General features: G+C 42.9%; 3 protein-coding genes across 4 annotated transcripts in view; 2 read left to right on the top strand and 1 right to left on the bottom strand.

Moving 5' to 3' along the window:
• The first annotated feature begins 19,359 nt into the window (after positions 1 to 19,359).
• LOC110513772 (myosin heavy chain, fast skeletal muscle) lies at positions 19,360 to 42,364 on the top strand. The gene is made up of 41 exons (XM_090195012.1): positions 19,360 to 19,436; positions 20,731 to 20,776; positions 20,908 to 21,135; positions 21,439 to 21,585; positions 21,988 to 22,144; positions 23,128 to 23,155; positions 23,420 to 23,528; positions 23,697 to 23,789; positions 23,964 to 24,024; positions 24,161 to 24,259; positions 24,544 to 24,647; positions 25,050 to 25,188; positions 26,679 to 26,797; positions 26,965 to 27,114; positions 27,209 to 27,379; positions 29,353 to 29,656; positions 29,951 to 30,015; positions 30,111 to 30,198; positions 30,315 to 30,432; positions 30,551 to 30,674; positions 33,641 to 33,777; positions 34,052 to 34,307; positions 34,544 to 34,786; positions 35,119 to 35,295; positions 35,391 to 35,536; positions 35,716 to 35,806; positions 36,108 to 36,497; positions 36,619 to 36,745; positions 36,934 to 37,052; positions 37,371 to 37,567; positions 37,703 to 37,886; positions 37,997 to 38,162; positions 38,484 to 38,608; positions 38,770 to 39,078; positions 39,300 to 39,503; positions 39,654 to 39,779; positions 39,908 to 40,078; positions 40,987 to 41,091; positions 41,188 to 41,283; positions 41,651 to 41,782; positions 42,232 to 42,364. Exons 3-41 carry the CDS (start codon positions 20,920 to 20,922, stop codon positions 42,250 to 42,252), a joined length of 5,814 nt encoding a protein of 1,937 aa, XP_090051138.1. The 5' UTR covers positions 19,360 to 19,436; positions 20,731 to 20,776; positions 20,908 to 20,919; the 3' UTR covers positions 42,253 to 42,364.
• A 13,163-nt stretch (positions 42,365 to 55,527) lies between these two features.
• On the bottom strand, positions 55,528 to 59,258 carry LOC110485379 (uncharacterized). The gene is made up of 2 exons (XM_036973014.2): positions 59,032 to 59,258; positions 55,528 to 58,584 (listed from the first exon to the last, which is right to left on the bottom strand). Exon 2 carries the CDS (start codon positions 58,471 to 58,473, stop codon positions 56,632 to 56,634), a length of 1,842 nt encoding a protein of 613 aa, XP_036828909.2. The 5' UTR covers positions 58,474 to 58,584; positions 59,032 to 59,258; the 3' UTR covers positions 55,528 to 56,631.
• The window catches only part of LOC110485387 (uncharacterized), a 14,753-nt gene continuing 1,797 nt past the window's right edge, over positions 59,134 to 72,089 (top strand). Inside the window, exons 1-4 of one of the 2 annotated variants that reach the window (XM_036948836.2) lie at positions 59,134 to 59,246; positions 60,638 to 60,824; positions 61,683 to 61,799; positions 71,287 to 72,089. The exon at positions 71,287 to 72,089 is cut by the window's right edge and continues 1,797 nt beyond it. In XM_036948836.2, the coding sequence (XP_036804731.2) occupies positions 60,692 to 60,824; positions 61,683 to 61,799; positions 71,287 to 72,089 (1,053 nt within the window). In that variant the 5' untranslated portion in view covers positions 59,134 to 59,246; positions 60,638 to 60,691. Of the gene's footprint in view, positions 59,247 to 59,448; positions 59,582 to 60,637; positions 60,825 to 61,682; positions 61,800 to 71,286 lie in introns of those variants that run through there. The other variant, XM_036948837.2, reaches the window with a different exon arrangement.

Genomic DNA, 72,089 nt, shown 5'->3' on the forward strand with positions numbered 1-72,089 from the left:
CCCAACATAGTACTACGCTTCTTGATTGCACCTCCTCCTCTATCCATTGCAATTCAACATTTATAGCAATAACTTCTGTTGATTAAACAGAAATCCGATGTTGGCCTGCTGCATAGGGATAAATACACCAGCGCCTGTCTTCCCGTTTATGGGATCCTTTAAACCATCTGTATACACTGCAAGACAAGAATTAAACGGATTACTAATATATTGATCCACTTGTAATATGCGCCAGGAGTCAGGAAGCAAGTAAAGGGAGTGCATTTAATAATACATTAAACAGAACGAAACACGTAGTGTACCGACATAAAACACAGAAACAGAATCAATAACACCTGTGAAAAGAACCAAAGGGAGTGATAGATATAGGGGAGGTAATCAGGAAGGTGATGGAGTCCAGGTGTCTCTCATGAGGCGCAGGTGCGCGTAACGATGGTGACAGATGTGCGTAAAAATGAGTAAACTGGCGACAACGAGCGCCAGAGAGACGTGACACCACTATTGTTCCTGCAATATCTTCTTCACGCCACTGTTTTCTTTTTGTGCGATCAGGCTAAGAGGAACATGTGGTCTGGTATAAAATACAGGGAGCAAGGAGACACTGCCTGGGATCTGTCTGTTGATGAGTTAGAAGCGTTCATTTAAATTGCCTATGAATTCTCAGAAGGCAGCCCAAGCTACGCCCCCTTCTTTCTCTGTCTTTTCTTCATGCAAATGATAGGGATTTGGGCCTGTTGTCGAGAAAGCAATATATCCTTCGCGTCCATCCCTCGCAACCATCCCTTCCGGCGCCATTAGGTAGTTAATCCGTTCACCTTCTCTGTGTCTCACACGTTTTGACTAATCAGCCCCCAGCACCAGGCTGTCTCTCCGTCTCCTCCCTACAGGTGCTCCCGCCTGTCAGGAGCTGCCAGAGCCGCCGGTCAGTCAGGAGCTGCCAGAGCCGGCGGTCAGTCAGGAGCTGCCAGAGCCGTCAGTTACTCCGGTGCTGCCGGAATCGCCCTTCACTCCGGAGCTGCCGGGAATCGCCCTTCACTCCGGAGCTGCCGGAGTCTCCCGTCCATTCGGGACCAGTTGCTAGGGTCCCCAGTCCGAGGTCGGCGACGAGGGTTGCCGCTCGAAAGGCGCCACGGAGACGGGTTAAGAGGTGGAGAAAGACAATGGTGGAGTGGGGTCCACGTCACGCGCCAGAGCCAGAGCCGCAGACAGACACCCACCCAGACCCTCCCCTATAGGTTCAGGTTTTGCGGCCGGAGTCCGCACTTTTTTTTGGGGGGGGGGGTACTGTCACATTCTGACCTTAGTTCTTTTGTTTTGTCTTTTATTTTGGTTGGTCAGGGCGTGAGTTGGGGTGGGTTGTCTATGTTAGTTTTTCTATGATTTGGTATTTCTGTGTTTGGCCTGGTATGGTTCTCAATCAGAGGCAGCTGTCAATCGTTGTCCCTGATTGAGAACCATACTTAGGCAGCCTGTTTTCACCCTTGAGTTGTGGGTGATTATTTTCTGTTTCGTATCTGTTCCAGACAGAACTGTTTCGGTTTCATTTCGTTCTCTTGTTGGTTTTGTATTTGAGTGTTCTGAGTTCTATTAAAGAATATGAACACTTCCCACGCTGCGCATTGGTCCTCACCTTCTTCCACCACAGACAGCCGTGACACATTGTTAGGACAGAGAAGCTACTCCTGGTAAGACGAGGGGCTGGGGGGGTGTTTCTATTTGTCAATGACAGCTGATGCGCGATGTCTAATATTAAAGAATTCTTGAGGTATTGCTTGCCTGAGCTAGAGTACCTCATGAAAGTACAGTAGTCCAGGCCCGTCTGAAGTTTGTTAGAGAGCATTTGGATGATCCAGAAGAAGATTTGGAGAATGTCATATGGTCAGATGAAACCAAAACTTTTTGGTAAAAACTCAACTCGTCGTGTTTGGAGGACAAAGAATGCTGAGTTGCATCCAAAGAACACCATACCTACTGTGAAGCATGGGGGTGGAAACATCATGCTTTGGGGCTGTTTTTCTGCAAAGGGACCAGGACGACTGATCCGTGTAAAGGAAAGAATGAATGGGGCCATGTATTGTGAGATTTTGAGTGAAAACCTCCTTCCATCAGCAAGGGCATTGAAGATGAAACGTGGCTGGGTCTTTCAGCATGACAATGATCCCAAACACACCGCCCGGGCAACGAAGGAGTGGCTTCGTAAGAAGCATTTCAAGGTCCTGGAGTGGCCTAGCCAGTCTCCAGATCTCAACCCCATAGAAAATCTTTGGAGGGAGTTGAAAGTCTGTGTTGCCCAGCAACAGCCCCAAAACATCACTGCTCTAGAGGAGATTTGCATGGAGGAATGGGCCAAAATACCAGCAACAGTGTGTGAAAACCTTGTGAAGACTTACAGAAAACGTTTGACCTCTGTCATTGCCAACAAAGGGTATATAACAAAGTATTGAGAGAAACTTTTCTTATTGACCAAATACTTATTTTCCACCATAATTTGCAAATCAATTCATTAAAAATCCTACAATGTTATTTTCTGGGGAAAAAAAATCTCATTTTGTCTGTCATAGTTGAAGTGTACCTATGATGAATGTTACAGACCTCATCTTTTTAAGTGGGAGAACTTGCACAATTGGTGGCTGACTCAATACTTTTTTGCCCCACTGTATAAATCTGTTTCGTATATGGTCGAATCCTCTGGTGCACAGCTCAAATGGCATCGGATCTGCTGATAAATCAATGACAAATTACTTTAGATAAATTGCTGTGGAAGCTGGATGTATTTCTGACACACCCTTTTCTGAACATGACCATATTGGGTTTGTAAGTTACAGTTGAAGTTGGAAGTTTACATACACCTTAGCTAAATACATTTAAACTCAGTTTTTCACAATTCCTGACATTTAATCCCAGTAAAGATTCCCTGTCTTAGGTCAGATAGAATCACAACTTTATTTTAAGAATGTGAAATGTCAGAATAATAGTAGAGAGAATGATTTATTTCAGCTTTTATTACTTTCATCACATTCCCAGTGGGTCAGAAGTTTACATACACTCAATTAGTATTTGGTAGCATTGCCTTTACATTGTTTAACTTAGGTCAATAGTTTTGGGTAGCCTTCCACAAGCTTCCCACAGTAAGTTGGGTGAATTATGGCCCATTCCTGCTCACAGAGCTGGTGTAACTGAATCAGGTTTGTAGGCCTCCTCGCTCGCACACGCTTTATCAAAACTGCACAGATATGCCTAATTTGTTTATTAATACCTTTATATGTTAAAAATTGTGAAGGAAATAATTGGCTTGTTTTTAGCTCTGACATGCATTGTCAACTGTGGGACCTCATATAGACGGGTGTGTGCCTTTCCAAATCCTGTACAATCAATTAAATTTACCACAGGTGGACTCCAGTCAATTTGTAGAAACATCTCAAGGATGATAAATGGAAACAGGATGCATCTGAGCTCAATTTAGGGTCTAATAGCAAAGGGTCTGAATACTTATGTAAATAAGGTATTTTTTTCGCTATGTCATTATGGGAAATTCTGTGAAGATTGATGAGGAATTTACTTGATTTTAATACATTTTAGAATAAGACAGTAACGTAACAAAATGTGGGAAAAGGGAAGGGGTCTGAATACTTTCCGAAGGCGCTGTATTGCTGTGGAAGCTGGATGTATTTCTGACTCGCCTGTTTCTGAACATGGACATATTGGGCTTGTAAATGATCTGTTGATTTAGTTTGCTTCCTGTAACACTGCCATCGACTGTATGGGATCAACTTGGAGATTCATGAACAGCTCAGCAGGTTTGATACCATCTCTACGAGGCAGGGTCATAAAGCAATCCTAAACTACTTCAGGCTGCATGTATTTCTGACACCCAGTTTTGGAACATGGTCATGTTTGGAGGTCACTAGGCAGGGGGTAATAACCGTGGACTTGTTAGTCCAAAGATCTGTAAAGCTTGCTGAAAAACACAACAGCTCCCCATTTGATCCAAGTGTTTATCCTTGTAAATGTATTAGATTAATATTCCATTGACTTCACACTGCATGCTGAAAGGGGGAGCACAGAGAGATCCGATACAGGCCAGCACATTATTTTGACCTTATTAGTCGACCATGAGGTCCTCACATTGCTGACACCGTCATAGATTTACAGCAAGATATGTGACCTGGAAAATAAGATCTGAATTAACCGAGCCAAGATTGGATGTTTTGTAGGTCCATGCCACAGCATGTGACATTTCAAATCCAGATATAGACTTTAGTGGCTTTGACATTTTAATGGATTGAATCATATTAAAAAAACTGCTGACGTGATCCAAGACTCTGGGGCGTCTCAGGCCAACTACTTTGCAGGTCGTTTTACAGAACAAAATATATTGGATCAACTGTTACTATCCAATCCTCCCAAAGCCCTGCTAAAATACAAATGTACAATCACAGTTTTATAATGACAGTTTACGTTGCTTAATAACATTTGACAGTTTATAATAGTATATCAGGGGCCTGCGACTGCTGTTCTAGACAGCCCATCCACATGGAGTGCAGGCTTTTATTCCATCCCAGCACTAACACAGTGGTTTCAGCTAAATCAAATGATCATAATGTCATGTACTGTCATGTTGTGTCTTGTCTCTGTCCTTTCCCTTCACCCTGTCTCCCTCTGCTGGTCGTTGTTAGGTTACATTTTCTCCCCCTCTTTCCCCCAGCTGTGCCTTGTCTCCTCCTAACCACCTCGTCACCCCGTTTCCCACCTGTTCCCTTTTTCCCTCTGATTAGGTCCCTATATCTCTCTCTGTTTTTGTTCCTGTCCTTGTCGGATTCTTGTTCGTTGTGTTTCATGCCTGAACCAGACTGTCGTCATGTTTGCTGTAACCTTGTCTTGTCCTGTCGGAATCTGCCGGTCCGTCTGAGCCTACCTATGTTTGGTAATTAAAGAAGCTCTGTTTAAGTTAATTCGCTTTTGGGTCCTCATTCACGCACCGTAACAGAAGAATCCGACCAAGAATGGACCCAGCGACTTCGGATCCTCTCCACTCAGCCGTCGGGATCCAGGGAGCGATGCTAGGCAGACACGAGCAGGAAGTGTCTGCTGCTCGACATGCCGTTGAGACCCTGGCCACCCAAGTCTCCAACCTCACAGAACAGGTTCACCATCTCCGCCTCGATCCACCGGCCACTTCCAGGGCTTTCGAATCTCCGGAGCCCAGAATCAATAACCCGCCGTGTTACTCTGGGGAGCCCACTGAATGCCGCTCGTTCCTCACCCAGTGTGATATTGTGTTTTCTCTCCAGCCCAACACTTACTCCAGGAGCACTGCTCGTGTCGCCTACGTCATATCTCTCCTTATTGGACGGGCTCGTGAGTGGGGCACGGCAATCTGGGAGGCAAGGGCTGAGTGTACTAACCAGTATCAGGACTTTAAGGAGGAGATGATACAGGTTTTTGATCGATCTGTTTTTGGGGAGGAGGCTTCCAGGGCCCTGTCTTCCCTATGTCAAGGCAATCGATCCATAACAGACTACTCTATTGAGTTTCGCACTCTTGCTGTCTCCAGTGGCTGGAACGAGCCGGCCTTGCTCGCTCGTCTTCTGGAGGGTCTCCGCGCAGAGGTAAAGGATGAGATTCTCTCCCGGGAGGTTCCTTCCAGCGTGGATTCCTTGATTGAACTCGCTATTCGCATTGAGCGACGGGTTGATCTTCGTCACCGAGCTCGTGGAAAGGAGCTCGCGCTCTCCGTCGCCCCCCTCTCCGCATCACTACCATCTTCCTCTGCCGGCTCGGGTGCTGAGCCCATGCAGCTGGGAGGTATCCGCATCTCGACTAAGGAGAGGGAACGGAGAATCACCAACCGCCTCTGTCTCTATTGCGGTTCCGCTGGTCATTTTGTCACTTCATGTCCAGTAAAAGGCCAGAGCTCGTCAGTAAGCGGAGGGCTACTGGTGAGCGCTACTACTCCTGTCTCTCCTTCAAGATCCTGCACTACCTTGTCGGTCCATCTACGCTGGACCGGTTCGTCAGCTTCCTGCAGTGCCTTAATAGACTCTGGGGCGGAGGGCTGTTTTATGGACGAGACCTGGGCTCGGGAACATGACATTCCTCTCAGACAGTTAAAGGAGCCCACGGCCTTGTTCGCCCTGGATGGTAGTCCTCTCCCCAGGATTCAGCGTGAGACGCTACCTTTAACCCTCACTGTTTCTGGTAATCATAGTGAAACCATTTCTTTTTTAATTTTTCGTTCACCTTTTACACCTGTTGTTTTGGGCCATCCCTGGCTAGTTTGTCATAATCCTTCCATTAATTGGTCTAGTAATTCTATCCTCTCCTGGAACGTCTCTTGTCATGTGAAATGTTTAATGTCTGCTATCCCTCCTGTTTCCTCTGTCTCTTCTTCACAGGAGGAGCCTGGTGATTTGACAGGGGTGCCGGAGGAATATCACGATCTGCGCACGGTGTTCAGTCGGTCCAGGGCCACCTCTCTTCCTCCACACCGGTCGTATGATTGTAGTATTGATCTCCTTCCGGGAACCACCCCCCCCCGGGGTAGACTATACTCTCTGTCGGCTCCCGAACGTAAGGCTCTCGAAGATTATTTGTCTGTAGCTCTTGACGCCGGTACCATAGTCCCCTCCTCCTCTCCCGCCGGAGCAGGGTTTTTTTTTGTCAAGAAGAAGGACGGGTCTCTGCGTCCCTGCATAGATTATCGAGGGCTGAATGACATAACAGTGAAGAATCGTTATCCGCTTCCTCTTATGTCTTCAGCCTTCGAGATCCTGCAGGGAGCCAGGTTTTTCACTAAGTTGGACCTTCGTAACGCTTACCATCTCGTGCGCATCAGGGAGGGGGACGAGTGGAAGACGGCGTTTAACACTCCGTTAGGGCACTTTGAATACCGGGTTCTTCCTTTCGGCCTCGCTAACGCTCCAGCTGTCTTTCAGGCATTAGTCAATGATGTCCTGAGAGACATGCTGAACATCTTTGTTTTCGTTTACCTTGACGATATCCTGATTTTTTCACCGTCACTCCAGATTCATGTTCAGCACGTTCGACGTGTCCTCCAGCGCCTTTTAGAGAATTGTCTTTTTGTGAAGGCTGAGAAGTGCACTTTTCATGCCTCCTCCGTCACATTTCTCGGTTCTGTTATTTCCGCTGAAGGCATTAAGATGGATCCCGCTAAAGTCCAAGCTGTCATTGATTGGCCCGTCCCTAAGTCACGCGTCGAGCTGCAGCGCTTTCTCGGCTTCGCGAACTTCTATCGTCGTTTCATCCGTAATTTCGGTCAGGTGGCAGCTCCTCTCACAGCCCTTACTTCTGTCAAGACGTGCTTTGAGTGGTCCGTTTCCGCCCAGGGAGCTTTTGATCTCCTCAAGAATCGTTTTACATCCGCTCCTATCCTTGTTACACCTGACGTCTCTAGACAGTTCGTTGTCGAGGTTGACGCGTCAGAGGTGGGCGTGGGAGCCATTCTTTCTCAGCGCTCCCTCTCTGACGACAAGGTCCACCCATGCGCGTATTTTTCTCATCGCCTGTCGCCGTCGGAACGTAACTATGATGTGGGTAACCGCGAACTGCTCGCCATCCGGTTAGCCCTAGGCGAATGGCGACAGTGGTTGGAGGGGGCGACCGTTCCTTTTGTCGTTTGGACTGACCATAGGAACCTTGAGTACATCCGTTCTGCCAAACGACTTAATGCGCGTCAGGCGCGTTGGGCGCTGTTTTTCGCTCGTTTCGAGTTCGTGATTTCTTATCGTCCGGGCTCTAAGAACACCAAGCCTGATGCTTTGTCTCGTCTCTTCAGTTCTTCAGTAGCCTCCACTGACCCCGAGGGGATTCTCCCTGAGGGGCGTGTTGTCGGGTTGACTGTCTGGGGAATTGAGAGGCAGGTAAAACAAGCGCTCACTCACACTCCGTCGCCGCGCGCTTGTCCTAGGAACCTTCTTTTCGTTCCCGTTCCTACTCGTCTGGCCGTTCTTCAGTGGGCTCAGTCTGCCAAGTTAGCCGGCCACCCTGGCGTTCGGGGTACGCTTGCTTCCATTCGCCAGCGTTTTTGGTGGCCCACCCGGGAGCATGACACGCGTCGTTTCGTGGCTGCTTGTTCGGTCTGCGCGCAGACTAAGTCCGGTAACTCTCCTCCTGCCGGCCGTCTCAGGCCGCTTCCTATTCCCTCTCGACCGTGGTCTCACATCGCCTTAGATTTTGTCACCGGACTGCCTTCGTCAGCGGGGAAGACTGTTATTCTTACGGTTGTCGATAGGTTCTCTAAGGCGGCTCATTTCATTCCCCTTGCTAAGCTTCCTTCTGCTAAAGAGACGGCACAAATCATCATCGAGAATGTTTTCAGAATTCATGGCCTTCCGTCAGACGTCGTTTCGGACAGAGGTCCGCAATTCACGTCTCAATTTTGGAGGGAGTTTTGCCGTTTGATTGGGGCTTCCGTCAGTCTCTCTTCCGGCTTTCACCCCCAGTCTAACGGTCAAGCAGAACGGGCCAATCAGACTATTGGTCGCATCTTACGCAGTCTTTCTTTTCGCAACCCTGCGTCTTGGTCAGAACAGCTCCCCTGGGCAGAATACGCCCACAACTCGCTTCCTTCGTCTGCGACCGGGCTATCTCCTTTTCAGAGTAGCCTCGGGTACCAGCCTCCGCTGTTCTCATCTCAGTTCGCCGAGTCCAGCGTCCCCTCCGCTCAGGCTTTTGTCCAACGTTGCGAGCGCACCTGGAAGAGGGTCAGGTCTGCACTTTGCCGTTATAGGACGCAGACTGTGAGGGCTGCTAATAAGCGTAGAACTAAGAGTCCTAGATATTGTCGCGGTCAGAGAGTTTGGCTCTCCACTCAGAACCTTCCCCTTAAGACGGCTTCTCGCAAGTTGACCCCGCGGTTCATTGGTCCGTTCCGTATTTCTCGGGTCATTAATCCTGTCGCAGTTCGACTTCTTCTTCCGCGATACCTTCGTCGCGTCCACCCGGTCTTCCATGTCTCCTGCATCAAGCCCGTCCTTCGCGCCCCCGCTCGTCTTCCCCCCCCCCCCCCATCCTTGTCGAGGGCGCACCCATCTACAGGGTCCGTAGAATTTTGGACATGCGTCCTCGGGGCCGTGGTCACCAGTACCTCGTAGATTGGGAGGGGTACGGTCCTGAGGAGAGGAGTTGGGTTCCCTCTCGGGACGTGCTGGACCGTGCGCTGATCGAGGATTTCCTCCGTTGCCGCCAGGTTTCCTCCTCGAGTGCGCCAGGAGGCGCTCGGTGAGTGGGGGGGTACTGTCATGTACTGTCATGTTGTGTCTTGTCTCTGTCCTTTCCCTTCACCCTGTCTCCCTCTGCTGGTCGTTGTTAGGTTACATTTTCTCCCCCTCTTTCCCCCAGCTGTGCCTTGTCTCCTCCTAACCACCTCGTCACCCCGTTTCCCACCTGTTCCCTTTTTCCCTCTGATTAGGTCCCTATATCTCTCTCTGTTTTTGTTCCTGTCCTTGTCGGATTCTTGTTCGTTGTGTTTCATGCCTGAACCAGACTGTCGTCATGTTTGCTGTAACCTTGTCTTGTCCTGTCGGAATCTGCCGGTCCGTCTGAGCCTACCTATGTTTGGTAATTAAAGAAGCTCTGTTTAAGTTAATTCGCTTTTGGGTCCTCATTCACGCACCGTAACACATAACCTTCAATTTAGCCCTGAATTACATGAAATCAGGTTGGGATTCCTATGAGTTGGGAGCCATCAGCCAATGAAGAAGAATAGAATTGACTACGCTAACATGGAGATAGCCTCAATGGCACTGCCCATGCGGTCACAGACACTTTAATGGCAAAGATACAAATATGAGTCTTCTATCTATCTGTTGTTACCACGCATATCTGCCCTTTCATTGGATAAAATGGTCACACCTAATCTCGCCTCCTCCCACCTGCCTTCCATCTTTGAAGACATTTATTTCCATTGTTAGAGTGGTCACTCAAATTTCTTGACAATGTAAACATTCTTTGGCAAAATCAACTGTTTGGAAGGGTCTTGCCACTCCTACAGGACTCCCAATTGCTCCTAATGATGCCCCTATCCTCCAAAACCTGTTACCACTCCCCTATCCTCCAAACCTGTTACCTCTCCCCTATCCTCCAAACCTGTTACCACTCCCCTATCCTCCAAACCTGTTACCACTCCCCTATCCTCCAAACCTGTTACCACTCCCCTATTTCCAAACCTGTTACCACTCCCCTATCATCCAAACCTGTTACCACTCCCCTATTTCCAAACCTGTTACCACTCCCCTATCCTCCAAACCTGTTACCACTCCCCTATCCTCCAAACTTGTTACCACTCCCCTATCCTCCAAACCTGTTACCACTCCCCTATCCTCCAAACCTGTTACCACTCCCCTATTTCCAAACCTGTTACCACTCCCCTATCCTCCAAACCTGTTACCACTCCCCTATCCTCCAAACCTGTTACCACTCCCCTATCCTCCAAACCTGTTACCACTCCCCTATCCTCCAAACCTGTTACCACTCCCCTATCATCCAAACCTGTTACCACTCCCCTATTTCCAAACCTGTTACCACTCCCCTATCCTCCAAACCTGTTACCACTCCCCTATCCTCCAAACCTGTTACCACTCCCCTATCCTCCAAACCTGTTACCACTCCCCTATCCTCCAAACCTGTTACCACTCCCCTATTTCCAAACCTGTTACCACTCCCCTATCCTCCAAACCTGTTACCACTCCCCTATTTCCAAACCTGTTACCACTACCCTATTTCCAAACCTGTTACCACTCCCCTATCCTCCAAACCTGTTACCACTCCCCTATCCTCCAAACCTGTTACCACTCCCCTATCCTCCAAACCTGTTACCACTCCCCTATCCTCCAAACCTGTTACCACTCCCCTATCCTCCAAACCTGTTACCACTCCCCTATCCTCCATACCTGTTACCACTCCCCTATCCTCCAAACCTGTTACCACTCCCCAATCACCTCTCCTCTGCCTTTTCACACCCCTTTCATTTCCATATAGAAGTGGTTCACTGCACTCAGTTAGGATAAATGTCACACTAAATTTCACTGCACATCTAATAAAGTCCCAACATCATTTGTACACATGGTACATTTCCTTGTGAAGTCACACTGCAAAAGGGGAAACTATCGGCCTAACCCACTAAATGACAAGCTAATGTCTCATAAGAAGTTGTTTGTCTAACGTTTTAAACTACAATTTTATGTTTCTACATTTCCGCAACCTAACCTTCCTATCGGCCTTAACAAGCCCCAACTCCAAATCCTAAACCTTAATCAGCCTCAATCAAACCCTCCCCTCATGTGCTCTGTGTTCCTGTTCCACTGTGTAATAAATACGGAACCTGGATTCTTAATCTCAATCTCCTCATTGCATTCTGACCAATCAAAACATCTTATTTGGGGGGTATTTGCCTGTATTGTATTGTTAGGTATTACTGCACTGATAGGAACATAAGCGTTTCGCTCCACCTGTGATAACATATGTAAAATATGTGCTGCGTGACCAATAACATTTGATTTACAACTAATCATGATCTCAATTTAGCCCTCAATTACTTGAAATCAGGTCCAGTATGTTAGTGCTGGAGTGGAAGAAATAGAATTCAGTTCAATCAGGAAGTAAACCAATTTCAAATATTTCACAAGGCTTTCAAAGAGACATTTCAGTTCACCTCCTGAATTGACTTGAAACTGATCTGCATAGTGAGAAGGCCCATGGTTGTGAAGTCAGTTGAGGTCTTTGTGGCCTAATGCACAGTTGTCTAGTTGGGTATGACAGCTGTACATATTCCTCTGACACTGATCTGAGGCCAGTATTATCCGGGAGGGTAACTTCTGCCCAGAGCAAGTTTGGAGTTAAACATGTCCCTCAAATACAAAAACGCAGGTCATAGATCATGCAAGATCTTTGCACATTAAAATCAATATCACAAATGTTTCGTCTGCATGGTGCTAATGTTCTCTCCACCCACAAACATGGCAAGTAAATATCTTGTCTAATAACTGTGTCATCGGTGCCAGAATTAGGCTGCGTTGACAGATATACCAAACAATAAACCCTGGCTGCAGTTAAGACGAGAGCACAGTCCAAGAAATGACAAGTCCTTGATGGGATCCTTCCAGATGGTCACCCTGCTCAACTAGTGTATCCAGCAGATATGGGGCTTCTTGTACTGATGTGCTGGGTGGACACTGGGCATAAATAATAAATGAATATTAATATATACCAGCAGATGAGGTAATCCAAGTAATAACAATAACCCTAGAGAGGGAACAAATGAATGAAACGGATGGCGTTTAAACCCATTCTGACACAAAGAGAAGAGTCAGGTGTGAGAGACAGAGACCTACACAATCTATACATACATCCACTTTGCTGTATGTTCCCAGCCCATGTCCCCAGTTACTGCCAATTGAGGAGCAAACTTGTGGACACCTAAAAAATAACATACTTCTCTGTTATGGACATGTTCATTTTATTACCTTTTAGAACCCCACCTTCCTGCTGAATAGTTCAGAACAGGACACACACACGTCTGATACACCTTGGAATACGAGGCATAACCAATATCTTTCAGTGTTTTCGTTTTCCCAATGACTCCCCCAAGGGGTCTTGCAAATCACCCCTAACAACCCAAAAGTACCAGGACCAACCTAATTAGAAATAAAAATAAAACGACCTTACTTACATAAATATTTAGACCCTTTGCTATGAGACTTGAAATTGAGCTCAGGTGCATCCTGTTTGCATTGATTTTTCATTGGAGTCCATCTGTGGTCATTTCAATTGGTTGAACATGATTTGGAAAGGCCTGTCTATATAAAGTCCCACAGTTGACAGTGCGTGTCAGAACTAAAATGAAGCCATAAGGTTGAAGGAATTGTCTGTAGAGCTCAGACAGGATCATGACGAAGCACAGATCTGGGGAAGGTTACCAAAAAATGTCTGCAGCATTGAAGGTCCCCAAGATCACAGTGGCCTCCATCATTCTTAAACGGAAGAAGTTTGGAACCAGCAAGACTCTTCCTAGAGCTGGGCTCCTGCCCAAACTGAGCAATCAGGGGAGAAGGGCCTTGGTCAGGGAGTTGACCAAGAACCCAATGGTCACTCTGACAGAGCTCTAGAGTTCCTCTGTGGAGATGGGAGAACCTTCCAGAAGGACAACCATCTCTACAGCACTCCACTAACCAGGCCTTTATGGTAGAGTGGCTAGACGGAAGCCACTCCTAAGTAAAAGGCACATGACAGCCCGCTTGGAGTTTGCCAAAAGGCACCTAAAAACTCTCAGACCATGAGAAACAAGATTCTCTTGTCTGATGAAACCAAGGTTAAACTATTTTGCCTGAATGCAAAGCATCACGTCTGGAGGTAACCTGGCACCATCCCTACGGTGAAGCATTATGTTAGGGACTGGGAGACCAGTCAGGATCAAGGCAAAGATGAACGGAGCAAAGTACATAGAGATCCTTGATGAAAACCTGCTCCAGAGCACTCAGGACCTCAGACTGGGGTGAAGGTTCACCTTCCAACAGGACAACGACCCTAAGCACAAATCCAAGACAACGCAGGAGTGGCTTCGGGACAAGGATCTGAATGTCCTTGAGTGGCCCAACCAGAGCCAGGACTTGAACCCGAACGAACATTCCTGGCGAGACATGAAAAATAGCTGTGTAAAATGTTCCACGATGATAGTTCAGCAAAGCTAAAAGCACTCCTACCAAACTCTGTTCTTTTGTTGGGAACATTGTATAAAATTACTTCCTACCAAACTCTGTTCTTTTGTTGGGAACATTGTATAAAATGACTTCCTACCAAACTCTGTTCTTTTGTTGGGAACATTGTATACAATGACTTCCTACCAAACTCTGTTCTTGTGTTGGGAACATTGAATAAAATGCTAGATATAAGAGGGCTCTGACATTGTTTTTTTTTAAGTTTAGTTTTCAGGGAACATGTGGCTTTATAAAATTCTTCCTCAAAATGTGCCACATTTTCAGTACTTGAGAACAAATGAGCAAACCCCTTCTACCATTCATTAAGTGCCTGTGTGTTATCAGAGTTTAACCCCCCCCCCCCCCTCTCTCTCTCTTCTCGGAATTCCAATGGAACCTTTTTGTTGTTGTTTTGTTGTTCCTAACTTATTAGGTTCCAGAACTGTAGAGTATTTCATATCTGTATCTACTCAAGGTGTAATAACTTCCCTCTCTGATATCTGTGTTGGAATAGGCAGTATTTTATAAAACACATACTTTCTAAGATGGCCTCTTGTTGTCATGGATTTACACTGTGTAAATATGGGCTCCTCACATTACAGACAGTCCCTTAACTTATCATATTTTACCATTTCATTTAAGTCATTTAGCAGATGCTCTTATCCCGGAGGGATTTACAGTAGTGAGTGCGTACATTTTCATATTGGTTTGTACTGGTCCCCCTAGAGGAATTGAACCCACAGCCCTGGCATTGTAAGTCCCATGCTCTACCAACTGAGTCACACTGGACAAAACTATAACACCAAATGTTTCATACCACACGTCTAAAGTTTCGATGAGTTCTAACAGTGTTCTTGGTGCCATTTCAGACCAGAGGAAATCATTTTCCATGTTCATTTTCTTACTTTTATCCCTTTGCAGGGGATGTGTATGTTGCCCCGAGTGATGCTCTGTGGTCTCTCAGAAACTTCATGTCCAACAGAAAAGGTCATAAATAAAGGTCATCGTTGAAGCCAGCTCAGCTGCTAAGCGGTTTATATCAGAGTGTAATAAACGTTTGAGGCAGTTATATCGCTGTCAGCAATATGAGTGGATAAGATGATTGAAATACTGTACTGGTGATATGTGTCATAAAAATCCTACTGGACCGTTTTAGCCAACTGAAATGTGAGACAAATAAAAGTGCCTCCAGCATCTTCAATAGAACATGGGTCCTTACACATAATAAGCCCCTTTTGGGTAGTGAAACATGGGTCGTTCCACATAATGAGCCCCTTTTGGGAACTTGGAATGAAAACGTTTTATTTCACCTCATTTTAACATTCCGGCATAAAGAGAACATGTTCAACTTAATAAAACACATGTTTTCCATCTCAAGAGGTTCAACTAAATAAATACTATAGTCAGAGACTCTTAAATAAGGTATCAGGGTGGATCGTAACAAGGTTGAAGTTGTTATCTGAAATCAGCCATGATGTAAGGCGATAGAGAAGTCAGGCGCAGGAGAGCAAAGACTGTGTTCCAACTGCGCAGTTTAATGATAAAAATCACCGTGAACAAAACTTTTGCCACAACGTTGGGAGAACAGAATCATCTAGAATGTCATTGTATACTGTATCCTTAAGATTTCCCTTCACTGGAACTAAGGGGCCTAGCCCGAACCATGAAAAGATCCCCAGACCATTATTTCTCATCCACCAAACTTTACAGTTGGCACTACGCATTCGGGCAGGTAGCGTTCCTGCCAAACACAGATTCGTCCATCGGACTGCCAGACGGTGAAGCGTGATTCATCACTCCAGAGAATGCATTTCCACTGCTCCAATGGCGGCGAGCTTTACACCACTCCAGTTGGCATCTTAGGCTTGTGTGCTGCTGCTCTGCCATGAATACCCATTTCATGAAGCTTCCGACGAACAGTTCTTGTGCTGACGTTGCCTCCTAAGGCAGTTTGGAACTCGATAGCGGGTGATGCAACTGAGGGCAGACGATTTTTATGTGCTTCAGCACTCGGCGGTACCGTTCTGTGTTCTTTTGTGGCCTACCACTTCGCGACTGAGCCGTTGTCACTCCTAGACGTTTCCACTTCATAATAAAAGCACTTACAGTTGATCGGGGCAGCTCTAGCAGGGCAAAAATGTGATGAACTGACTTGTTGGAAAGGTGGCATCCTATGACGGTGCCACGTTGAAAGTCACTGAGCTCTTCAGTAAAGCCATTCTACTGCCAATGTTTGTCTATGGAGATTTCATGGCTGTGTTCTCGATTTTATACACCAGTTAGCATTGGGTGTGGCTGAAATAGCTGAATCTATTCATTTTAAGGGGGGTTTACATACTTGTATGTATGTATGTATGTATGTATGTATGTATGCATGTATGTATGTATGTATAGTTTAACTACACATTAGAATTTGCAGTTTTTTGAGGTGTAGTTAAAAGCCTCAATGTTTCTGTTCTAGCTTGATATAATTCATTTAATATGGTTCCATCAGGGTGATAAGTCATACTAAGCAAAGCACGAGGTAACGGCCAACTCCGTCACAAGCATGAGGTGAGGAGACAGTTCAGCTTACAAGCTAAATCATAGTGTTAACAAGCTAAATCATAGAAATAATATGTGTACCAGATGTGTGTACCAGAACTCAGGAAATGTGTACCAGAACTCAGGAAATGTGTACCAGAACTCAGGATAAGACCCAGATGCAGACAGCAAGAATCACAGATGTTTACTGACCAAACGGGGCAGGGAAAAGATAGGCCAAGGGCAGGCAGAGGTTCGTAATCGGGTCAGAGTCAGGCAGGTACGGAACGGCAGGCATGCTCGGGGCAGGCAGAATGGTCAGAACCGGGGAAACTACGAAACTTGAGCGAACAGGAAGATGGGAAAGCACGCTGGTAAGACCTGACAAGACAAACTGGCAAAGACAAACAGAGAACACAGGTATAAATGCACAGGTGATAATGGGGTAGATGGGTGACAGCTGGAGGGGGGTGGAGACAAGCACAAAGACAGGTGAAACCGATCAGGGTGTGACATGGTGAACATACAGTACCAGTCAAAAGTTTGGACACCTACTCATTCTAGGGTTTTTCTTTATTTTTAGTATTTTCTACATTGTAGAATAATAGTGAAGACATCAAAACTATTAATAAACAATAGGTATTTGTAGTAATCATGTAGTAACCATAAAAGTGTTAAAGAAATCAAAATAGATTTTAGATTTTAGATTCTTCAACGTAGCCACCCTTTGCCTTGATGACAGCTTTGCACACTCTTGGCATTCTCTCAACCAGCTTCACCTGGAATGCTTTTCCAACAGTCTTGAAGGAGTTCCCACATATGCTGAGCACTTATCGGCTGCTTTTCCTTCACTCTGCGGTCCAACTCATCCCAACCCATCTCAATTGGGTTCTGGTTGGGTGATTGTGGAGGCCAGGTCATCTAATGCAGCACTCCATCACTCTCCTTCTTGGTCAAATAGCCCTTACACAGCCTGGAGGTGTGTTGGGTCATTGTCCTGTTGAAAAACAAATGATAGTCCCACTAAGCGCAAAATAGATGGGATGGCGTATAGCTGAAGGGAAAGGGAAGGGAAAGGGGATACCTAGTCAGTTGTACAACTGAATACATTCAACTGAAATGTGTCTTCCACATTTAACCCAACCCCTCTGAATCAGAGAGGTGCGGAGGATTGCCTTAATCGACGTCCACATCTTTGGCGCCTGGGGAACTGCCTTGCTCAGGGGAAGAATGATATATTTTTACCTTGTCAGCACGCGGATTCGATCCAGCAGCCTTTCGCTTTACTGGCCCAATACAGGAATGCTGTGGTAGCCATGCTGGTTAAGTGAGCCTTGAATTCTCAATAAATCACTGACAGTGTCACCAGCAAGCCCCCCCCACACCATCACACCATCACACCTCCTCCTCCATGCTTCATGGTGGGAACCACACGTGCAGAGATCATCCATTCACCTACTCTGTGTCTCACAAAGACATGGCGGCTGAAACCAAAAATCTCAAATTTGAACTCATCAGACCAAAGGACAGATTTCCACTGGTCTAATGTCCATTGATCGTGTTTCTTGGCCCAAGCAAGTGTCTTCTTCTTATTGGAGTCCTGTAGTAGTGGTTTCTTAGCAACAATTGGAACATGAAGGCCTGATTCACAGTCTCCTCTGAACAGTTGATGTTGAGAAGCGTCTGTTACTTGAACTGTGAAACATTTATTTGGGCTGCAATCTGAGGCTGGTAACTCTAATGAATTTATTCTCTGCAGCAGAGGTAACTCTGGGTCTTCCTTTCTTGTTGCGGTCCTCATGAGAGCCAGTTTCATCACAACACTTGATGGTTTTTTGAGACAGAAATGTTCTGCATTGACTGACCTTCATGTCTTAAAGTAATGATGGACTGTCATTTCTCTTTGATTATTTGAGCTGCTCTTGCCACAATATGGACTTGGTCTTTTACCAAATAGGGCTATCTTCTGTATACCACCCCTACCTTGTCACAACACAACTGTTCGGCTCAAACATATTAAGAAGGAAATAAATTCCACAAATGAACTTTTAACAAGGCACACCTGTTAATTCAAATGCATTCCAGGTGACTACCTCATGAAGCTGGTTGAGAGAATGCCAAGAGTGTGCAAAGCTGTCATCAAGGCAAAAGGTGGCTACTTTGAAGAATCTCAAATATGAAACATTTTGATTTGTTTAACACTTTTTTGGTTACTACATGATTCCATATGCGTTAATTCATAGTTTGGATGCCTTCACTATCAATCAATTATTCAAATTGATTTATAAAGCCATTTTTTTTACATCAGCCAAGGTCACAAAGTACTATACAGAAATCCATCTTAAACCCCCAAACAGCAAGCAATGCAGATATAGAAGCACGGTAGCTAGGAAAAACTCCCTAGAAAGGCAGGAACCTAATAAGAAACCTAGAGAGGAACCAGGCTCTGAGGGGTGGCCAGTCCTCTTCTGGCTGTGCCGGGTGGAGATTATAACATAACATGGCCAAGATGTTCAAACGTTCATAGATGACCATCAGGGTCAAATAATAATAATCACAGTGGTTGTAGAGGGTGCAACAGGTCAGCACCTCAGAAGTAAATGTCAGTTGGCTTTTCATAGCGGATCATTCAGCGTTAGAGACAGCAGGTGTGGTAGAGAGAGAGAGACCAATTACTCTACAATGTAGAAAATATTAAAAATAAAGAAAAACCCTTGAATGAGTTGGTGTGTCAAAACGTTTAACTGGTACTGTATATAAACAGTTGATGATGAGGATTAATGCCACTAAACTGGAACTAAATAAGGTCAGATTAGATTTAATGAAAACTATTTCAGGATATTGGGGCAACATGGACTCCACTACAGTATTTGAGGGTCAGTGGTAGTCACATTGGAATCAATTTGATTAATCAAACTTTTGATATCGTCATAACTATTAGGTATGAAATCTCTCATTTATGTTAATATTGTGAAATTAAATTCTTAGAAAAACATGTCATTTAAAAGTAATGTAATGGGAGTGTGGTGCTCCTGGAAGTGGGAGGTGCTAGTGAGACACAGAAATAAACACCTCTCTCATCCAATTCATGTCCTTTCCCAGAGTGGTCCATAATTAACTTTTGCTTGGTTGGCACTTCCAACCAGATATAAGGAGGCTGAGGCCCCAGCATCTATGAGTCAGATACCTTCTTCCTCTGTGGTAAGACCTCTCCACCTCCTTAGAGTTGTACATTTGTCTCATCTTTGTACTCAGCAACGGAGGCAGTAGCTAACTGCACTGTTTGAATTGAGTTCTGTAAGATTTTACAATATTAAATCAAGTGGCATTAAAAATAATGTATTTTTTAATGTGTTTTACATCAAATCTGAGACTTTCATTTACAGTCAGAAGTGGTGCTCCTGCACTTGAAAGGGTGTTCTAGAATGTAACTGGGTTTTATGGGAATTTATTTGAATTCCTGACAGAATGTGTAGTAAATTGAGTTGGTGTTCTAGAATGTAACTGAGTTTCAGGGGAATTTATTTGAATTCCTGACAGAATGTGTAGTAAATTGAGTTGGTGTTCTAGAATGTAACTGAGTTTCAGGGGAATTTATTTGAATTCCTGACAGAATGTGTAGTAAATTGAGTTGGTGTTCTAGAATGTAACTGAGTTTCAGGGGAATTTATTTGAATTCCTGACAGAATGTGTAGTAAAGTGAGTTGGTGTTCTAGAATGTAACTGAGTTTCAGGGGAATTTATTTGAATTCCTGACAGAATGTGTAGTAAATTGAGTTGGTGTTCTAGAATGTAACTGAGTTTCAGGGGAATTTATTTGAATTCCTGACAGAATGTGTAGTAAATTGAGTTGGTGTTCTAGAATGTAATTGAGTTTCAGGGGAATTTATTTGAATTCCTGACAGAATGTGTAGTAAATTGAGTTGGTGTTCTAGAATGTAACTGAGTTTCAGGGGAATTTATTTGAATTCCTGACAGAATGTGTAGTAAATTGAGTTGGTGTTCTAGAATGTAACTGAGTTTCAGGGGAATTTATTTGAATTCCTGACAGAATGTGTAGTAAATTGAGTTGGTGTTCTAGAATGTAACTGAGTTTCAGGGGAATTTATTTGAATTCCTGACAGAATGTGTAGTAAATTGAGTTGGTGTTCTAGAATGTAACTGAGTTTCAGGGGAATTTATTTGAATTCCTGACAGAATGTGTAGTAAATTGAGTTGGTGTTCTAGAATGTAACTGGGTTTCAGGGGAATTTATTTGAATTCCTGACAGAATGTGTAGTAAATTGAGGTGGTGTTCTAGAATGTAACTGGGTTTCAGGGGAATTTATTTGAATTCCTGACAGAATGTGTGGATGTGTAGAAAATGAAAGTTACCAGTTGCACCTGTAGTTGAATTAGACATGTAATGATTGAGTTAAATGTTTTCTAGCCCTTCAGGGGATAAATTATAAGGCTTTAGACTTGTGTGTTTTCACAACACTCTAATGTGTCACAGGGTCCTCCAAGAAGTACACATTCATCTTTAGGAGGGGAAAAAGAAGGTGAGACATGGTTTGAGTCTCCACATAAAAAGTGATGACAATATTTTGTGAGATACCGCTCACATAACTCTGCTGACTGGGGAGGAAGCACCACAGAGTCAATCATGTTTCATGTTTCATCTCTTTACTAGTTATCCGTCACCATGAGTACGGACGCGGAGATGCAAATCTACGGCAAGGCTGCCATATACCTTCGTAAGTCTGAGAAGGAGAGGATGGAGGCACAAGCCGCACCCTTTGATTCAAAGAACGCCTGCTATGTGACAGACAAGGTGGAGCTGTACCTTAAGGGTTTAGTCACTGCCAGGGCCGATGGGAAGTGTACTGTAACAGTCACGAAACCTGACGGCAGTAAGGAGGTAAGTCTGATCAGAAAATAATTCAAATTCAAGTTTGTGCAATTACTCTAATTCTTGAAAAGTCAACTAAATGCAAAAACAAACATCCAATGTTTTTTTGTAAGCAGAAAATAACCTTCAGAACCTTTAGAATTTCTCATGACTTGTCAAGAATCATCAGTTATGTGTCAGTGGGTGATAACCAAGTAGTGGGACTAAATGTGGATATGATTTTTTTTAAAGATTGCTTGTATTTAATGAGTAAAAATCATTCAGTCATGTCCAGTTTGATCTGTGTGTAATCTAGATTTCTGACTGTTTCAGGAAGGAAAAGAGTTCAAAGATGCAGACATCTATGAGATGAACCCCCCTAAGTACGACAAGATTGAGGACATGGCCATGATGACCTACCTGAATGAAGCTTCTGTGTTGTATAACCTCAAAGAGCGTTATGCAGCATGGATGATCTACGTAAGAAACCTGCACATACAAAGACACACACACATGAAGATAATAAACACACACATACATGAAGATAATAAACACACACACATGAAGATAATAAACACACACATACATGAAGATAATAAACACACACACATGAAGATAATAAACACACACATACATGAAGATAATAAACACACACACATGAAGATAATAAACACACACATACATGAAGATAATAAATACACACACATGAAGATAATAAATACACACATACAGTCCTACACATAAATGAATGGTAGAAACCAAAACATATCAATACAGTAGATCCACATCAGTAAACCAAAGTACACCCACATCCTCACATAAATCCAGGTAAATGTCAATCTGACTTTGTTAATCTCCTAAATTAATTATGCTTTCATCCAGACCTACTCTGGGCTCTTCTGTGCCACGGTGAACCCCTACAAGTGGCTCCCAGTGTACGACGAAGAGGTTGTCAACGCCTACAGAGGGAAGAAGAGAGTGGAGGCTCCACCCCATATCTTCTCCGTCTCTGACAACGCCTTTCAGTTCATGATGATTGGTACGAGCTCTCATGGATGGATGGTTGGATCAATCAAGCACATTTATTTATAAAGCCATTTTTACATAAGCAGATATCACAAAGTGCTTATACAGAAACCCAGCCTAAAACCCCAAACATCAAGCAATGCAGATGTAGAAGGAAAAACTAGAGGGTAATCAGGCTCTGAGGGGTGGCCAGTCCTCTTCTGGCTGTGCCGGGTGGAGTGTATGAGATTACATGGCCATTGAGGCCAGATCGTTCTACAAGATGTTCAAACATTCTTAGATGACCAGCAGGGTCAAATTATTATCACAGTGCCTATAGAGTGTGCAACAGGTCAGCACCTCAGGAGTAAATGTCAGTTGGCTTTTCATAGCCAAGCATTCAGAGGTCGAGACAGCAGGGAGTGAGAGAGACAGATAGGGAGAGTCAAAAAAAAGCAGGTCGAGGACAAGGTAGCACATCCGGTGAACAGATCAGGGTTCCATAGCCGCAGGCAGAACAGTTGAAACTGGAGCAGAAGCACGACCAGGTGGACTGGGCACAGCCAGGAGGCATGGTCCTAGGGCTCTGGTTCTCAGAGATAGAGAGAGAGAATACTTAAGTTCACACAGGACACCAGTTAAGACAGGAGAATTGCACCAGATAGGACAGACTGATCCTAGCCCTAGTCTTCAGTAAAGACTTAAAGGTCGAGACCTAGTCTGTGTCTCTCACATGATTAGACAATCCATAAAACTGGAGCTATATGGATGTCCACAAGTGTATATATTTCTCAAAGTCCATAAGTGCTGATGGATGGATGGATGGATGGATGGATAGTTGGGTGTTAAAATATGCTTCAGAGTTTTCTAGTCTAGGTTAGAACAGTTTGTTTGGAAATATCTGATTTAACTTGAATGGAAAATGTTCGAAAATGACATTTGTGATGATGCTATGAATACAATAATGTCCTCACAATGTTGCTTGAGTATGATAAGTAATGCGTTTTTTGGTTCCAGATAAGGAGAACCAGTCCGTCCTGATTACGTAAGTTGTTTACTAAAATGTCACTTGAGAAAGTGTTTCTATTGTAATAAGTTGGGTCACTTGGTGTGATGAAATACATGACATTATGGATGGATTAGAGCATCAGGTTATGTGTAATAACGAGTCGATGAGAAGGATTATTTGTTAAAGACTTATGTCAGAACACAGGTTAACAGTGTATTTTTCTATGCTATTTCTTAGTGAAAGCCAATCTGACACTCAAACATGTAACTAAAACCCCTCTTTCTCTGTCATATAAACCAGTGGAGAATCCGGTGCAGGAAAGACTGTCAACACCAAGCGTGTCATCCAGTACTTTGCCACCATTGCAGTGTCTGGTGGCAAGAAGGAAGCAGACCCCAACAAAATGCAGGTAAGTTGTTCTCATGTTTGCCTTTTCATCACATTTCAGTTTGGTTTGGCTGTGGAAACTTTTTTTCAAGCTGTGAATCATGTTTCAAGAAATTTGTTCAAGCAATCGAGCGAAAACAAACTTGAACACTTTTCCAGTTTTTGAGCAACTTGTGTTTGTCTCAATCAGGGGTCTCTTGAGGATCAGATTATTGCAGCTAACCCTCTGCTGGAGGCTTACGGTAATGCCAAGACAGTGAGGAACGACAACTCGTCTCGCTTTGTAAGTGTGAAGGGCAGACGTTGGAAGTTACCTTTTTTTGGAAAAATATATTTCAGTAGTTCCCTATTGTTAAATCAATAGATGTCCAACAAACTGTAACAGTTGAAGGTCTCTTTCAAAGTAAAATGTTGATTTATTTGTTGACCTATTTCTAACCCCCATGCTCTACTACAGGGTAAATTCATCAGGATTCACTTCCAAGCTGGTAAACTGGCTAAAGCTGACATTGAGACCTGTGAGTTGGTTTGATTGGTTCTAAAATCTTTCCTAAATTCACAGATTATTTTTTGGAGATCATATCATCAAATTTGATTTCATTTTATGTTTTCCCTCTCTCTCTGTGTCACTTGCTCTCTCTCTTTCACCCTCAGACCTGCTGGAGAAGTCCAGAGTCTCCTTCCAGCTGCCTGACGAGAGAGGCTACCACATCTTCTTCCAGATGATGACAGGCCACAAACCTGACATAGTTGGTACGACAAAGTAGAGTTTCAGGGGAAATTATTCCCACCCCCATCTATGGAATATATAAAAGATATTCATAGTACACACTAATAATACTATTACAATGATTACATCCAAGGTAACAAGGCATCTAGACATGGGTCAGGTCTCTGGGAAATATCTATGAAGTAATACACTGTGATGCACTAGTAATACTACATGTATCATTGAGTCCATCTATTGAGTAAAGGAGGGAGAGATACTGTAAAGTAGGACAGCAGAATTCTATGAGATTTAACTTTGTTGTCCACAGAATTGGCGCTCCTCACCACCAACCCCTACGACTTCCCCATGTGTAGTCAGGGACAGATCGCTGTGGCCAGCATCGACGACAATGAAGAGCTGGATGCCACAGATGTGAGTCAAACAAAGGATTAACCAAACTCTAGATATGGAATGGATAGGACCACCATACACACTGAATGCTCTGTGTAATTCCAACTTGGTGGCAGCTGGGAATTTTCATGTATTTTTTGTTTGATTCTAAATGCCTTGTGTTAGTTAGACATGTGCCTCAAGGAACTCTTCATGCCTTCACACTTCGCCTTGAGGCACATACATGTAAGACATTCACAAGAGAGCGCCACTAAGTGCCCTGTGGAACTGTGAAAACTCATTTTGTGCTGCCATCTACTAATGTGTTTGCCAAGAGTCAAATCAATCCATCCCATTGGTTCTCAGTGAGCAGCACAGAACTGTAGTGCAACTGACCAAACTACTGTTCAGTTCATCTCTGTTGTACTTCCTCTTTAATGTCAGGATGCCATTACAATCCTGGGCTTCACTAATGAGGAGAAGCTTGGAATCTACAAGCTGACAGGAGCTGTAGTGCACCATGGCAACATGAAATTCAAGCAGAAGCAGCGTGAGGAGCAGGCCGAGCCAGACGGCACAGAGGGTGAGTCCCACTCATAGATATACAATATGTAGAGCATTAGTCCCATTCCCAGTCCCCAACATAGAAATAGAACACCAAAGACAGACAGTGCCACATGAAAGTGTAATGTAAATTCTCCACCAAGGACGCACACTCAATGTAAATGAATCCATCTTTATTAACAGTTAACTGGAGCGTTTCACGAAGTCAATACAAGCTTGATGACAACTCGGACATATATGGTTGCATGGGTTTTGTTTCAAAATTTATTACCGGGGTGGTATTCCTTTCATTCTTGATGAAGGCTCTGATTCAATGCTTTAACCTTATCTTTATCACATGATCCATAAAGGGACCACTCTGAACATATCTCAGAATACTTTTTACACCACTTACGTATGTCTACGTGTGGGTGTGCAAGTTGCGTTTATATTTTTTTAAATCGATTTCTCCGTTTAATGATTGTTACTTCCAGCTGAACACGCTATCCCACACTCACACATCTCTCAAACCGGGGCTAAATTCCTGCTTAGTCAATCACACAATACTCACATCCACATTCACTTAGTACTATTCTCAAACACACTCAGTAATCTCCCTTATTACTCCTTATGCATCTTCAACTACTCTCTTGTCGTTACCGCATATGCATGCATATGTATCTTCAATGGTTCTCTTGCCGTTGCTTCCTATACATATCAATTAACATCTAGTGCACCCTGTGTTGTTCCCAGTGGTTCTCATACCATGTAGACACTTCTCACATAAATGCCTACAATAACACCTAATGCTCAATAACACCTTGCTTTTTTTAGAGGTTCTCAGACCACGTAGACACTTCTCATAAATGCCTACGACAATTGTCAGTGGGGCTTTTCTTGCCCTCACTCTAGTCTTCTCCTCAGACTAACTCTAGCCTTCTTCTGAGACTAACTCTAGTCTTCTTCTCAGACTAACTCTAGACTAACTCTAGCCTTCTTTTCTTCTCAGACTAGCTCTAGTCTTCTCCTCAGACTAGCTCTAGTCTTCTCCTCAGACTAGCTCTAGTCTTCTCCTCAGACTAACTCTAGTCTTCTCAGACTAACTCTAGTCTTCTCAGACTAACTCTAGTCTTCTCAGACTAACTCTAGTCTTCTCCTCAGACTAACTCTAGTCTTCTCCTCAGACTAGCTCTAACTTTCTTGTTGTAAATTATATGCAAAATTGTATACAAATTGTATACAAATTATTTTGTGGCGGCAGGGTAGCCTAGCGGTTAGAGCGTTGGACTAGTAACCGGAAGATTGCAAGTTCAAATCCCCAATCTGACAAAGGTACAAATCTGTCGTTCTGCCCCTGAACATGCAGTTAACCCACTGTTCCTAAGGCGTCATTGAAAATAAGAATTTGTTCTCCCACTGCCGGACTACACAGAGAAGATCAATCATCCTGTTTGTTGACGCCAAATTGTAATGGAAATTCTCCATTACGTCTTGTGTTCATAAAGCTATTGTTGTTGGTTCTCTCTCCAGTGGCTGATAAAATCGCCTACCTTCTGGGCCTGAACTCAGCTGAGATGTTGAAGGCTATGTGCTACCCCAGAGTGAAGGTCGGCAATGAGTATGTGACCAAGGGACAGACTGTGGCTCAGGTAAGACTGCAAAACACAGCATCTAAAATGTTCTGAGCACCATAATTATTTTGGGACGAGCGCATTGCTTTTTTTTAATTGTGATGCTGTTTATCCCAAGGTCTTATCACCTTATCACCAGACATGGTCAATATCTCATGTATTAATTTGAGGTATTATCATTGCAGGTTAATAACTCAGTCAGTGCTCTGGCCAAGTCCATCTATGAGAGGATGTTCTTGTGGATGGTCATCCGTATCAATGAGATGTTGGACACCAAGAATCCAAGGCAGTTCTATATCGGTGTGCTTGACATTGCCGGGTTTGAGATCTTTGATGTGAGTATGAGACCAGAACAAGACAATTAGATGTGATTGAGATGGATTACAACCTTGTATGATGAAATTATCCCTTTTAAAACTCCATCAACAGTTCAACAGCATGGAGCAGCTGTGCATCAACTTCACCAATGAGAAACTGCAACAGTTTTTCAACCACACCATGTTCGTCCTGGAGCAAGAGGAGTACAAGAAGGAGGGAATCGTCTGGGCCTTCATTGACTTCGGCATGGACTTGGCTGCCTGCATTGAGCTTATTGAGAAGGTAAGCTGTCTGTGAGGATTGTAACGCACCGCAAAAGCGAAACTCATAGTGAGCCCTGTGTGAGACAATATCACAGTGGTACAACGTATCTGACTGTTGAGAACTCAATATGTTTCCTATTATGTGCCTCTAAATGAATGTAATCCTAAATAGAATGCTTACTAAAGGAATGAATGTGATCCTAAATAGAATGTTTACTAAAGGAATGAATGTGATCCTAAATAGAATGTTTACTAAAGGAATGAATGTGATCCTAAATAGAATGTTTACTAAAGGAATGAATGTGATCCTAAATAGAATGTTTACTAAAGGAATGAATGTGATCCTAAATAGAATGTTTACTAAAGGAATGAATGTGATCCCAAATAGAATGTTTACTAAAGGAATTAATGTGATCCTAAATAGAATGGTTACTAAAGGAATGAATGTGATCCTAAATAGAATGTTTACTAAAGGAATGAATGTGATCCTAAATAGAATGTTTACTAAAGGAATGAATGTGATCCTAAATAGAAACATCACTAATTTGCAGTGGTAGGCTAAGTAGTCAAATGGCATACTTGAGTAAAAGTAAAGATAACTTAAAAGTAAAAGTCAACCAGTAAAGTACTACTTGAGTAAAAGTATTTGGTTTTAAACGTACTTAAGTATCAAAAGTAAATGGAACTGCTAAAATGTACTTAAGTATCAAAAGTAAATGGAACTGCTAAAATGTACTTAAGTATCAAAAGTAAATGGAACTGCTAAAATGTACTTAAGTATCAAAAGTAAATGGAACTGCTAAAATGTACTTAAGTATCAAAAGTAAATGGAACTGCTAAAATGTACTTAAGTATCAAAAGTAAATGGAACTGCTAAAATGTACTTAAGTATCAAAAGTAAATGGAACTGCTAAAATGTACTTAAGTATCAAAAGTAAATGGAACTGCTAAAATGTACTTAAGTATCAAAAGTAAATGGAACTGCTAAAATGTACTTAAGTATCAAAAGTAAATGGAACTGCTAAAATGTACTTAAGTATCAAAAGTAAATGGAACTGCTAAAATGTACTTAAGTATCAAAAGTAAATGGAACTGCTAAAATGTACTTAAGTATCAAAAGTAAATGGAACTGCTAAAATGTACTTAAGTATCAAAAGTAAATGGAACTGCTAAAATGTACTTAAGTATCAAAAGTAAATGGAACTGCTAAAATGTACTTAAGTATCAAAAGTAAATGGAACTGCTAAAATGTACTTAAGTATCAAAAGTAAATGGAACTGCTAAAATGTACTTAAGTATCAAAAGTAAATGGAACTGCTAAAATGTACTTAAGTATCAAAAGTAAATGGAACTGCTAAAATGTACTTAAGTATCAAAAGGATAAATAAGAACCATTTCAAATTCTGTATACTAACCAGATGACACAATAAAAAATAAACAACATGTATTGTCGAGTAGCCAGGGGCTATTCACTCCAACACTCAGACATAATTTACAAACAAAGCATTTGTGTTTAGTGAGTCCGCCAGATCAGAGGCAGTAGAGACGACCACAGATGTTCTCTTGATAAGTGAGTGAATTGGACCATTTTCCTGTCAAAATGTAACTTTTGGGTGTCAGTGAAAATGTCCTTTCTTTAGGAATGTAGTGAAGTAAAAGTTGGCAAAAATATTCATTTTAAATTCAACCTTTCAATTAACTAGGCAAGTCAGTTAAGAACAAATTTTGATGTACAATGAGTGGGTTAACTGCCTTGTTCAGGGGCAGAACAAGAGATTTTTTACCTTGTCAGCTCGGGATTTGATCTAGCAACCTTTCGGTTACTGGCCCAATGCTCTAACCACTACACTACCTGCCGACCTTCTGTTGGCAAAAATATAAATAGTATATAAAGTACAGATACCCCAAAAAACTACTTAAGTAGTACTTTAAAGTATTTTTACTTAAGTACTTTACACACTGCTAATTTGATATACATCTCTTTTCGTAAAGCCATTGGGCATCTTCTCCATCCTTGAAGAGGAGTGCATGTTCCCCAAGTCTTCAGACACTACCTTCAAGGACAAGCTGTACTCCCAGCATCTTGGCAAAACAAAGGCGTTTGAGAAGCCCAAGCCTGCCAAAGGCAAGGCAGAGGCCCACTTCTCCCTGGTGCACTACGCCGGCACTGTGGACTACAACATCGCTGGGTGGCTGGAGAAGAACAAGGACCCCCTGAATGACTCAGTTTGTCAGCTGTACGGGAAGTCCCCAGTAAAAATTTTGGCTGTCCTGTATCCCCCTCCCCCCCCTGAGGGTAAGACTAGCATCACATCACAATATTTAACTAAATACTAGTTACAACTCAGACCCAAATGTTCTTTAGTCTTTCAAAGTATCACAATTTCTCAAAGTTTATCACTGTGTCTCATTGGCAGCATTTGTCTCTAGTGTGAAATTTACCAGAGATTCTCTGGTTTATAAATAATATGCTTTCTGAAAACAAGACCACTCTAGATTTCTTACATATTCTTATTATTATTCTATTTATTCCACCCGCTCTAGGAAATGTAATTTTCTAGTTATCTTTAACTTTCCCCCATTTTAACAGATAAAGCCAAGAAAGGAGGCAAGAAGAAGGGTGGTTCCATGCAGACTGTGTCCTCCCAGTTCAGGGTGAGCTTTTGAAATGTGTAGATTCAGTCCTTCAAAAGGTGCAATTATTCTAAATTACAGTCGGCCTGAGAAAATGGTTTGTAACCCCCTTACAGGAGAACTTACATAAGCTGATGACCAACTTGAGGAGCACTCATCCTCACTTTGTGCGCTGCCTGATCCCCAACGAGTCAAAGACTCCAGGTACAAGAAATATTGAATTAAATATGTCATCTTATCAGTACAGTATCAGTAACCATAACAATCCCAATCTATAACCTGTTTATTAGTATTAAAAGAGACTTGTTTTGTTTTACCAGGTCTGATGGAGAACTTCCTGGTTATCCACCAGCTCAGGTGTAATGGTGTACTGGAGGGTATCAGGATCTGCAGAAAGGGCTTCCCCAGCAGAATCCTCTATGCTGACTTCAAACAGAGGTACACGTACACACATACCAATGCACAAGGGTTTTCCCAGCATCAGAATAGTCTTACCTTTTATGAAATATAACCAACATATTACAACTTGACATGTTAAAAATGTCTCCTCATTCAGGTACAAAGTACTGAATGCCAGTGTCATCCCTGAGGGCCAGTTCATGGACAACAAGAAGGCTTCTGAGAAGCTGCTTGGGTCCATTGATGTGAATCACGAGGATTACAAGTTTGGACACACCAAGGTCAGTTAAATACCTCCAATAAAAGCTGACAACAAAACACAACTTGAATGATAATTGAAACCCGTACCATATAAAATCTCTCCAGGTGATCTATCCATCCTTATGTTCTTTCTTCTTCATTTAACTAATGGAAAAGGGGGAAAAACATTGTAGTGTTTTTTTCCCCAGTCATTCATCACAGGTATAGAAGAGAAACTAAAGTCATTATCATATACATTGTGTTAGAGTGGTATGGCTGCAGTTGTCTGTATCAGTGCACATTATTTATCTACTGTGCCTTCAGAAAGTATTCACACCCCTTGACTTTTTCCCACATTTTGTTGTGTGAAAAGTTGGGATTTAATTGTGATTTGTTGTCAATGAGCGACACAAAATATTCTAATGTCAAAGTGGAAGAAAAATTCTAACATATATAACATTATGAAAAACAAAACACTAAAATATCACACTAATAAATCTTGATTACATAAGTATTAAACCCTCTGAGCCAACACATGTTCGACTTCCTTTTGGCAGCGATTACAGCTGTGAGCCTTTCTGGGAAAGTCTCTAAGAGCTTTCCACACCTGGATTGTACAATATTTTAACATTATTCTTTTAAAAAATTATTCAAGCTCTCTCAAGCTAGTTGTTGATCATTACTAGACAGCCATTTTCATTTGCCATAGATTTCATGCCAATGTAAGTCAAAACTGTAACTTGGCAATTCACAAAGTGTAATCAGTTTGACCCATCTACCAATAGGTGCTTTTCTTTGCGAGACATTGGAAAACCTCCCTGGTCTTTGTGGTTGAATCTGTGCTTGATGTGCACTGCTTGACTGAGGGACTTTACAGATAATTGTAAGTGCGGGGTACAAAGATGAGGTAGTGATTCAGAAATCGTGTTAAACACTATTATTGCACACAGAGGGAGTCCATGCAACTTATTATTTGACATGATAAGCACATTTTTACTCCTAAATCTATATAGGGTTGCAGTATAAAAGGGGTTGAATTCCTATTGTTTGAAGACATTCTAAAAACATATTTCCACTTTGACATTGTTGACATTAGTAACTAACAACTTAGACACAACCTCTTGTTCTGTGTATTCATCACAAGTATAGAAGAGAAACTAAACTCATTATAATTTGCATTATGATAGAGTGGTATAGTTGCAGGTACAGTGCCTTGCGAAAGTATTCGGCCCCCTTGAACTTTGCGACCTTTTGCCACATTTCAAGCTTCAAACATAAAGATATAAAACTGTATTTTTTTTGAAGAATCAACAACAAGTGGGACACAATCATGAAGTGGAACGACATTTATTGGATATTTCAAACTTTTTTAACAAATCAAAAACTGAAAAATTGGGCGTGCAAAATTATTCAGCCCCCTTAAGTTAATACTTTGTAGCGCCACCTTTTGCTGCGATTACAGCTGTAAGTCGCTTGGGGTATGTCTCTATCAGTTTTGCACATCGAGAGACTGACATTTTTTCCCATTCCTCCTTGCAAAACAGCTCGAGCTCAGTGAGGTTGGATGGAGAGCATTTGTGAACAGCAGTTTTCAGTTCTTTCCACAGATTCTCGATTGGATTCAGGTCTGGACTTGGCTTGGCCATTCTAACACCTGGATATGTTTATTTTTGAACCATTCCATTGTAGATTTTGCTTTATGTTTTGGATCATTGTCTTGTTGGAAGACAAATCTCCGTCCCAGTCTCAGGTCTTTTGCAGACTCCATCAGGTTTTCTTCCAGAATGGTCCTGTATTTTGGCTCCATCCATCTTCCCATCAATTTTAACCATCTTCCCTGTCCCTGCTGAAGAAAAGCAGGCCCAAACCATGATGCTGCCACCACCATGTTTGACAGTGGGGATGGTGTGTTCAGCTGTGTTGCTTTTACGCCAAACATAACGTTTTGCATTGTTGCCAAAAAGTTCAATTTTGGTTTCATCTGAACAGAGCACCTTCTTCCACATGTTTGGTGTGTCTCCCAGGTGGCTTGTGGCAAACTTTAAACAACACTTTTTATGGATATCTTTAAGAAATGGCTTTCTTCTTGCCACTCTTCCATAAAGGCCAGATTTGTGCAATATACGACTGATTGTTGTCCTATGGACAGAGTCTCCCACCTCAGCTGTAGATCTCTGCAGTTCATCCAGAGTGATCATGGGCCTCTTGGCTGCATCTCTGATCAGTCTTCTCCTTGTATGAGCTGAAAGTTTAGAGGGACGGCCAGGTCTTGGTAGATTTGCAGTGGTCTGATACTCCTTCGGTTTCAATATTATCGCTTGCACAGTGCTCCTTGGGATGTTTAAAGCTTGGGAAATCTTTTTGTATCCAAATCCGGCTTTAAACTTCTTCACAACAGTATCTCGGACCTGCCTGGTGTGTTCCTTGTTCTTCATGATGCTCTCTGCGCTTTTAACGGACCTCTGAGACTATCACAGTGCAGGTGCATTTATACGGAGACTTGATTACACACAGGTGGATTGTATTTATCATCACTAGTCATTTAGGTCAACATTGGATCATTCAGAGATCCTCACTGAACTTCTGGAGAGAGTTTGCTGCACTGAAAGTAAAGGGGCTTAATAATTTTGCACGCCCAATTTTTCAGTTTTTGATTTGTTAAAAAAGTTTGAAATATCCAATAAATGTCGTTCCACTTCATGATTGTGTCCCACTTGTTGTTGATGCTTCACAAAAAAATACAGTTTTATATCTTTATGTTTGAAGCCTGAAATGTGGCAAAAGGTCGCAAAGTTCAAGGGGGCCGAATACTTTCGCAAGGCACTGTATATGTATCTGTACATTATTAATCTACAACTGTACAATAACTAACATCTTAGAAACAACCTATCCCATGGTATGTTTGTAACCATAGCAAAGTTAATGTTGTTTAAATCAATCTAGTGGTTTGACCCTTTCTATCTGTCACCATCTGTGGTTCCATTGACCGTGTTAACCTGTGTCTCAGGTGTTCTTCAAAGCCGGTCTGCTGGGTGTCCTGGAGGAGATGAGAGATGAGAAGCTGGCCGCTCTGGTCGGCATGGTCCAGGCTCTCAGCCGTGGATTCCTCATGAGGAGAGAGTTTAGCAAGATGATGGAGAGGAGGTGAGGAATAGTAGACATCTTGGCAAAAAAAAATTGTGGTATTTATTTTCATTCTTGAAGTATATAAAATGCTTATTGAGCTTAACATGACTGACCTGTCAGTCCTTGCATCTACACGATGTCTCTGAATTTAATAGGGGTTACATTTCCCTAGCTCCATTCCTCAGCTGTTAACAAACAGTGGTGTGGGGCCCCATTTTGTTGTTCATCTAATCCCAGAATGTAGCTTTAAGCATGTCACTCACCATGCCACTCCATCCTTTCTGTCGACCAGAGAATCAATTTACTCCATCCAGTACAACATCCGCTCATTCATGAATGTCAAAACCTGGCCATGGATGAAGTTGTACTTCAAGATCAAGCCCCTGCTGCAGAGCGCTGAGACTGAGAAGGAGCTGGCCAACATGAAGGAGAACTATGAGAAGATGAAGACAGATCTGGCCAAGGCTCTGTCCACGAAGAAGCAAATGGAGGAGAAGTTGGTGTCCCTGACACAGGAGAAGAATGACCTGGCACTCCAAGTTGCATCTGTGAGTGAACAACTACACTCATATGGGCACATTTACATATACATGAATACACACACATACACACACATATAAACACACTGTAAAGTATGTTGCTGGCTCACACATGTTTAATGCCCATGTTATATATTGTATATATTTCATGAATGTCTATTAATTTGCTCTGACCTTCTTGACTAAAGTGTATATTTTGATACAGGAAGTTTGGTCGCTGATATTTTCTCCTGTTCTGAAATCAGGAAGGAGAGAGTCTGAACGATGCTGAGGAAAGGTGCGAGGGGCTCATCAAGAGCAAGATCCAGCAGGAGGCCAAACTCAAAGAGACGACCGAGAGGCTGGAGGATGAGGAGGAGATCAATGCTGAGTTGACTGCAAAGAAGAGGAAGCTGGAAGATGAGTGCTCTGAGCTGAAGAAGGACATTGATGACCTGGAGCTCACCCTGGCCAAAGTGGAGAAGGAGAAGCACGCCACTGAAAACAAGGTCTTGTGTCTTACAGTCTAACCAAGCAATAATCAACTCCAAACATAGTTTAACAGAAATGGAATTCAAGTTGTATTGTGGGTGCAGGAAAAATAAATACACAATAGTGGAATTTCAGTTGCGTGGTACTCCCAACATTCATTGTATGTTCTGCTCCCCCTCATTTATGACTTCCATTCAGTAGACTGGCATGGTGAACACTGACATCTAGTGTTGAATATATAGTACAGTAATTGTTGATGCTGTGCAAATCTAAATGAAATGAATGCAATATATAACAAACTCTATCTCCCCTTTATGGTGAAGTATAATTATGTTGTGGCCATTTACAGGTTAAAAACCTGACAGAGGAGATGGCGTCTATGGATGAGAGTGTTGCCAAGCTGACCAAGGAGAAGAAAGCCCTCCAAGAGGCCCACCAGCAGACACTGGATGACCTGCAGGCAGAGGAGGACAAAGTCAACACTCTGACCAAGGCCAAGACCAAGCTGGAACAGCAAGTGGACGACGTGAGTGGAGTTTGACATTTTGGCCATGATAGTATGTAAGATGATATTATCTTCAGTTGTTTAGATTTTAACAATATATGTTTTTTATCTTATAGCTTGAGGGTTCTCTGGAGCAAGAGAAGAAGCTCCGTATGGACCTTGAGAGATCCAAGAGAAAGCTGGAGGGAGATCTGAAACTGGCCCAAGAGTCCATAATGGACCTGGAGAACGATAAGCAGCAAGCTGATGAGAAAATCAAGAAGTAAACACAAACAAATGACTACAGTATTAGCTGCTATAATGGTTGTTCTTGACTAATTCTTGTTATTATGAATTAGCATTTGCATGTGATTCTTAAAAGCCAAGTGAATGGTATGATTCTCTCTCTTTACACTATCAAACAAAAACTAACTCTGCAATCAACGTGTTTGTGTTTCCTAGGAAGGAGTTTGAGACCACCCAGCTCCTCAGCAAGGTTGAGGATGAGCAGTCTCTGGGAGCTCAGCTGCAGAAGAAGATCAAGGAACTCCAGGTACAGTACAGGATATAAGCTCCAGTACAGAAAAGCACAGACTTTAATCATTTCCTGAAAACCATTATTCTGGTAGCACACATTTTTCCAGGTGGTTTCTGACAGCTGAGTAGGTTGGAAGATGGTGGTTCTGTACAATGAGGTTTTGGCTCCTGCATGGGACACTGTCTACTGAACATATTAGTGCAACTTCGTATTAAACATATTTATGCAAAATATACATACTATTATTATTTTGTGGAGTTCAGTTGTTTCAACTGTATTGTAGTGTTCATCCCCCTGCTCCTGCCCCCTGTTCTAGGCCCGTATTGAGGAGCTGGAGGAGGAAATTGAGGCTGAGCGTGCTGCCAGGGCTAAGGTTGAGAAGCAGAGGGCCGATCTCTCCAGGGAACTTGAGGAGATCAGCGAGAGGCTGGAGGAGGCCGGAGGCGCCACTGCTGCTCAGATTGAGATGAACAAGAAGCGTGAGGCTGAGTTCCAGAAGCTGCGTCGTGATCTTGAAGAGTCCACCCTGCAGCATGAGGCCACAGCCGCCGCTCTGCGCAAGAAGCAGGCCGACAGTGTGGCTGAGCTCGGGGAGCAGATCGACAACCTGCAGCGCGTCAAGCAGAAGCTGGAGAAGGAGAAGAGCGAGTACAAGATGGAGATTGATGACCTCTCTAGCAACATGGAGGCCGTCGCCAAGGCTAAGGTGAGTAGTGATGTTTTGGTCAAGCAGTGTTGAGTAGGGTCAACTACATTACCATTCAAGTGACCTGAAGATGACAGGAGTCACATATATAAAGTAACGATGGAACATGTTTCACTAACAGGGCAATCTGGAGAAGATATGCCGTACTCTTGAGGACCAGCTGAGCGAGCTCAAGACTAAGAATGATGAGAATGTTCGCCAGGTCAACGACATCAGCGGACAGAGAGCCAGACTCCTGACAGAAAATGGTACCATCAACAATAAACAACAAGCCAATGCCTTCCTTCAGTAAAACACAATAATGTACTGGGAGCTATATGCACATAGTTTATACTGCATAATTCACCACCTTACATTTCCCTACGATACCTCAAAATACATTTTCAATCCAAGAGAACAGAGACCCTATTTACAAGATGCCCCTCTGTCCCTGCAGGTGAGTTTGGTCGCCAGCTTGAGGAGAAGGAAGCCCTGGTGTCTCAGCTGACCAGAGGCAAACAGGCCTTCACCCAGCAGGTGGAGGAGCTAAAGAGGGCGGTTGAGGAGGAGGTCAAGGTAAGGGACCAAAAATTGAGAGTTTAGAGCCATATCTTCACACAGATGGTGACTACGCCACCCTCAGAGACTCCTACTGTCTCTCCACCCTCAGAGACTCCTACTGTCTCTCCACCCTCAGAGACTCCTACTGTCTCTCCACCCTCAGAGACTCCTACTGTCTCTCCACCCTCATAGACTCCTACTGTCTCTCCACCCTCAGAGACTCCTACTGTCTCTCCACCCTCAGAGACTCCTACTGTCTCTCCACCCTCAGAGACTCCTACTGTCATTTGTTTGACTCTCTCTCTAATCTGTCTTTGTCTTTCTTTCTCACAGGCTAAAAACGCACTGGCCCACGGTGTCCAGTCTGCCCGCCATGACTGTGACCTCCTGAGGGAGCAGTTTGAGGAGGAGCAGGAGGCCAAGGCAGAGCTGCAACGCGGCATGTCCAAGGCCAACAGTGAGGTGGCTCAGTGGAGGACTAAGTATGAAACTGATGCTATCCAGCGCACAGAGGAGCTGGAGGAGGCCAAGTGAGTCGCACGCAACAGAAAAACTCAGATATGGTGTGGATGGTGAGGGTGCTCTGACAAAATGTTACATCAATATGTATTGTTTTTTAAAGTAAAAAAAGTTACACCATAAAACCACCCTCTGTTGTCCAACAGGAAGAAGCTGGCCCAGCGTCTGCAGGATGCTGAGGAGACCATTGAGGCGACCAACTCCAAATGTGCCTCCCTGGAGAAGACCAAGCAGAGGCTGCAGGGAGAGGTGGAGGACCTCATGATTGATGTTGAGAGAGCCAACGCATTGGCCGCCAACCTCGACAAGAAGCAGAGGAACTTTGACAAGGTGAAAATGAATAAACCTATATTTTTTTATAAATTGTACAATCTTTCTTATTTCTAATTTAATAACGCTTCATCTATGACTTCTCATGAAAATTCCATGGATTCTCCTAGGTTCTGGCAGAGTGGAAGCAGAAGTATGAGGAGGGCCAGGCTGAGCTGGAAGGAGCTCAGAAGGAGGCTCGCTCTATGAGCACTGAACTCTTCAAGATGAAGAACTCCTACGAGGAGGCTCTGGATCATCTGGAGACTCTGAAGAGAGAGAACAAGAACCTGCAGCGTGAGCATTTGACAGCAGTTCTATTTGCCTCATGTTTGACTAGTGTTTTGAAAATGGAGGGAACAGCAAAAATCAAAACTACTATTACACCATTTCAGAAATGTCATGTACAGTATAATTTGTATATATCGTTTTACTTGTAATTGCTATTTCCTTTAACAACAGTAGGAAGTTCAGGGCAATTACAGTTGTAGGACCATATGAAGTGCTGTTAATTAATGTTACTGTTAGTTATGATTCAATATCAACTTCAGTACATTGGTGATATCCGCTGGAAATCCCATGAGTCTAAACTGCTCCTGTGTGTTTGTGTGTGTGCAGAGGAGATCTCTGACCTGACTGAGCAGATTGGAGAGACTGGCAAGAGCATCCATGAGCTGGAGAAGGCCAAGAAGACCGTGGAGACAGAGAAGTCTGAGATCCAGACCGCTCTGGAGGAGGCTGAGGTACAAACTACAGCTGTTTGATGGGAAAAGCAGTGTTACACTTGCCAACACCAGCTACAGTCCAATGATCCTTGTATTGGAGGTTATTGTAGTCATATATATTTAATTCCTGCATCCAAATGTATTGAACACAATTGGCCTGACTGCTTCTGTTTGTCCAGGGAACACTGGAGCACGAGGAATCCAAGATTCTGCGTGTGCAGCTGGAGCTGAACCAGATCAAGGGTGAGGTGGACAGGAAGATCGCTGAGAAGGACGAGGAGATGGAGCAGATCAAGAGGAACAGCCAGAGGGTGGTTGACTCCATGCAGAGCACCCTGGACTCTGAGGTCAGGAGCAGGAATGATGCCCTGAGGGTGAAGAAGAAGATGGAGGGAGACCTGAACGAGATGGAGATCCAGCTGAGCCACTCCAACAGGATGGCCGCTGAGGCCCAGAAACAGCTGAGGAATGTACAGGGACAGCTCAAGGTAAAGGGACTGGGACATCAGGTTCAAAAATCTGAACATGGAGAGGGATTTGTTTGTGAATCTGTAGAAAATAATAGAACAGAGAAATTGAATAGAGTGAACAATGTGCTGTAGAAAGGGAGGGATACTGGGGAAATTCTTCCCAGTGAACATTTCTATCACACATTCTATCACCCCTACTTCCACAAGTCCTAATGAACGTATGTCATTGTGAACCCCAGGATGCCCAATTGCACCTTGATGATGCCGTCCGTGTCGCAGAAGACATGAAGGAGCAGGCAGCCATGGTGGAGCGCAGAAACGGTCTGATGGTGGCTGAAATCGAGGAGCTAAGAGTTGCTCTGGAGCAGACAGAGAGAGGCCGCAAAGTGGCTGAGACTGAGCTGGTAGACGCCAGCGAGCGTGTTGGACTGCTGCACTCCCAGGTATGGGTCAAAGTCATTTCTAATGAAAATCAACCAAGCATACCGTTTAAACACACCTTGAATTCAACAATTCTTGCTTTGAGAGTTGAATCATTTCAGCCTTGTAAGTTCTCTTTAGAGCTAAACAAATAGTATTGTTTCCTCTTTCAGAACACCAGCCTTCTGAACACCAAGAAGAAGCTGGAGACTGACCTGGTGCAGGTGCAGGGAGAGGTGGACGACATCGTCCAGGAGGCCAGGAATGCAGAGGAGAAGGCCAAGAAGGCAATCACTGATGTGAGTCCTTGAATTACATCAACTTGATTTGTCCCCATGTGCCAATGATAGCTGGGCTGGTAAAGAACAACAAAGATCTGCGAGGGACATTAACATTGGTGCATAAATTAAACAAACTATTATTCCAGGCGGCCATGATGGCTGAGGAGCTGAAGAAGGAGCAGGACACCAGCTCTCACCTGGAGAGGATGAAGAAGAACCTGGAGGTCACAGTCAAGGACCTGCAGCACCGCCTGGATGAGGCTGAGAATCTGGCCATGAAGGGAGGCAAGAAGCAGCTCCAGAAACTGGAGTCCAGGGTGAGTTATCAGCAGGGTGGATTAGGGTGGTTTGAAAGACTGATTGCTGGAAATGTATTTGATCATGTAAAATACAGAGGAGAATTATGTAACAACTTTCTCTCTTATTAACCCACCTTAGTCAGGAGTTCCCAAATGTCTTTGCATCAGGGACCCCTTCATAATATCAGAACACAACTCTTACTTTAGAGTCAGATATAAATATTATCCACACAGTTTTACTATGACTTCAGCAGTGCATAGTTGGACTAATCAAGTCTTGGCCCCCGGGAAAGAACATAAAAACATTACTCTCTAGAAAATTGTGCTTCTCCTCTCACTTACCTTAAAAATAAAGACGTAAAAATGTATTTATGTCGGTGCTTCTGTCTTGCTGTGGACTCACTTGGCAAACTTCGCAATCCCCCATAACAGAAGCAAACTCATAACATTAAAGCAGACGAGTGGCGGCCTCTATTGGCCATACTGGTACTGCAACATGCACTGCTAAATGCACGACAAAATCGGTCAAATAAAAAAAGAGTCCTATAAATTATAACTTCAAGAAGAATTGAGTTTAAAAAATATATATAATTGTTGGAATAGTGGGCCTACCAGTATCCCTGTGAGCCTCCCAGGCCCATGTTGTACATCTAAGGGTTAAGAACATAAACAGTGGATGAATAATATTACATTGTATTGGACCTTCTAATCTTGTTCCACAGATCCTTGGTAGTTTCATCTGTTGTTGCTAGCAATATTCATTCACAAATTTAAATGTAAATTCCACTTTGGGAACCACTTGGAAAAGAACATAATGAAAGACAACAAGTGTGCCTCCTTGACTGGGTAAAAGACTCTACCTCTGTTTTTACAAAGATTTGTTTCACCACCTCAAACAAATGCCTACATGTATTTATTCCACAAAGGTGCGTGAGCTCGAGACTGAGGTGGAGGCTGAGCAGAGAAGAGGTGTAGACGCAGTCAAGGGAGTCCGGAAGTATGAGCGCAGAGTCAAGGAGCTCACTTACCAGGTAAGAGAAAGTGCATTCTTTACACTCTTGACACTAACACAGAGAGGTTTGTGTATAAAACTATACTGACACTGATTCTTTGATGTTTTCCCACAGACTGAGGAGGATAAGAAGAATGTTAGCAGACTTCAGGACCTGGTAGATAAGCTGCAGATGAAAGTGAAGGCCTACAAGAGGCACGCTGAGGAGGCGGTGAGTCACTGACAAAACTTCATGTCCATACAGTTTGACGGGTTGCTACAGCAACAACACATCAGTCAACAATGACAATTGACAGTACAAGTAAATGCTGATGAAATGATGCACATTTCTAAATGCCTCCTATTCGTTTCCAACTTAAAGGAGGTGGGGTTGAATATGAATTTGCTGCACCAGGGGCTGGTCTAGTGATTGTGCTGGAGGCAGTGGTTTGATCCCCTGTTCTGCCACTCACTTCCTCTGCTGTATCATCCAGCTCCCTGTATACATTGTTATCCTAAAAAGAGAATATTAATTTGCTACCTGAAGCATCAAACTTTAAATGCTGATGTTCTGCTCTCCCTCTCTTTTCCTCACCCAGGAGGAAGCAGCAAACCAGCACATGTCTAAGTTCAGGAAGGTTCAGCATGAGCTGGAGGAGGCTGAGGAGCGTGCTGACATCGCTGAGACTCAGGTCAACAAGCTCAGAGCCAAGACCCGTGACTCTGGAAAGGTACAGAACTGCTGCTAAACCTGTACCTGACTCATGTTCAGATATGACCACATCAACACCACCTATGATTCAGTCTTCTCAGAGGTCAATACAGACCTTTTACACTCAACTGTATTGAAGATCTCTAAGAAGAACATTTCAGGAAGGGCTAAACAATCTAATGAGAGTAATTCAGTTAGTACTTCAACATCTAATATCCAAGCTGAGTACTGCGCACTAAAGACTTGATCCATTATATTCTATCCATATATTTATCATGTTAATAATTATTACTGATCCATTATATTCTATCCATATATTTATCATGTTCATTATTATTACTGATCCATTATATTCTATCCATATATTTATCATGTTGATTGTTATTACTGATCCATTATATTCTATCCATATATTTATCATGTTCATTATTATTACTGATCCATTATATTATTTATTTCTTCTTACAGGGAAAAGAAGTTGCTGAATAAACAAGACCAAAGTATTGAAGATCAAAGTCTTACCATTTTCCTGTGATGCATAAAATATGATTTTCATGGTGAAATGTTGAGCATTGATTAAAAACATGTGGATCTACATACACTTCCTTTGTGACTGTGGATTTATTACTCAACAAACAGCTTTTTAATATCATAATATATTGTACTTTAAATAATGGAGCAATCTGGGATTCCAACAACAAACGTGGTCACCCTGAAAAAGCAGTCCGTTTTTATGGTAAACAGATGAGGGATGAGCCTGGAGAAATGTAACCACTCTCAAATCCTCAGACTGAGCTATGGATGCAAGGACTGCAAGTCTGTTCTTGCTTCGTCACACTTATAGATTTCAATGTAGTTCAGCCTCTGCATTTAAGCTGCTTCTTTTTGCAAGGTAATGCTGGTAGATTGCCGTTGGAAATAATGACTCTAGTGTGTAAAAATCTGACACTGGCTAAATATGCAATTATTAAAATATAAATTTCGAGCCTTACCACCAGGAGTTGATTTTGCACTTGTATTTATTATGGATGCCCCTTAGTTCCTGCCAAGGCAGCAGCTACTCTTCCTGGGGTTTATTATGGATGCCCCTTAGTTCCTGCCAAGGCAGCAGCTACTCTTCCTGGGGTTTATTATGGATGCCCATTAGTTCCTGCCAAGGCAGCAGCTACTCTTCCTGGGGTTTATTATGGATGCCCATTAGTTCCTGCCAAGGCAGCAGCTACTCTTCCTGGGGTTTATTATGGATGCCCATTAGTTCCTGCCAAGGCAGCAGCTACTCTTCCTGGGGTTTATTATGGATGCCCATTAGTTCCTGCCAAGGCAGCAGCTACTCTTCCTGGGGTTTATTATGGATGCCCATTAGTTCCTGCCAAGGCAGCAGCTACTCTTCCTGGGGTTTATTATGGATGCCCATTAGTTCCTGCCAAGGCAGCAGCTACTCTTCCCGGGGTTTATTATGGATGCCCATTAGTTCCTGCCAAGGCAGCAGCTACTCTTCCCGGGGTTTATTATGGATGCCTATTAGTTCCTGCCAAGGCAGCAGCTACTCTTCCTGGGGTTTATTATGGATGCCCATTAGTTCCTGCCAAGGCAGCAGCTACTCTTCCTGGGGTTTATTATGGATGCCCATTAGTCCCTGCCAAGGCAGCAGCTACTCTTCCTGGGGTTTATTATGGATGCCCATTAGTTCCTGCCAAGGCAGCAGCTACTCTTCCTGGGGTTTATTATGGATGCCCATTAGTTCCTACCAAGGCAGCAGCTACTCTTCCCATGGTTTATTATGGATGCCCATTAGTTCCTGCCAAGGCAGCAGCTACTCTTCCCAGGGTCTGGTCAAATTAAGGCAGTTATACAATTTTAAAAACATACATTCATTACAGATTTCACAACACACTAAGTGTGTGCCCTCAGACCCCTACCACATATCTCCGACACAAAATCTGTTATCATGTGTGTCTGTCTGTGCCTTTGTGTTGCTTCACAGTCCCTGCTGTTCCTCACTTAACCTTTATTCAACTAGGCAAGTCAGTTAAGAACAAATTCTTATTTACAATGACAGCCTACCCCGGCCAAACCCTAACGACGCTGGGCCAATTGTGCGCCGCCCTATAGGACTCCCAATCACGGCCAGTTGTGATACAGCCTGGAATCGAACCAGGGTCTGTAGTGACGCCTCTAGCACTGAGATGCAGTGCTTTAGACCGCTGAGCCACTCGGGAGCCCCATAAGGTGTATTTTCATCTGTTTTTAAATCTGATTCTACTGCTTGCATCAGTTACCTGATGTGGAACAGAGTTCCATGTAGTCATGGCTCTATATAGTACTGTGTGCCTCCTATAGTCTGTTCTGGACTTGGGGATTATGAAGGGACCTCTGGTGGCATGTCTTGTGGGGTATGTATGGGTGTCTGAGCTGTGTGCTAGTCGTTTAAACAGACAGCTACTCGCTTTCAACATGTAAATACCAGACTTCTCCCCATCTTAGCTACTGTTGACTCAATATGTTTTGACCATGAGAGTTTACAATCCAGAGTTACTGCGAGCAGTTTAGTCACCTCAAATTGCTCAATTTCCACATTATTTATTGTAAGATTTAGTTGAGGTTTAGGGTATAGTGAATGATTTGTCCCAAATACATTGATTTTATTTTTTTATTTTTTATATTTAGGACTAACTTATTTCTCACCACCCATTCTGAAACTAACTGAAGTTCTTTGTCAATGAACGAGAACGTCAGACGAGCAGTAAATACAGGTCATATCTGCATACACTCGATATCATTGCAACATTTTGAAGTGTAAACCAATATTAGCTATGAGAGTAGCAGCATCAACCATCACAATGGACATCACTTGCACTTCCATCCGATTAGGAGAACACACACTTACAAACCAACAAAGACGTAGTTAAGAAAGACAATATAACATTGGGTTCCTTACACGATAGGTTATAGGTAACGATCCTTCGTATGAACTGCCAACTTTATTGTGCATATTATTAGTTAATTGTGGAAATAAATTAAGATATGCAAGATGTTTTAATATATATATGCATATTTTTTTAAATAACTGTATATAACTCAAACCGAGGGGAGCGCGTTGGAAACGCTTTTGTCAGTTAATCAGTTTCTGTCCTGTAGGTGGCACTGTGTGCTCTTTATAAAGGATGGGTGGGCCATGTCCTAAACACACGCTATATCAAATTCAAGTTTATTTGTCGCGTGCATAGCATACAGCAGGTGTAAACGGTACAGTGAAACGGTTACTTGCAACAGGAAGTGTCCGGATAAAAAATATTTTGTCATTGTTAGATGACGCTTACCAGACACATTTATCTAAATTGATGGGTCATGTGAAAGAAATGCTAAACGACTCCCCAGCCACATCTAGCTAAGTGGATGGGTCACTTTTGTCTAGACATGTACACATGTTTATGAAATACAATAGATGGCCGTAATCACCCCCAGACACACCTGGCTAATTTGATGGGTAGTTAAATAATCCGGCTGAAGTAAAGTCTTTTGTTCAGACATGTATCTAGCTGTGGTATGAATCGGCAGGTAGCTAAAGCTAACAGACTAGGTTCAACGTTAGCTAGCTAACATTAGGCTATACCTAGCAATGAAAATGGTTTTCTGATTCGAATAATGTGACTACACAGATCATACACGTAACGTTAGCTAGAGAGCCAGCAAGCTATCGTTCGCTAGCTAACATTAGGCTATACCTAGCAATGCAAATGGTTTTCTGATTCGAATAATGTGACTACACAGATCATACACGTAACGTTAGCTAGAGAGCCAGCAAGCTATTGTTCGCTAGCTAACTAACGGTACGCTTTAACTTGCAATAAAGCGACTTTCTGACCAAATGAGAAACTTGTATCTGAAAATTGAGCGAGACTCTTAGATGAACGCTCACAGCAGACTGGAACCATTTCACTCCCTTTTATTTGTAACTACATCTTGTTTGGCCAGCGTTGTGTCAAGTCACTCTGGTTCACTCTGACCGTGGCGTGTGCAGGAAGTAGCCCATCACTTTTTCCAACTGATTTGTCGATAGCGCCTGCTAAATTCAGGGCATTAATGTTTGTTTGAGAAAAGTAGCAAAACTTTTGTAGTCCTCGATGGCTAACGTTATATCTTTCAAAAACGGCACGGTAGAAAGGACTATCAACACATACTGAGCAGCTCATGTTATAGACAGAAGCATGCTACATGGCAGACCAATCCACACTCATCTCCCGGCATGTCCAGCCCATCCATTATCTCAGCCAATCATGGCTAGCGGGAAGGTTCCTGACTTTTTCCGTGGTTAAACCAACTAGGCTAGTAATTTAACAATTTGATTCATATTTATGGATGGAATACAAGTTTGTTATTAAGGCACATGAATGTTCACATGTTCCAGAAGGCATTTCTGCCCCAAAACGTATTTTGATAAATAAGTAAAATGCACTCACACAAAATGGACATTATCATAATTTTCACAATTTCAGAGTGTTATTTCGACCTCATAGTGTAAAATTACAAAGACTGACAGGGGCTTTCAGGCTAGGATTTGTGGAGAAGAAGCTAATCCTATATAGATCTGTAGCTATGGGAAACTCCACCCCAGGACTAGGAGAGCAGAGGTTAGGTCTCCCTGTCAGATACTGAATGTCTGTACACAACCCTGTAATTTCAGGCAGTTTAAAGCCACAATCCTGGCTTTGTGTTTCAGTCCAATGGCAGCTGTGGGACGGGGCTGAGCAAACGTAACCTCAAATACAAAGACTCAACATCAAAACTCAAAAGAACAGACCGGGAATCTTCCTCTTCAGTTGGTAAACTTTACATTTACTGCTACCTCAGTAATCACTCCTTTCAATGGCACCCTTATCTTGAGAGCAAAACAATTCGGGCGCCTTCTCCCTCTGACCAGCAGAAACATAAACAATTATCACAAGACCACTTTTGGTTACCCTCACTAATTTCAAGGCACCCGGCTCTGTTTTCACCCACCCTGAAACCACAAATGGATCAGCAAAAAGGCAAGGAAGGGTCCACTTTCTCCAAAAACTTCACTCCTACTGTCATAGACTCATCTTCATCCTGACTCTCGGTTCAAGCCTCAGGCGCCTGAGAACTTCACCACAACCACCACCTCCGATACGTCAACCTCATTCACTTCCAATTCTCATCCTGTCTTCAGCTCCATCTGCTTACACTTTCTACCATTCTTCTTTTAAAAAACATCTCCCCTTTTCCGCCATTTTTAACCAACTCAAGCTCACCATCTTCCTCCTCTGCCTCTCTTTTTCCCTGCATTCCTCCTCCTTAATTCCAGGTATATGTAAAGTTACACTGTTACATATACGTCCCCTTATGATAATACTGCACTTCTCCTGATATACATCTTGTTTTTGCTTTCTCAAGTGACGCCATTTAACCGGCTGTCACAATCTCCGTACAATCAGCACAAATCCCTCAGGATGTAGCGCTCAACAGCGCGTCCCACTTATAATGCAGCTGCTTAGTCTTGAAGTTATTCTTTATCAAAATCTACTGCGACACTTTCCAATTTTGACTTCCTTCTACCAGCTCTGTACGTGATCCACCATTAGCTGGGACCGCTCTCTCTTTCTCCCCACCAATGGTCAACTCTATGGCTAGAGCAGATATGACTGATGATGCTTCGTGTAATCTCACTTCAGGAGACATTTTTGCTGCATTTAGGATGTTTTCAGGCAAATATAAAGTGTGAAAAAAACGAATTTTGAAGTTCAGAGGAGCGTTTTCTGTTATTTCCTTAACATTTACGAGGCTTAGTTGTCTAAGGATTACTACGTACTTCTTAACATGAAAAAAGGCGTGCATAGGTAAAAATAAATAATAATAATCAAAACACAAAACACAAAACAATTCAACTTTATAGCATACATGAATTGATAAACCCATACGGAAAAAAATCTACATTGGAATATATTTAAATGAAATTGAATTAAACATAACATGTCAATATATAATTTGGGAAAGTCTATGAAATAAGATAACTCATCAGGAGCACTAACCCCCTTCAACGTGTCCTGTAAACCAGTGCATTTCATATTTATTTAGAGATCTGGAACCTCTTCACTAGATGTTTTCTAATGAAGCTTTATTTAGAGATCTGGAACCTCTTCACTAGATGTTTTCTATTGAAGCTTTATTTAGAGATCTGGAACCTCTTCACTAGATGTTTTCTAATGAAGCTTTATTTAGAGATCTGGAACCTCTTCACTAGATGTTTTCTATTGAACCTTTATTTAGAGATCTGGAACCTCTTCACTAGGTGTTTTCTATTGAACCTTTATTTAGAGATCTGGAACCTCTTCACTAGATGTTTTCTATTGAAGCTTTATTTAGAGATCTGGAACCTCTTCACTAGGTGTTTTCTATTGAACCTTTATTTAGAGATCTGGAACCTCTTCACTAGGTGTTTTCTATTGAACCTTTATTTAGAGATCTGGAACCTCTTCACTAGATGTTTTCTATTGAACCTTTATTTAGAGATCTGGAACCTCTTCACTAGGTGTTTTCTATTGAACCTTTATTTAGAGATCTGGAACCTCTTCACTAGATGTTTTCTATTGAAGCTTTATTTAGAGATCTGGAACCTCTTCACTAGATGTTTTCTAATGAAGCTTTATTTAGAGATCTGGAACCTCTTCACTAGATGTTTTCTATTGAACCTTTATTTAGAGATCTGGAACCTCTTCACTAGGTGTTTTCTATTGAACCTTTATTTAGAGATCTGGAAACTCTTCACTAGATGTTTTCTATTGAACCTTTATTTAGAGATCTGGAACCTCTTCACTAGATGTTTTCTATTGAACCTTTATTTAGAGATCTGGAACCTCTTCACTAGATGTTTTCTATTGAACCTTTATTTAGAGATCTGGAACCTCTTCACTAGGTGTTTTCTATTGAACCTTTATTTAGAGATCTGGAACCTCTTCACTAGATGTTTTCTATTGAAGCTTTATTTAGAGATCTGGAACCTCTTCACTAGGTGTTTTCTGTCAGGTGGATGGATTATCTTGGCAAAGGAGAAATGCTCACTAACAGCGATGTAAAAAAAGTTGTGAACAACATTTTGGAGAAATAACCTTTTTGTGCCTGAAACATTTATGGGATCTTTTATTTCAGCTCATGACACGTGGGACCAACACTTTTCATGTTGCGTTTATATTTCTGTTCAGTATACTTGCACCACAAAGTTATTGTTGATAGTACGGATGTTTTCATTGGGTGAAGATTGGTGACCACAGTAAGTATTCAAACCTGATTGATTGGGTGCGTTGCTATAGTGTGCAACCATTATACTTCCCACAAATCTAAAAGCATTGGATTGGTGGAGACATGGGCTAGCGGGAGTTTTTATTTTTTACATTTTAAATACCAATCATTACCTTTCAAATGAGCAATGGCGATTTTAGCATGTACATCTTGGTGGGGCACTACACAATACAATACAAATCCAGAAAATCACATTGTAGGATTTTAAATGAATCTATTTGCAAATTATGGTGGAAAATAAGTATTTGGTCACCTACAAACAAGCAAGATTTCTGGCTCTCACAGACCTGTAACTTCTTCTTTAAGAGGCTCCTCTGTCCTCCACTCGTTACCTGTATTAATGGCACCTGTTTGAACTTGTTATCAGTATAAAAGACAGCTGTCCACAACCACAAACAGTCACACTCCAAACTCCACTATGGCCAAGACCAAAGAGCTGTCAAAGGACACCAGAAACAAAATTGTAGACCTGCACCAGGCTGGGAAGACTGAATCTGCAATAGGTAAGCAGCTTGGTTTGAAGAAATCAACTGTGGGAGTAATTATTAGGAAATGGAAGACATACAAGACCACTGATAATCTCCCTCGATCTGGGGCTCCACGCAAGATCTCACCCCGTGGGGTCAAAATGATCACAAGAACGGTGAGCAAAAATCCCAGAACCACACGGGGGGACCTAGTGAATGACCTGCAGAGAGCTGGGACCAAAGTAACAAAGCCTACCATCAGTAACACACTACGCCGCCAGGGACTCAAATCCTGCAGTGCCAGACATGTCCCCCTGCTTACATGTCCAGGCCCGTCTGAAGTTTGCTAGAGAGCATTTGGATGATCCAGAAGAAGATTGGGAGAATGTCATATGGTCAGATGAAACCAAAATATAACTTTTTGGTAAAAACTCAACTCGTCATGTTTGGAGGACAAAGAATTCTGAGTTGCATCCAAAGAACACCATACCTACTGTGAAGCATGGGGGTGGAAACATCATGCTTTGGGGCTGGTTTTCTGCAAAGGGACCAGGACGACTGATCCGTGTTAAGGAAAGAATGAATGGGGCCATGTATCATGATATTTTGAGTGAAAACCTTCCATCAGCAAGGGCATTGAAGATGAAACATGGCTGGGTCTTTCAGCATGACAATGATCCCAAACACACCGCCCGGGCAACGAAGGATTGGCTTCGTAAGAAGCATTTCAAGGTCCTGGAGTGGCCTAGCCAGTCTCTAGATCTCAACCCCATAGAAAATCTTTGGAGGGAGTTGAAAGTCCGTGTTGCCCAGCAACAGCCTCAAAACATCACTGCTCTAGAGGAGATCTGCATGGAGGAATGGGCCAAAATACCAGCAACAGTGTGTGAAAATCTTGTGAAGACATTTGACCTCTGTCATTGCCAACAAAGGGTATATGACAAAGTATTGAGATAAACTTTTGTTATTGACCAAATAATTATTTTCCACCATAATTTGCAAATAAATTAATTAAAAATCCTACAATGTGATTTTCTGGTTGTTTTTCTCATTTTGTCTGTCATAGTTGAAGTGTACCTATGATGAAAATTACAGGCCTCTCTCATCTTTTTAAGTGGGAGAACTTGCACAATTGGTGGCGGACTAAATACTTTTTTGCCCCAAAAATTTAACTAAATGTTGCTAAAAATGTGGGGCTCTGCCCTGAATGATGGGTCACCACTGCAAGTCAGTAACCTGGTTTCTATGTAACGTTGTTATGTGAATAAAATGTATCTAATGACTGATGTAAACAGAACATTTGTCGGTAAACCTTCCTCATGTCAACAAAACAAAATACGCTAGACAAGGCTGGATTATTCCACTCAGCACGGACCGACGCCAATGTCTTCCGGCCGTGTGTTTTTGGTCCGGCCTTGATTTGACCCAAACATAGACGCCTATGGTTCACAAGTTTGTACAGCACAGTCCAGTAGAGAGCAGCACAGTACAGCACAGTCCAGTAGAGAGCAGCACAGTACATCACAGTCCAGTAGAGAGCAGCACAGTACAGCACAGTCCAGTAGAGAGCAGCACAGTACAGCACAGTCCAGTAGAGAGCAGCACAGTACATCACAGTCCAGTAGAGAGCAGCACAGTACAGCACAGTCCAGTAGAGAGCAGCACAGTACAGCACAGTCCAGTAGAGAGCAGCACAGTACAGCACAGTCCAGTAGAGAGCAGCACAGTACAGTACAGTCCAGTAGAGAGCAGCACAGTACAGCACAGTCCAGTAGAGAGCAGCACAGTACAGCACAGTCCAGTAGAGAGCAGCACAGTACAGCACAGTCCAGTAGAGAGCAGCACAGTACAGCACAGTCCAGTAGAGAGCAGCACAGTACAGCACAGTCCAGTAGAGAGCAGCACAGTACAGTACAGTCCAGTAGAGAGCAGCACAGTACAGTAGAGAGCAGCACAGTCCAGTAGAGAGCAGCACAGTACAGCACAGTCCAGTAGAGAGCAGCACAGTACAGCACAGTCCAGTAGAGAGCAGCACAGTACAGTACAGTCCAGTAGAGAGCAGCACAGTACAGTACAGTCCAGTAGAGAGCAGCACAGTACAGCACAGTCCAGTAGAGAGCAGCACAGTACAGCACAGTCCAGTAGAGAGCAGCACAGTACAGCACAGTCCAGTAGAGAGCAGCACAGTACAGCACAGTCCAGTAGAGAGCAGCACAGTCCAGTAGAGAGCAGCACAGTACATCACAGTCCAGTAGAGAGCAGCACAGTACAGCACAGTCCAGTAGAGAGCAGCACAGTACAGCACAGTCCAGTAGAGAGCAGCACAGTACATCACAGTCCAGTAGAGAGCAGCACAGTACAGCACAGTCCAGTAGAGAGCAGCACAGTACAGCACAGTCCAGTAGAGAGCAGCACAGTACATCACAGTCCAGTAGAGAGCAGCACAGTACAGTACAGTCCAGTAGAGAGCAGCACAGTACAGCACAGTCCAGTAGAGAGCAGCACAGTACAGCACAGTCCAGTAGAGAGCAGCACAGTACATCACAGTCCAGTAGAGAGCAGCACAGTACATCACAGTCCAGTAGAGAGCAGCACAGTCCAGTAGAGAGCAGCACAGTACAGCACAGTCCAGTAGAGAGCAGCACAGTCCAGTAGAGAGCAGCACAGTACAGCACAGTCCAGTAGAGAGCAGCACAGTACAGTAGAGAGCAGCACAGTCCAGTAGAGAGCAGCACAGTACAGCACAGTCCAGTAGAGAGCAGCACAGTACAGCACAGTCCAGTAGAGAGCAGCACAGTACAGCACAGTCCAGTAGAGAGCAGCACAGTACAGCACAGTCCAGTAGAGAGCAGCACAGTACAGCACAGTCCAGTAGAGAGCAGCACAGTACATCACAGTCCAGTAGAGAGCAGCACAGTACATCACAGTCCAGTAGAGAGCAGCACAGTACATCACAGTCCAGTAGAGAGCAGCACAGTACAGCACAGTCCAGTAGAGAGCAGCACAGTACATCACAGTCCAGTAGAGAGCAGCACAGTACATCACAGTCCAGTAGAGAGCAGCACAGTACATCACAGTCCAGTAGAGAGCAGCACAGTACATCACAGTCCAGTAGAGAGCAGCACAGTACATCACAGTCCAGTAGAGAGCAGCACAGTACATCACAGTCCAGTAGAGAGCAGCACAGTACATCACAGTCCAGTAGAGAGCAGCACAGTACATCACAGTCCAGTAGAGAGCAGCACAGTACATCACAGTCCAGTAGAGAGCAGCACAGTACAGTACAGTCCAGTAGAGAGCAGCACAGTACAGCACAGTCCAGTAGAGAGCAGCACAGTACATCACAGTCCAGTAGAGAGCAGCACAGTACAGCACAGTCCAGTAGAGAGCAGCACAGTACATCACAGTCCAGTAGAGAGCAGCACAGTACAGCACAGTCCAGTAGAGAGCAGCACAGTACATCACAGTCCAGTAGAGAGCAGCACAGTACAGTACATCACAGTCCAGTAGAGAGCAGCACAGTACAGCACAGTACATCACAGTCCAGTAGAGAGCAGCACAGTACAGTACAGTACATCACAGTCCAGTAGAGAGCAGCACAGTACAGTACAGTCCAGTAGAGAGCAGCACAGTACATCACAGTCCAGTAGAGAGCAGCACAGTACATCACAGTCCAGTAGAGAGCAGCACAGTACAGCACAGTACATCACAGTCCAGTAGAGAGCAGCACAGTACAGTACAGTACAGGAAAGTAAAGTATAGTTCAGTACAGCACAGTACAGTACAGTACAGGAAAGTAAAGTATAGTACAATACAGGAAAGTATAGTTCACAGTACAGCACAGTACAGGAAAGTAAAGTATAGTACAATACAGGAAAGTATAGTTCAGTACAGCACAGTACAGTACAGTACAGGAAAGTAAAGTATAGTTCAGTACAGCACAGTACAGTACAATACAGGAAAGTAAAGTATAGTTCAGTACAGCACAGTACAGTACAATACAGGAAAGTAAAGTATAGTTCAGTACAGCACAGTACAGTACAATACAGGAAAGTAAAGTATAGTTCAGTACAGCACAGTACAGTACAATACAGGAAAGTAAAGTATAGTTCAGTACAGCACAGTACAGTACAATACAGGAAAGTAAAGTATAGTTCAGTATAGTAGAATAGTCCAGTATAATGTACTGTATTGTACCCTACTTTACTCTAATGTACACAACTGAATTAAACTCTACTGTACCGTACTGTACTCTACTGAATAAAACTCTACTGTCCTGTACCGTACTGAACCGTGCTTTTCAAACGTGTGAAACATAGCCAAGACGTCTATAATTTGTTCAGATTTGGTCTGGTAATTTATATAAAAAAAATGTTTACCCCCTTTTCTCCCCAATTTCGTGGTATCCAATTGTTAGTAGTTACTATCTTGTCTCATCGCTACAACTCCCGTATGGGCTCGGGAGAGACGAAGGTCGAAAGCCATTTGTCCTCCGAAACACAACCCAACCAAGCCGCACTGCTTCTTAACACAGCGCGCATCCAACCCGTAAGCAGGCCGCACCAATGTGAGGAGGAAACACTGTGCACCTACCGACCTGGTTAGCGTGCACTGCGCCCGGCCCGCCACAGGAGTCGCTAGTGCGCGATGAGACAAGGATATCCCTACCGGATCCCTGCGCCACCGGGGAGGCCCTTGGTCTGGTAATTTAATGTTAATTTCCTTAGAATAATATCCAGCACGCTTTGAACATGTTTGTTTTTACTTTTACAGTTTGGTCATTCAGCAGGAGCTCTTATCCAGTGTGACATAGTCAGTGCATTCAACTAATGTAGGTAAACACCATCACAGTTATAAGAAGAAAAAAATATTTCTGTAACCGTTACTGAGAATGTTATTGAACACTGAACAAAAATATAAAACGTCTTCTGTAGAATTACCTCTCTACCATGGTTTATGGTTGAGAAATGAACATTAAATTATCTGACAAGCGCTCTGCCAATTGCACATTCCCTCAACATGAGACATCTGTGGCATTGTGTTGCGTGTGAAAACGGCACATTGTAGAGTGGCCTTTTATTGTCCCCAGAACAAGGTGCAGGAGGTTTCTGTTCAGTCACGTTGTCTTGAGTCTCGGTTTTTCCTTTTCTCTTCATACCGTTTTTGATGTACGCATTTTGTTTAAATGTGTTAACTTTCATATTCAGCTGTATTATACTGATGTTTTGTCTGTTCATGTCATTTATGTCGAAATAATTGCTCACAACAAAATGTACATTTGTATGCATTTTTCCTCTCCTCTACAATAAAACATTATTATTTTTTTTAATACAAAACAGCATGCCTATGCTGTTGAAAAGCATACAAACTCACCTGATCCATTGTGGAAGATATTGTTTCCTGAAGAGTTTATTCACATGACAAATAAGTAAGTGGGCTACATTTACTTTGCTAGTCGCAGCCTTTAGATAAAGATTAGGGGGTTGCTGGGAAATAATTCCAGGATCTCAAGTCCGATGAGCTCAAATACCAGACCAATCAAACGTTGATTTAGATATAAAAACTTGATTTAAGTAGTGACAAATAAGCGTCTCGTGTAGGCTAATCTTACTTCGGAAAGATCCTGGATAAGATTTTACCGGATCTATAAATCAAGAACACGTTCAACAACAACAGCCCTTTCACTAAGAATCCTGTTATCTGCCATCGTCTACTTTTACCTGACACCCACTTTGAACAGGAACTTCTCAAGAGTCCTGATGTTTTTTCGGGTGAAGACAAAGCATGAAAAGTGCTTGACCTTGTATATTATTATGAGATGTATCCTTTATTCCAGTTTCACGAGTCGTTTCATAATTCTTTAATAACAATAATTATATTTTGTAGAGCACATTTCCCACACTCAATGCACTTATATTAAAACAGATTATATATATATTTTTTAAGCGTACTAAACAATTAAGGAGATGAACTGACTTGGTTGAGAAGATAATAGGTTGAATTTATTGATCAATTGAATACATGAATACATACCTACTATTGTTAAAACATTCTACATTATAACAATTGAATTGATAATGGGAGTACATGAAAGATACAACTCTCAACACCCCCCCCCCCCCCCCCCCCCCCACTCACTCACCCAAACATCCCCCACTCCACACACACAGTTCACTATGACATGTTCTATGACATTGAAACAGGTCAGTATGATGTTGTTTAGCCCATAGAGCCGGTTTCCGAGACAACGCTTAATACTAGTTCAGAGCAGGTCAGCCCCAGAAGAGACCCTTCTTATCAACTGTAAGCCAGAATGTCCTCTGTGTCGTCTTCTCTGTGTTATTCTCCAACCGCATTGTCAGACCTCTGACAAGCAGAGCTTCTGTTGTCTTTACAGGTCTGTAGGTATGATATCTGATTGGAGGTTAGCTTTACAGTAATGCTATTGGTCAACAACTCAGATTTTGAATTCAAACAAGTCTGACATTATAAAAGGTCTTACATTCATTTCCTTTCTCTTTTTTGGTTCCTGAACTGCTGTGGTGAGATACTCTCAATTTCTTTCTCTCTCCCATGAGCCATGGTTTCTTCGTCTGCCTCATTCTCTCTCTGACCATGCCTAGAAGGATGTCTTGTAACACTAACTATAGTCTCTTGCATATTGCCATTAATCTTATGGAGTCAGATACTTAATTTAATTATCTTTTTTTGCTGTCTTATTACGAGTAGCATGTAAGGTATACATGCATATATGATAAATATAACCCCAATACACTAGCCCTAAACTAAAAAACAAGCTCAATGGAGAATCTCTAATCAATTATTTTTTAAATGATAATCTGTGTCCGGGAAACCACCCCATAGTGTCCACGGTGTTGAGCAGTGTTTCTCAAACCTTTCCTTGGACATCCCCCAGACGTTTCACAACTTTGTTGTATTCCTGAACTAGCTCACCTGATTCACCTAGTCAAGGGCTTTTAGGATTAGTTGACTAGTTGAATCAGGTGTATTAGTTCTGGAATAGATCAAAATACACAAAACGTCCCTGAGGAGAGGTTTGACAACCACTGGTGCAGAAAACAGGTCAATAAGGGGGTTTAGTAGCAGAAGGTGCGGTGTGTAGCGGGTAGCCAGTGTTCACATAGAACACTGGTGATGTGGTTTCAGAACTTGGTGTGGCTGAGGAGTCCGGCAGCTGAGTTTTGGACCATTTAGAACTTACAGAAGGTACCGGAACAGATGTCGGAGAGGAGAGGGTTGGAAGAGGACACATTCCTCCTCTGGCGTGGGCTTTCTGGTGACTTTTTAGGTGCCCCGACTGAGCGAAGCTCTTCTCGCATAGATTACAACCGTAGGGCTTCTCTCCCGTGTGTGTTCGTTGATGATTGGCCAGGGTGGCTGATTGAGTGAATCTTTCACTACACTGATCGCAGCCATACGGCTTGGCTCCTGTGTGTGTGCGCTGGTGGCTCGTCAGTTGCCCAGACTGAACAAAACTCTTCCCGCACAGATCACAGCTGTAGGGTTTCTCTCCGGTGTGTGTTTTGCGGTGGCTCGCCAGGGCTCCGGCCCGCGTGAAGCTCTTGCCACATTCATCACAGAGGTGAGGCTTCTCTCCAGTGTGAGTCCTCTGGTGGCGTCTCAGGTGGCTAGAGGTAATGAACCTCTTCTCACACTGATCACAGGCGTAGGGCTTCTCTCCTGTGTGTGTCCTCTGGTGGATTGTCAGAGATCCCGACTGAGCGAACCTCTCCCCACACTGATCACAGCTGTAAGGCTTCTCCCCAGTATGAGTTCTCTGATGATTTGACAGGGTGCCGGATTCAGAGAAGCACTTGCCACACTGCTCGCAACAGTAAGGCTTCTCACCGGTGTGGGATCTTTGATGGGAGTTTAAGTGGGCCCAGTTAATGAAGCTCTTTCCACATTCGCAGATGAAAGGTTTCTCTCCGCTGTGGGTTTTCTGGTGGAGTCTCAGGGCACTCGAGTGGGAGAAATTCTTCCCGCAGTCCGAGCAGTGGTAGGGCTTCTCTCCCGTGTGGACTCTCTGGTGGGATTTCAAGTGTGCCGACGTGACGAAACGTTTCGGACAATCCAAACAAGAGAATGGCAGCTCGCCGGTGTGCCTTCGCATGCGGTGTAGCTTCAGGGCGTTCGATTGGCCAAACCTCTTCCCACAGTCGGAGCAGCGGTAGGGCTTTTCACCGGTGTGCGTTCGCATGTGTGATATCAGATAAGATGAGCAGTAGAAACTGTTCTCGCACTGCGTACAGTGGTAAGGCTTCTCTCCGGTGTGCGTGTGCTGATGGACAGTCAAATGACTTTTGTGACTGAAGCTTTTGCCACAGTCTGAGCAGCAGTGGGGTTTTTTCACTGTGCGTTTCGGCTGGCGTTTTTTAACACTCTTCTCTGCTGCCTCAATCAAATCTTCTTCTTCCTCCTCCTCCTCCTCTTCTCCTCCTTTCACCGTTCCACTCAGCCCCGGTGTTTTCCTGCTTTCGAGTCCAAGTGAAGCACTACCTGGGGATTCTTGGAAGGGGGACAGGTGAGGGTTGTTCTGGTAACTATAATGATTCCCTCCATCCTCTTTACGTTCTGCGTCGCAGCTTCCTTGTGCTCCGTCGTCCACATGCGCTGACGCTGATTGTCTGGAGGCCACACCCCCAGCATCCTGTATCCTTTTGATGTCCTCTTTCAGTTGGAGTAACCATGACATTCCCCGATCCTCAGATTTCATTAAATCCTCATTTTCCCATGTTTCCTCCATGATTTTACGCCGCAGTGCTCGTTGATTCTTTCCTTTCATTTCGGATCCATCCTTGCCACCTATTCCACTGCATTCACAAAGGGAGCGTAAATTGTCCTCTGTTAAAGTCCATAAACTCTCTTCAATTTCATCCATCAACGTTTCTCTTTCACGATTCATATTGTCTTGCTCACGAGGTATCAGAAATGATGAAGTTGTTGAACACCTGAAATTCGTTCGGTGCTCTCTAGTAAGCTACTCCCAAGGTCTTTCACTCGTTCTCCTCTGTTCCTGAATAATAAAATAATTTGATAATACTTTAATTACCATTAAATAAATACTTTGTCAAGGGCTCAACTGCAGGTGATTGTTAGACAAGATACCCCTTAGAAGTGTGTTGATCTTATAGGTGTTCGGCTGTAGCTAAGCAATATAGCCTAGTAGCTCAACTACTGTACTCCATCTCGCCCTTCGAAAGGCCAGGCTGGTGGAATTATTGCTGTATTGCAAACAGACTCCTATCCAATCCTCTCAGTTATAGCTACATAGCTAAGTGCATAAGGAGCTGTGTGTTAATTCGGGATTCAGTGTAGGGTTCGAGCTAGATATCGGTTATAAACGTTGGTAGCTATAGTTAACCGGACCCATTGTAGGTAGTTATAGCTAGCTGGCTAACGTTAGCTGGATAGCTAGCAATTATCTCTACGACTATATTGTGTGGCATTAAAATATTATCACCTTATTTTCGATTTGTGGTTCTTCTGTGCGTCCAGATAAAGTTGTCTTGTTGCTCAAGTTTTTTCGTTTTACATTGTATATTTAGAGAAAAATACAGTTGCAGTCGTGGGGAATCAACGATAAGGCAACAACTTCCTGTTTGTCTGCGCTCTCAGGCCAGAGCAATCGAATGTCGACGTAGATCTCCAGTCATAACATCCGCTAGGGAAGTCGAGGTGAGTAACAGCTCGCTGGCTAGTTAACAATTTTTGTTTTAACGGGCAATTAAATGTACGCAGCTATATTGAAAAGGTGCTCACCCAAGCTAGCACTATATACCAGAACGCTAGGTGGCTAATGCTACGAAAAGGACGGGTCAGTTTCGGCGAGAGCTAGCTCAGTTAGCTAATATTGTGTAGCATCACCACTATCCATCTTGTTTAGCGTCTCTTCTCTCCTTGTGTCTATGATAATACAATCACATGTAAACTAGAGTGTAACGGTCAAAAACCTGCATTTGTAACACAATTAATCTTTGAAGTGAGCCGATCTACGCCCCCTGTTTAAAGAGGTGAGGTCATCCGGTAAATAACTAGCACTAAGCAATTGCACAACAAGTTCTCATCAGGGGTAGAGCATGAGGATTCCAAGATATGCTGCAACAATTTATCTTCGTTTTTTGTTAATTCTCAAATGCACAATAATCTCCTAAATAAATAAATAAATAAATAAATAAATAAACATCTCCTCTCCCCTGTAACTATTCCCCAGGTCGTTGCTGTAAATGAGAATGTGTTCTCAGTCAACTTACCTGGTAAAATAAAAAATAGATTTTTGTAGTATGCCTATAAGACCAAGGTTAGTGACAGTTGCTGACAATGTACATTTGTTTTAAATCAACGAACAACACATCCTAATGTGATTTATCACCTGCCTCTAACAGTGAAATGCTTACTTACAGGGTCCTATAAAAATAGAAGTAGTGACACAAGGAATGAATAGAGTGAATAACATTAACATGGCTATATACAGGGAGTACCAGTACCAAGTTGATGTGCAGGGATACCATGTAAAGTGACTAGGCATCCAGATACATAATACTGAGCTGTAGCAGCAGCTTATGTGGTGAGTGTGTGTATAGTCAGTGATAGAGCTTTAGTTTAAAAAGAAAAAGAAAAAAACAGTCAATGAAAGTAGTCCTTATTAGCAGCCTTGACAGTGTCCAGGGCGTGTCCACAGAAGACCGGTTCTAGGTGGAATAAGAGCATTGCTATAAAACAACTGATTTAAATGAATACCATCAAGGGGAGCCCCTGACTGAACTGATGGCCAAACATTTATACCTGATGCCACGCCCTTAATTAACAATAAGGCACACCTGTGTTAACCGGCCATGAGGCTGTGGTCAAGACCGCATGCCTGTTAAACAAGGGTTTCCAGGGTCGTCGTCCCCCCCCCCGGTGCAGGTTTTGGTTCTGCCCTAGCACAAATACTTGAATCAGCTGTGTCGTGTTGTGCCAGAGCAAAAATCAAAATGTGCCCCCACGGGGGGCACCATGACCCAGTTTGGGGAACCCTGTGTTAAATAACCTCATATCATTGTGTGTATGTGTCATTGAACCCACAGATAACCATGGATCTACACTAGAATAAACAATTACAAGCCCAAAAGGATTCAGAAATGGATTTTGGCGAGAACGCCGGGTCTGAGTCGGAATCAGACTACCTTCCTAGTCCCACTGCCCCAGAACCTGAACCCAATGTGACTGTGAAGGAAGAGGAAGAGGAGGGACATAGTGACATGGCTGACCCAGGTGAGTCCATGTTGCGTGAAGTTGGCCCTAGACGCTGATCTTTGGTCAGTTTTGTATTTCTCCCACCAATGAGAGAGGCTTGGGGGAGATTAGGCTAATCCTAGATCTGCACCTATGGGAGATAGAGGTTAGTAGTGTAAAAAATATAAAGCAGTGAACAAAATGATTATGAATGGAATACTATGAAAAAAAAGAGTTGGATCCGGGACTGATCAAAGACAACAGTAGAGGCAACTAGAGGTAAACCTAACCACGCGATCTAAGGCACTGCATCTCAATGCTAGAGGTGTCACTACAGACACCCTGGTTCGAATCCAGGCTGTATCACAACTGGCCGTGATTGGGAGTCCCATAGGGCGGCGCACAATTGACCCAGCTTCGTCCGGGTTTGGCCGGTGTAGGCCGTCATTGTACATAAGAATTTGTTCTTAAGTGACTTGCCTAGTTAAATAAATAAAACAAATATCAGAGCATTATGTTGACTTAGGGAGAATCCCAACTAGATGTAGGCCTAACCAGAGCATTATGTTGCCTTAGGGAGAATCCCAACTAGAGGTAGGCCAAACCAGAGCATTATGATGACTTAGGGAGAATCTCAATTGCATTTCCTAGATTCCTCGCATCCTCTCTCCTTCTGAAAAATGATTGGATGTAAAGGTCAGAGGGGAGGGACCTCTGACCTCATCCAATGGGTTTTGAGAAAGAAGCAAGGAGAGAGGACAAGGAATCAAGCAAATTAAACTGAGATTCTCCCTTACTTATTCCCTTCAGTTCCTAGAAGAACACAGGGCCCCAATGGTGCATGTCCAGCATTACAGTATTAGCTGGCAATTAATTATATTGGTTTGGTTATTTCAGACCACCTCTCAGGTCTCGCCGTGGCAGAAAGACCCAGATTTAATATGATTATCAAAGAAGAGGAGGAGGAGGAAGATGATGAAGCAGAAGCAGAGGAAGATGAAATGGTTTACCCGGGTAAGTCCAGAGGCCTGTTCAGAGGATGTAAGTTCGAATCAGGTAGAAATCTATGGTGTCAAACAGAAATGATTGCCTGTCAGATTGAATAAGCAGGGCTATTCAACTCTTACCCTACGAGGTCCAGAGCCTGCTGGTCTTCTGTTCTACCGGATAGTTCAGCAGCCCTGGTTAGAGGGGGAAAATGAAAACAAGCAGTGGAACTGGCTTCGAGGTCCAGAGTTGACCTTGAGGGGGAATAGGGAATCACGTCAGCTCCTTTCATGCCATTTCTATCTGCAACGTTCAGATTGTGTCATGTCACTGAATCCACCCGTTGTAGGTGGGCCTGTGAGGTGTCGGGAGAAAGTTAGTGTCATAATAATGTTGATATCACAACAACATCATGATCTGTCTGATACAGTGTGATTTGTGACAAAGGAAGGAAGGGTTGCTAGGATATACAATGGTAGGTGTTTGTAGATAGGTGCTCTTTGGTAGAGCGGTTAGATAGGTGCTCTTTGGTAGAGCGGTTAGATAGGTGCTCTTTGGCAGAGCGGTTAGATAGGTGTTCTTTGGTAGAGCGGTTAGATAGGTGTTCTTTGGTAGAGCAGTTAGATAGGTGCTCTTTGGTAGAGTGGTTAGATAGGTGCTCTTTGGTAGAGCGGTTAGATAGGTGCTCTTTGGCAGAGCGGTTAGATAGGTGTTCTTTGGTAGAGCAGTTAGATAGGTGTTCTTTGGTAGAGCAGTTAGATAGGTGCTCTTTGGCAGAGCGGTTAGATAGGTGTTCTTTGGTAGAGCAGTTAGATAGGTGCTCTTTGGCAGAGCGGTTAATAGGTCATCAAAGAAACAAGGACCAAGACACTCTTCATATCATTAAAATGCTTTTATTGTTATGGCATGTTCAATAGAACAAAGATTTAAAACCTCGGTGTGTTTCGGCAGCATGGCCATCGTCAGGGACGACAAAGATACGATGACAGCACAGGAGGTTGGTGCCACCTTAAGTGGGGAGGATGGGCTCGTGGTAATTGCTGGAGCAGAATTAGTGGGATGGTATCAAATACATCAAACGCATGGTTTCCATGTGTTTGATGCCGTTCCATTGGCTCCATTCCAGCCATTATTATGAGCCGTCCTCCTCTCAGCAGCCTCCACTGAATGACAGTGTGATTTGTCAGTTGTATTTTCCCTTATATTTTCCATACAATGTTCGTTGAAATACAAACGGCAAGGTGCTGTCTGCAATAAATAATAAAAAACTGGTGGTAGGTTAAGAGTGTTGATCTAGGACCAGGTGCCTCCGGTCCACATAATCTTATTCATTATGATCTAAAAGGCAAAAATTATCCTAGATCAGCGCTGGTACACTGAGACGCTTTGTGAATGCGGACGCTGGTCTGTGATTATCAGGCAGTTTGATGGGTTTGGTTTTGGGCTGGAATCCTAACAGGATACCCGGCCATTTAACTAAAACTAGCTTGCAAATGATCAAGTTTAGTTACTTGAGTGAATTCATCTGCAGAAAAACTGGTGAAGACACAGAACGAGAGATTTGCTCTTCAGAAAAAGAGAGAAACTCCTGTGCAGAGCAGAGCAGTGCGTCTAGATCTAGGTGCTAATTTTGGCGGAAACAACTGGTATTCTAAATCAATTCTAAAACCACACAGTAAAACAAGACAGACATGCCTGCCCTCTGTCCTAGTGTGGGATTGTTACACTTTTTTTTTATAGAGAGATTTGCTCTCTCTCATTGTTAACCATGGCACTTTGACATAAACATTTTTAGTTTGTCTTGTTTATTTTTTAGCCAGGCATGTGAATTTAGAACAAAGTCTTATTTACAATGACTGTCTGTGTGTTTGTCTGTAGCTGGAACGTAATACCCCCCTCTAGTGATGTCACAATGCCAGAATTTTGTATCACGATACTCAATACGGAAATGATACTCGATACGAAACGATACCGAAACCACAGCAACAAAAAAAATTAACATTACGTTTAACTGTTATTTGAAATTAAATTTATAAAAAAACAAAACAAAGCACCATATTTAATAACAGAATAATCTTTAATTTTCCTTTTGCAAAATCATATGAGACTCGGAGCATACTAAATAATTGTACAATTAAATCTAAACTGTTTTAAAATGTAATTTCATACATATCAGGGTTATTTTGCTAATCTATGGTCATAATATTGGTTCAAATGACATTAATAAGCTAAATAATTGTATGTAAAATGTAATAGTTTAGTTCCAAAACAATATATAAAAACCCTTTGACGCTCTTGTCTTGCCCTAGTCCACACACCGTAGAAATAGAATGGATTCTATGGTCCACACAGCATACTACGATTCCCAGAATGAATTTCACCTCCCATGGTGCAATGCCAAGGGCTGCTGGCTGGCTAGCAACACGACTAGCAGGCCCAGACGAGCTAGCTACGTAGCTAGTCAAAATATATAGCTGTCATAGCTAAGTTATGAGTGCATTGGAGGGTGATATAATATACTAGCCTTAACAATATAATACTGACAAAAGCACATACAATGCCTTCAGAAAGTATTCAGACCCCTTGACTTTTTCCAAATTTTGTTAGGTTACAGCCTTATTCTAAAATGTATGAAACTGTTTTTCCCCTCATCAATCAACACACAATACCTCATAATGACAAAGCAAAAACATTTAAATGTTTTAGAAATTAAAATAAAATGACATTTACATAATTATTCAAACCCTTTACCCTGTACTTTGTTGGAGCACCTTTTGCAGCGATTTACAGCCTTAAGTGTTCTTAGGTATGACGCTACAAACTTAGCACACCTGTATTTGGGCAGTTTCTCCCATTCTTCTCTGCAGATCTTCTCAAGCTCTCAGATTGGATGGGGAGCATTGCTGCACAGCTATTTTCGGGTTTCTCCAGAGTTGTTCGATCGGTTTTCAAGTCCGGACTCTGGGCAATTCAAAGACATTTAGAGACTTGTCCCGAAGCCACTCCTCTGTTGTCTTGGCTGTGTGCTTATGGTCGTTGTCCTGTTGGAAGGTGAAACTTCGCCCCAGTTTGAGGTCCTGAGCACTCTGGAGCAGGTTTTCATTAACCTGTCTAGGACTGGGGAACCCCTCGCCAACAGCCAATGAAATTGCAGGGCGACAAATATAAATCTAATTTCTCAAACATACAAGTATTTTACACCATTTTAAAGATAAAATTCTAATTAATCCAGCCACAGTGTCTGATTTCAAAAATGCTTTACAGCGAAAGCTCCACAAATGATTGTTATGTCACCACCAAGCCACAGAAAAACCCAGCCATTTTTCCAGCCAAAGAGAGGAGTCACAAAAAGCACAATTAGCAGATAAAATTAATCACTAACCTTTGATGATCTTCATCAGATAACACTCATGTTACATTATTGTGTATGTTTTGTTCGATAAAGTGCATATTTATATCAAACAATCTAATTTTACATTGGCGCGTTACGTTCAGTAGTTCTAAAACATGCGGTGATTGTGCAGAGAGCCACATTAATTCACAGAAATACTCATTATAAAACTGTTATAAATCATTATAAATCCGCCATGTTGCGCAGTCAACATTAGTCAAAAATAGCATTATAAATATTCACGTACCTTTGATGATCTTCATCAGAATGCACTCCCAGGAATCACAGTTCCACAATAAATGTTTATTTTGTTCGATAATGTCCATTTATGTCCAAATAGCTTCTTTTGTTAGAGCGTTTGGTAAACAAATCCAAACGCCCGTTCAGGTCCAGTCGGACAAAAAGTTCAAAAAGTTATATTACAGGTCGAAGAAATTTGTCAAACTAAGTATATAATCAATCTTTAGGATGTTTTTATCATAAATGTTCAATAATGTTCCAACCAGAGAATTCCATTGTCTGTAAAAAAGCAATGGAATGAGAGATACCTCTCATGTGACTGAGAACGAGGCTGCTGCCAGACCCCTTAGTCAAACAACTCTCATCCGGCCCCCTTCACTGTAGAAGCCTGAAACAACGTTCTAAAGAGGGTTGACATCTAGTGGAAGCCTTAGGAAGTGCAAAATAACCCATATCCCACTGTGTATTCGATAGGGGCTGAGATCAAAAACTACAAACCTCAGATTTCCCACTTCCTGTTTAGATTTTTTTCTCTGTTTTTTGCCTGCCATATGAGTTCTGTTATACTCACAGACATCATTCAAACAGTTTTAGAAACTTCAGTGTTTTCTATCCAATACGAATAATAATATGCATATATTAGCATCTGGGACTGAGTAGGAGGCAGTTTACTCTGGGCAAGCTATTCATCCAAAAGTGAAAATGCTGCCCCCTATCCCAAAGAATTTAAGGATCTCTCTGTACTTAGCACCGTTCATCTTTACATCTATCCTAACTAGTTCCCAGTCTCTGCCACTGAAAAACATCCCCATAGCATGATGCTGTCACCACCATGCTTCACCGTAGGGATGGTGCCAGGTTTCCTCCAGACGTGATGCTTGGCATTCAGGCCAAAGAGTTCAATCTTGGTTTCATCAGAACAGAGAATCTTGTTTCTCATGGTCTGAGAGTCTTTATGTGCCTTTTGGCAAACTCCAAGCGAGCTGTCATGTGCCTTTTACTGAGGAGTGGCTTCCGTCTGGCCACTCTACCATAAAGGCCTGATTGGTGGAGTGCTGCAGAGATAGTTTTCCTTCTGGAAGTTTCCCCCATCTCCACAGAGGAACTATAGAATTCTGTCAGAGTGGCCCCTCTCCCCCGATTACTCAGTTTGGTCGGGCGGTCAGCTCTAGGAAGAGTCTTGGTGGGTCCAAACTTCTTCCATTTAAGAATGATGGAGGCCACTGTGTTCTTGGGGACCTTTATTTCTGCAGACATTTTTTGGTACCCTTCCCCGGATCTGTGCCTCGACACAACCCTGTCTCGGAGCTCTACGGACAATTCCGTTGACCTCATGGTTTGGTTTTTGCTCTGACATGCACTGTCAACTGTGGAACATTATATAGACCGGTGTGTGCCTTTCCAAATCATTTCCAATCAATAGAATTTACCACAGGTGGACTCCAATCAAGTTGTAGAAACATCCCAAGGTTGATTAATGGAAACAGGATGCACCTGAGCTCAATTTTGAGTCTCATAGCAAAGGGTCTGAATACTTATGTAAATAATGTATCTGTTTTTTATTTTTAATACATTTGCAAAAATGTATAAAACTCTGTTTTCGCTTTGTCACTATGGGGCATTGTGTGTAGATTTTTATTTATTTAATCAATTTTAGGATAAGGCTGTAACATAACAAAATGTGGAAAAAGTCAAGGGGTCTTGTTGCTACATTTGATGTAGTGTCTGTGCCCAATAATGTTTGTACCATGTTTTGTGCTGCTACTACCTTGTGTTGTTGTCATGTTGTGTTGCTGCCATGCTGTGTTGTTGTCTTAGGTCTCTCTTTATGTAGTGTTCTGGCGTCATGATGTGTGTTTTGTCCTATATATATATATATATATATATATATATATATATATATATATATTTAATCCCAGCCTAGGTCCCCGCAGGAGGCCTTTTGGTAGGCTGTTTATGTAAATAAAAATTTGTTCTAAACTGACTTGCCTAGTTAAATAAAGGTAAAATAAATAAATATTGCTGACTTGAATGTACCCCCCAAAAAACATCCACTAGCACTCAGCCAACCAAGAAAGGTGAATATAATGTACACCTGTTACACCTGACCCTTGTTACATTTAGCCCCGGTCTTATCTATGGATTCAACTCCATTGGCGAGCGCTAACGTGCATAAACCATACCACTGTTAAAAACAATCGTTCTAAAAATGGTCCATTTTATGGCCTACTCATTTTTTTGGCTTTGAGAAATTGTAGCCTAGTAACAGTAGAAAGCTCAGTGATCCTCCTGTTAACAGTGGCCATCAAAACGTGCTTTCAGACGTGTTTTCCCGTGACTGCATTAAGAATGTTCTACACTATCCACGTTTCCCATACACATTTGTTATGCGCGTAAAGTCATATTCGTAAAGTCACGACAGCTCTGATGGAAACTGGAAGTTTTGGTACATTTTTATTAATGTAGACAGATCATTTGTTCGTTCGACATGGTGGGATCTTTTTTTTTTTGTCGGTAAAGTTAATTATGCGAGAAATGGTAGTGGAAACGCCTTTTATGCGCAAATATTTATATAATAACCATCATATCGATTGTAAACTTGGAGTCACGTGATGATATGGTGTGTGGTCCTCTCACTATGACTCGGGAAACCATGCACTTTATTAGGCTAGGTAAGTTAGGAACAGAGTGGTGAAAGTGTACGGTGATGAGCTTGATGCTCCTTTCCAATAAATATAGAGGGTCTTATACTGGTGAATACTTGACTGCCGTTTGACAAATATACTACCTCTTATTCATAATAATTAGTATCGTAGACTACCCTACTCACACAGTTTACCCGCACTGTATCTAGCTGTTGGCTAGAGCGCACATGCCAATACCAGAGTAGACACAATTGCTATTTAACGCAACAGTTTTTGTTATTATCTACATTTTTCTCTCTTAAACTAGTGGATTATTTACAGTGCCCTCCACTAATATTGGCATTCTGGGTAAATATGAGCAAAAAGGGCTTTGAGAAACATTTATTTTCTGTTTATCCTCTTGGACTTTCATTCAAAATATTCACAAAAATCAAACCTTTCATTTAAGTAAAATAATAAAAATTAAAATGTGAAATTGATATTTTGCTGTGAAACGTGTGCCACAATTATTGGCACCCCTAGAAATTCTTATGAGTAAAATCTAACTGAATTATATTCCCATTCATATGCTACATTTAAGTTAACCTGGGTGATTAGGAACACTTAAGTGGTAAGCCACGACTTCCTGTTTCACTGGGGTATAAATATGTGGTGACACACAGGCCAAGTTCCCATAGTCATCCACCACTATGTGAAAGATCCGAGAATACAGTAATGATGTGCGACAAAAGGTTGTCATGCTGAACAAATCAGGAAATGGCTATAAGAAAATAGCTCAGCGGTTGAAAATGACCATTTCCACTATCAGGGCGATAATTAAGAAGTTTAAAGCAACTGGAGATGTTAACAAATCGGCCTGCAAGAGGACGTGTTTCTATATTGACCCCACACACAGTGAGGAGGATGGTTCGAGTGGCCCAAAAATGTCCAAGGATCACAGCTGGCGAATTGCAGACCTTAATTGGGTCTTGGGGTCAGAAAGTCTCCAAAACTACGATCAGACACCACCTACATAACCACAAGTTGTTTGGGAGAGTTGCCATAAAAAAAGCCTTTGCTGTCATCAAACAACATACTGAGGCACCTACAATTTGCCAAAGTTACTGGAACTTTCAATGGGACTGAGTTCTATGGTCAGATGAGACCAAAATAGAGCCTTTTTGGAAACAAACACCAGATGTGGGTTTGGCGTAGACAGAAAGATGTCCATTCAGAAAAGTACCTCACCACCACTGTGAAGTATGTTGTGGACTGTTTTTCTTCCAAAGGCCCAGGACAACTTGTTAGGATACATGATATCATGGACTCCATGTACCAGCGGATATTAGATCAAAACCTAACTGCCTCTGCTAGGAAGCTTAAACTGGGCCGTGGTTGGATCTTCCAGCAGGACAGTGATCCAAAGCTCAACTCAAAATCCACACAAATGGTTCACTGACAACAGAATCAAGGTCTTACCAAAGCCATCCCAGTCTCCTGACCTAAACCCCATAGAAAACCTGAGGGATGAGCTAAAGAGGAGAGTCCACGAGCGTGGACCTCGACTCTGAAGGATCTGGAGAGATTCTAAATGGAGGAATGGTCTCAGATCCCTTGCCATGTGTTCTTAAACCTTATGACGCATTCTAGGAGAAGACTCAGAGCTGTAATCTTTGCACAGGGAGGTTGCACAAAGTATTGATTGAAATGGTGGCAATAATTGTGGCTCACATATTTGAGAATATTTGTTTGATGATAAGAATTGTATGTTTTACTTTATTATTTATTATTATTATTTTACATTAAAAGGTTAGATTTTTGTGAGTATTTTGATTGAAAGACCAAGAGGATAAACAATAAAAACATTTTCACAGCCCGTTTTTCTCATATTTACCAAGGGGCCCAATATTAGTGGAGGACACTGTATCTCAAGCCTTTCCTATTTGTATTTTTTTTTTTTTTTTTACAATTATAGATCAAACATTGGAATATATCTACAACTTTAAAAAAATGTACAAAAATTAGAACAACTAGAACAACTAGAACAACTAGAACAACTAGAACAACTAGAACAACTAGAACAACTAGAACAACTAGAACAACTAGAACAATTAGAACAACTAGAACAACATCATTTTTGTTTAAATATCTAAAAGTTGTGATGACAGAGGGCATTTTTTGTTGAGCAAGAGCAGTGGGAAAATAATTTGGTGACATCTTATGGTCTTAATGTGAATCACAGGGGGCGGGGGCCAGTTACCCCAGGTGGCCAGTTGTCCCCTGGTACCCAAGGGTCTCAGCTCCAACTGGCTCTCATTTGGATCATAGGTGGGACCCAGCCCAATTCAACCCTGGGTCATTTTGGAACTAAACCTCCCTTGCACTGCGCTGTTTTGTAACACCTTTTGCTTAGACGTTTTGTTGGGCTGGCCCTCATCTGCTCTGTAAACAAAGTATTCCCATAGTTTGAGTCCGGTGTCAGTTTTGTCAACAAGTTGTGGGCGTGGAGATACCGGTTTGATGTTTTTGTTAGAAGAAGCCATGCTGTTGGCATTCTCTCTCTCTCTCCGCTTCTCAAAAGTGGCTTGCGTGGTGTTAGATGATTCCCCATCGCATGCGCAAGTAGCCTAGCTAGCTACTGAGGCCGTGAGAAAATTCAGACAAATTACTAGACTCAACCCTGTCAATCAGTAAACACGTGAGACACATGGCAGAAGTAGCGAAAGGTCCAAAAATTCTAGTACCGAACCATTTTTCATATAGTACAGAAGTTTCTGTACACCGTACAACATTACCCTCCTCTAGGAACAATAAAGTAATAATCTGTGCATAGCCGTGATTGAGTGTCAAAACTCCCGGGACCTCACATGTATGACTCACTGGAGACCAGGGTTTAATCCCCTTTCACTGTTCTCCCCAATGGAGACCAGGGTTTAATCCCCTTTAACTGTTCTCCCACTGGAGATCAGGGTTTAATCCCCTTTCACTGTTCTCCCCACTGGATACCAGGTTTTAATCCCCTTTAACTGTTCTCCCCACTGGAGACCAGGGTTTAATCCCCTTTAACTGTTCTCCCCAATGGAGACCAGGGTTTAATCCCCTCTCAAAATTCTCCCCATTGGAGACCAGGATTTAATTCCCACCCGCGACAATCCTTTCTCAGTGTTCTCCCCAGGTGCTTGTCTGTCTCCTCTTGCTGAACGGTCTTCAATAAAAATGAAGTATTAATCTATTTGTCTGTGTTATTCAATCTGTATAGGAGACATGATAAAGTTGGACCCAGACTATCTTCCAGAAGTGACCGTGGCAACAGGGCAACCACAGCACCAGAAGAAGAAGGCTGCGAAGAAACTTCATCCATGCCCTGACTGTGGGAAGACATTTGACAGACCATCACACCTAGAGAGACATGAGAATACCCACACCAGAATCAAGAAGCTGGCCCCCGACTACACTTGTTCTTACTGTGGCAAGATCTTCGCTAAACCGTCAAAGCTTGCTCGGCACGAGCGAGGACACACCGGAGAGAAACCGTACTCTTGCTGCAAGTGCGGGAAGTGCTTCGCCGAGCCAGGGCACCGGAAGAGCCACGAGTTGACGCACAATGAAGAGAGACCGTACACCTGCGCCGACTGCGGGATAGGCTTCTTCAACCAGTCCAAGCTGCAACGGCACCAACGCACACACACGGGTGAGAAACCGTACTGCTGCACCGAATGTGGGAAGACCTTTGCTCGGTCAGGAGGCCTAAAGACTCACTGGCTAAGCCACACTGGAGAGAGACCATACCTCTGCTCCGACTGTGGGAAAAGCTTCTTCAGCTCTGGGGACCTGAAAGTCCACCACTTGACCCATACCGGAGAGAAACCACACTGCTGCTCCGTGTGTGGGAAGGGTTTCGCGCAGAGGGGGAACATGCGGGCTCATGAACGGTCTCACTCGGGGGAAAGGCCTTACAGCTGTGCCGACTGCGGGGCCAACTTCGCCCATTCTAACTATTTAAAGATACACCGGCGCATTCACACGGGAGAGAGACCCTTCCCTTGCCCTGTCTGCGGCAAG

This window comes from Oncorhynchus mykiss, chromosome 13 (genome assembly GCF_057628025.1).
Source record: "Oncorhynchus mykiss isolate SJ-2025 chromosome 13, ASM5762802v1, whole genome shotgun sequence".
NCBI classification, from domain to species: domain Eukaryota; kingdom Metazoa; phylum Chordata; class Actinopteri; order Salmoniformes; family Salmonidae; genus Oncorhynchus; species Oncorhynchus mykiss.

Coding starts and splice junctions, on each gene's coding strand:
- LOC110485379 (XM_036973014.2), bottom strand. CDS start 58,473: ATGAATCGTGAAAGAGAAACGTTGATGGATGAAATTGAAGAGAGTTTA.
- LOC110513772 (XM_090195012.1), top strand. CDS start 20,920: ATGAGTACGGACGCGGAGATGCAAATCTACGGCAAGGCTGCCATATAC. Junction 27,115..27,208: donor CCGGGTTTGAGATCTTTGAT/GTGAGTATGAGA, acceptor CTCCATCAACAG/TTCAACAGCATGGAGCAGCT. Junction 36,746..36,933: donor CAGACTCCTGACAGAAAATG/GTACCATCAACA, acceptor CTGTCCCTGCAG/GTGAGTTTGGTCGCCAGCTT.